General features: G+C 45.4%; 1 protein-coding gene across 1 annotated transcript; it reads left to right on the forward strand.

The window, feature by feature from the left end:
* Positions 1-24,187: 24,187 nt before the first annotated feature.
* On the forward strand, positions 24,188-41,579 carry LOC122938904 (lymphocyte antigen 6E-like). The gene is made up of 3 exons (XM_044294771.1): positions 24,188-24,269; positions 41,053-41,172; positions 41,340-41,579. The coding sequence occupies exons 1-3, from the start codon at positions 24,218-24,220 to the stop codon at positions 41,546-41,548; spliced, it is 381 nt and encodes a 126-aa protein (XP_044150706.1). The 5' UTR covers positions 24,188-24,217; the 3' UTR covers positions 41,549-41,579.
* Positions 41,580-72,089: the final 30,510 nt, after the last annotated feature.

A 72,089-nucleotide genomic window follows, 5' to 3' on the forward strand; every position in this document is an offset into this window, starting at 1 on the left:
CCAAGCAAGTGCCTCATCAGACAGTAGGGACACAATGAAGACAACCTTGGACCGCTCAGTGGGAAACCTCTGTCCATGCAACTCAAAGTGGATCAGACACTGGTTCAGGATTCCACTACAGGTTTTTGGATCTCCACCATAGTGTGATGGCAGCGGGAGTTGCACACCGGCGGCACACAAATCCGGATTCACTGGTGTGGGAATTGCAGAAGTAGCAGTGACTGGCGAACCTGCAGTAGCTGGAGAAGAGATGACATCCAGACAAGTAGCAACATTTTGCATTAACTGCATCATGACATCTTGACGTTCGCTCTGATGCCTCACTTCATGTAACAATTCCTGAACGACAGGCTTGGGGTGACCAGTGGGGTCTATGGCCTCAGTGTACTGTCACAAACCAGCGGGTGTGAACCCACTGTGCCACGTGTCCCACCTCCTCTAAGGGCGTTGTCTAAGTTAACCCCTAGTTCTTCACAGTACCCCTGATGATGGGAATAGAATTTCCCGAGAGGAACACCATGTTGCTACCTCTTGAGGAGCATAGGCACACGAGACAGCTGGTCCAGACGGACCAGGAGGTACCTGAGTAAGGTACCAGAGGTGCAGGACCGAAGGATAAGGCAGAGGCGTAGTCAGACAAGAAAAAGGTAAGGGCAGACGGCACAGATAAAGGTCAGGCAATCTGGGTCGTAAACAGGAGAGTCAAGGCAAGCAGGCAAGGATATAACAGGTAGCAGAGTCCAGGAATAAAGATATGAGTCAGGAACACAAGAACACAAGCTGAAAACAGGAACCTTAGCAGGACACAAGGATCTTGACACTTAGGCATCTGGAAAGGGGGATGAGCCACTTCTATATGCGCAGAAGGGCTAGGATAAGTCAGCATGACCTAACCCATAAGTCCCAGAAAGTGACGAGCGCCGACCCTTAAGGAAGTGCTACAGGAAACAAACAGCAAGCATGGCCAGGGCTGAGAGCAAACTGTGGAGCGGATCCCAGAACAACAGCACCCACACAGACAGAGGCCAGGACTGCAGTGGTGAATGGGAAGCATCGGCCACAGATCACCGTTGAACACAGCGCCCGGCAGCCGCTTTTACACACATAAAGTGACATGTCAGATTTGCAATATTAGGTCTGGTCACAAAGGTGAAAATAGCTTGGTCTTGAAAGGGTTAACAATATGCATACGTGTGCTCTACCAATACAATATGTATACGTGTGCTCTACCAATACAATATGTATACGTGTGCTCTACCAATACAATATGTATACGTGTGCTCTACCAATACAATATGTATACGTGTGCTCTACCAATACAATATGCATACGTGTGCTCTACCAATACAATATGTATACGTGTGCTCTACCAATACAATATGCATACATGTGCTCTACCAATACAATATGTATACGTGTGCTCTACCAATACAATATGTATACGTGTGCTCTACCAATACAATATGCATACGTGTGCTCTACCAATACAATATGTACAGTGTGTTCTACCAATACAATATGTATACGTGTGCTCTACCAATACAATATGTATACGTGTGCTCTACCAATACAATATGTATACGTGTGCTCTACCAATACAATATGCATACGTGTGCTCTACCAATACAATATGCATACGTGTGCTCTACCAATACAATATGCATACGTGTGCTCTACCAATACAATATGTACAGTGTGTTCTACCAATACAATATGTATACGTGTGCTCTACCAATACAATATGTATACGTGTGCTCTACCAATACAATATGCATACGTGTGCTCTGCCAATACAATATGTACAGTGTGTTCTACCAATACAATATGCATACGTGTGCTCTACCAATACAATATGCATACGTGTGCTCTACCAATACAATATGCATACGTGTGCTCTACCAATACAATATGCATACGTGTGCTCTACCAATACAATATGTATACGTGTGCTCTACCAATACAATATGTATACGTGTGCTCTACCAATACAATATGTATACGTGTGCTCTACCAATACAATATGTATACGTGTGCTCTACCAATACAATATGTATACGTGTGCTCTACCAATACAATATGTACAGTGTGTTCTACCAATACAATATGTATACGTGTGCTCTACCAATACAATATGTATACGTGTGCTCTACCAATACAATATGCATACGTGTGCTCTGCCAATACAATATGTACAGTGTGTTCTACCAATACAATATGCATACGTGTGCTCTACCAATACAATATGCATACGTGTGCTCTACCAATACAATATGCATACGTGTGCTTTACCAATACAATATGCATACGTGTGCTCTACCAATACAATATGTATACGTGTGCTCTACCAATACAATATGTATACGTGTGCTCTACCAATACAATATGTATACGTGTGCTCTACCAATACAATATGTATACGTGTGCTCTACCAATACAATATGTATACGTGTGCTCTACCAATACAATATGTATACGTGTGCTCTACCAATACAATATGCATACGTGTGCTCTACCAATACAATATGTATACGTGTGCTCCACCAATACAATATGTATACGTGTGCTCTACCAATACAATTTGTAAACGTGTGCTCTACCAATACAATATGTATACGTGTGCTCTACCAATACAATATGTATACGTGTGCTCTACCAATACAATATGTATACGTGTGCTCTACCAATACAATATGTACAGTGTGTTCTACCAATACAATATGTATACGTGTGCTCTACCAATATAATATGTATACGTGTGCTCTGCCAATACAATATGTATACGTGTGCTCTGCCAATACAATATGTATACGTGTGAGTAGTAAGAGTAGAGATGTTTCGTCAAAGTGACAGGTACCACGCCCCTTTTACACGCCCCCTTTTTATATAGTTTGATATCAATTTGATATTAAAATATTAAAATTTATAGGGCTCGCTATTAAAATTTATAGGGCTCGCTATTATTTATAGGTCTAGCGATTAAAATATTAAAATTTATAGGACTCGCTATTAAAATTTATAGGGCTCGCTATTATTTATAGGTCTAGCTATTAAAATATTAAAATTTATAGGGCTCGCTATTAAAATTTATAGGGCTCGCTATTAAAATTTATAGGGCTCGCTATTATTTATAGGTCTAGCTATTAAAATATTAAAATTTATAGGGCTCGCTATTAAAATTTATAGGGCTCGCTATTAAAATTTATAGGGCTCGCTATTAAAATTTATAGGGCTCGCTATTACAATTTATAGGGCTCGCTATTATTTATAGGTCAAGCCATTAAAATATTAAAAATTATAGGACTCGCTATTAAAATTTATAGGACTCGCTATTAAAATTTATCGTGTTTGATATTAAAATGTATAATGCATGATATTTTAATATAATAGTATTAAAAATCAAAACGATGACAAATATAATTTGGTTAAAAAGCTTTATTCATTTTCCTTATTTACAACATCCCCGTAGGGACAGACACGTTTGACTGTAATTATAGCAGCGTATACATAACCGTTTCATGCGTTTTGTTACTAATGATCGCACAATACGGTCATTTTTTCTAAAATCGTTAGTGAACATTTTTAACACATTTTCAAAAGAGCTCCCTTTAGCGAGGCATTGCAAGATATAGATACAGTAATGGCCGCAGACCGTACTAACGGCGTCTTGTATTTGTCTGTTTTGGTACCTTATAGTCTTAGAATTTTTATATAAAAACTGCATAAACTCGCCCGGAAATATTTCATTTTCGGGGGATAAACCATAACTATCAAAAAAAATAGATATATCATTCGGGTATAATATAATTAAAATCCAATGCTTCCCCTGCTGATACGAATTATCCGTATTTACAATGTAGGCCGCGGGCCTGTCGATGATCTTACCCCCCGGTAATAAATCACACGGGAATACACCTTTAAATATGCGCCTGGCGTTAATATCAGCTTTAATAACACATGCAATTTCATAATTATTCATGTCTATTGAAAATCATATAATACCTCACGACGATTATTTATTTCAATAATATTTTCATGAACTGAATATACAATCATATTAATTGTGTTCGCAATCGGCTCGGCAAATCTAATTTCAGCTCGCAGATTGCCAGTTTTTACTAGAGAGAAATGACCGCCGGGCTCCTGATCCGGCGATAAATCAAAAGCGAACAAAGTGTAACTGTTCAAAAACTCGTGTCGATCGACTGATAAAGCGTTGTCGGCCTTGTGTTTGTGATCAGCAGTTTCAATATTGAAAATGTGCTTTGCAAGCGGGCGTGTCGATGACAGGGTCTGAGGCACTCTTGAATTGAACAATGTGTTTTGCAAACATTTGTGCTCAGCAATTTCAAGACAGCAATTTCAAGCGATATAAACTTGATATCAAACTAGATGTGTTTTGCAAACATTTGTACTCAGCAATTTCAAGAGATATAAACTTGATATCAAGTTTATATCTCTTGAAATTGCTGTCTTGAAATTGCTGAGCACAAATGTTTGCAAAACACATTGTTCAATTCAAGAGTGCCTCAGACCCTGTCATCGACACGCCCGCTTGCAAAGCACATTTTCAATATTGAAACTGCTGATCACAAACACAAGGCCGACAACGCTTTATCAGTCGATCGACACGAGTTTTTGAACGGTTACACTTTGTTCGCTTTTGATTTATCGCCGGATCAGGAGCCCGGCGGTCATTTCTCTCTAGTAAAAACTGGCAATCTGCGAGCTGAAATTAGATTTGCCGAGCCGATTGCGAACACAATTAATATGATTGTATATTCAGTTCATGAAAATATTATTGAAATAAATAATCGTCGTGAGGTATTATATGATTTTCAATAGACATGAATAATTATGAAATTGCATGTGTTATTAAAGCTGATATTAACACCAGGAGCATATTTAAAGGTGTATTCCCGTGTGATTTATTACCGGGGGGTAAGATCATCGACAGGCCCGCGGCCTACATTGTAAATACGGATAATTCGTATCAGCAGGGGAAGCATTGGATTTTAATTATATTATACCCGAATGATATATCTATTTTTTTTGATAGTTATGGTTTATCCCCCGAAAATGAAATATTTCCGGGCGAGTTTATGCAGTTTTTATATAAAAATTCTAAGACTATAAGGTACCAAAACAGACAAATACAAGACGCCGTTAGTACGGTCTGCGGCCATTACTGTATCTATATCTTGCAATGCCTCGCTAAAGGGAGCTCTTTTGAAAATGTGTTAAAAATGTTCACTAACGATTTTAGAAAAAATGACCGTATTGTGCGATCATTTATAACAAAACGCATGAAACGGTTATGTATACGCTGCTATAATTACAGTCAAACGTGTCTGTCCCTACGGGGATGTTGTAAATAAGGAAAATGAATAAAGCTTTTTAACCAAATTATATTTGTCATCGTTTTGATTTTTAATACTATTATATTAAAATATCATGCATTATACATTTTAATATCAAACACGATAAATTTTAATAGTGAGTCCTATAAATTTTAATAGCGAGTCCTATAATTTTTAATATTTTAATGGCTTGACCTATAAATAATAGCGAGCCCTATAAATTTTAATAGCGAGCCCTATAAATTTTAATAGCGAGCCCTATAAATTTTAATATTTTAATAGCTAGACCTATAAATAATAGCGAGCCCTATAAATTTTAATAGCGAGCCCTATAAATTTTAATAGCGAGCCCTATAAATTTTAATATTTTAATAGCTAGACCTATAAATAATAACGAGCCATATAAATTTTAATAGCGAGTCCTATAAATTGTAATATTTTAATCGCTAGACCTATAAATAATAGCGAGCCCTATAAATTTTAATAGCGAGCCCTATAAATTTTAATATTTTAATATCAAATTGATATCAAACTATATAAAAAGGGGGCGTGTAAAAGGGGCGTGGTACCTGTCACTTTGACGAAACATCTCTACTCTTACTACTCGTGTGCTCTGCCAATACAATATGTATATGGGTGCTCTACCAATACAATATGTATACGTGTGCTCTACCAATACAATATGTATACGTGTGCTCTACCAATACAATATGTACAGTGTGTTCTACCAATACAATATGTATACGTGTGCTCTACCAATACAATATGTATACGTGTGCTCTACCAATACAATATGTATATGTGTGCTCTACCAATACAATATGTATACGTGTGCTCTACTAATTCAACATATATACATGTGCTCTACCAATACAATATGTATATGTGTGCTCTACCAATACAATTTGTATACGTGTGCTCTACCAATACAATATGTATACGTGTGCTCTACCAATATAATATGTATACATGTGCTCTACCAATACAATATGTATATGTGTGCTCCACCAATACAATATGTATATGTGTACTCTACCAATACAATATGTATACGTGTGCTCTACCAATACAATATGTATATGTGTGCTCTACCAATACAATATGTATACGTGTGCTCTACTAATTCAACATATATACATGTGCTCTACCAATACAATATGTATACGTGTGCTCTACCAATACAATTTGTATACGTGTGCTCTACCAATACAATATGTATACGTGTGCTCTACCAATATAATATGTATACGTGTGCTCTACCAATACAATATGTATACGTGTGCTCCACCAATACGAGATAGCACATGTGTGCCTGAACAGGAACAGTTCTCTTGTATGACATAAGGACCTGCTAATCCTGTAATGTGACCACACGTCCCTCAACAGAGTCTGCTTGCATCGGTAGGTTACATATGTAGACTAGGGACCCATTTGATTTGGGTCATCTTCTCATGGAAGATAGTCTCATAAAGTTCAAATATATAAGAAACAACTATAGCAGTGATCTTTTGGTATAAAATTCTGTTATAAAGTACAAACCCAATAGTTTGTATAAAGTTAAACAGAAGCATCTAGACCTGAGCCAAATTATCCTCCAGCCTGAGCCCCTGTGATAATTTCAGTTCATCTTTTGACTGCCTACATTAAGTTTTCGCCATCTAAAGGATTAATAAATCTGCCTGTTGTGTTTTTCTTTGACGACAAGCCATTGTTTGGCATGGGGTTTGTAGGGTTCGGTGGACAATGGTGGCGTTTGACTCTTTGAGAGTGTCAGACCTGGGCAGTGGGTTGAGGGATGTGTCTCCTGATTATGTCTAGTGGATAGATGGTGGGAACTGTATTCTTGGCTGCAGGTTTGTCATGTATAGGTTTATCCTTACATCAGAGAATTTAGGGACACAAAGATGTGTTTTATGGTATTCCTCTGGGCAAAAGGACCTTATAAAAAGGGTTAATTGGCACCACAACGTTGGGTGGATGTTCTCCCTTGTTCTCTCTTTGAGTGTTCATGACCCCTGGTGTGTGACACAGAAGAAAGGACAACAGTTCAGAGAAGTGGTTTTGCCTTCAGGCAGGGCAGGATATAGAGGGACCAGATCATTATACTCTGGGGCAGGGCGTAGACAGATCAACTAAGAATGTGTGCTATGCTAGGCAGGGCTGATTTTGGAGAAGTGAGACCATTGTCAAGTAGACTGAGGAACTATCTAGTCACTTTAGAGGTCTATGGACCTAGTGTGAGCAAAAGAGAATCTCCTATGTGACTATTATCCTGAAGGATAGTTGCCATTGACCGCTGCACTCAACTGTATTCCGAGTTGTCAACCACCATGGGATTGTGCCTCGTTGTGAGAAATGCGGTACTGGGAGCGTTGGGTGTCAGCCCTGAAAGATGAATAGCACAGATTCTAATTGGTTGGATGGGTGACATAGTTATAGTATCGCCCCGAGGATGCTGTCAGGTGATCACTTTGATCTTTTCTTCTCTGAAATTTCAGGGATTTTTTAAGTAAAAAAATCACAGAAAAAACTAAGATAAAAACATCCTGCACGGTATGATACATAAATGTGCGGATTTATATACTGGCATAATTGCCCCTAGCAACCAGTCCGATTCCACCTATCATTTTCCAAAGGAGCTCTGAGAAATGAAAGGAGGACTCTGATTGGATGCTATGGACAACTAAGCCAGTTCTGCTTTACACCAGTTTGATAAATCTCCCCCATAGTCTTCTTGGGAAAATTATTAGAGACAGAGCAGCAAGACAGGACAGGAAATAATACAGGCGGCGGGCGGAACGCGGCAAAGAGGTAGAGCTGATAGTAGTGATGGTGGTGGACGTAATGGCAATGGTACCTTATCTCTCCCAACAGGAACTTCTATACCCCAGAGAACAGAGGAGAGATCATTAGTTTACCACAGTCCACAGACATCAACGGTTCACATTGTATCACATCATTGATACCTTAATATTGGTTTCTGTCCCCACATTAGAACAGTCCCATACGTAAGAAGAGTCCCACCTTCTCAGTTGGTTAATAGTTCTTGTTATCTGACGACTTCCAAACATCACTATGCATAAGGAAGACGTCCCCCTCTTTATACGTCATGATGGTTAATTGGCGAAACGTTTTCTAGCACGTATGAGCACGAATATCTAATCCAGTTTAACCTTTGATCCATCTTCCTCTGATCTTATCGTCATTAAACGTATTTGTTTGCCATAAACTAAAGAAGCCAACAAATGTCCAATAATCAAGTATCTAGAAGGACCATTAAATTAGATAAATCTGTCTCTGTGACTCCACGATCTCGCGTCTGGTCCGAAAAGATATGTTTTTATCTTTTACCTGGAAATCTCTATTTTCCACTAACTGAGCTATTTCTTCACTTTAAAGAAGCCTCTGAAAAATGTTTCTTCTCTGACCTGTTAGAAAGCTCCATGATGTAATCTGTAGTGCAGGTCATCTTCTTACCAGTGACTGTATCTGTGAGTTATAACCTTCCTTCTGACCCTCAGCTGTGTCATGTAACCAGACTTTCCAAATAAGGCCTCTTTCACACTTGCGTTGTCCGAATCCGGCGTGTACTCCACTTGCCGGAATTACACGCCGGATCCGGAAAAACGCAAGTGTACTGAAAGCATTTGAAGACGGATCCGTCTTCAAAATGCTTTCAGTGTTACTATGGCAGCCAGGACGCTATTAAAGTCCTGGTTGCCATAGTAGTAGTGGGAAGCGGGGGAGCGGTATACTTACAGTCCGTGCGGCTCCCGGGGCGCTCCAGAGTGACGTCAGAGCGCCCCATGCGCATGGATGACGTGCCATGCGATCACGTCATCCATGCGCGTGGGGCGCCCTGACGTCACTCTGGAGCGCCCCGGGAGCCGCACGGACGGTAAGTATGCTGCTCCCCGCTCCCCACTACACTTTACCATGGCTGCCAGGACTTTAGCGTCCCGGCAGCCATGGTAACATTCAGAAAAAGGTAAACGTCGGATCCGGCAATGCGCCGAAACGACGTTTAGCTTAAGACCGGATCGGGATCAATGCCTTTCAATGGGCATTAATTCCGGATCCGGCCTTGCGGCAAGTCTTCAGGATTTTTGGCCGGAGCAAAAAGCGCAGCATGCTGCAGTATTATCTCCGGCCAAAAAACGTTCCGGTCCGGAACTGAAGACATCCTGATGCATCCTGAACGGATTTCTCTCCATTCAGAATTCATTAGGATAAAACTGATCAGGATTATTCCGGCATAGAGCCCCGACGACGGAACTTTATGCCAGATCCGGACAGCGCAAGTGTGAAAGAGCCCTTACACAGCATCTTATGTGTGGACAGGAAGCCGGTTTCTCTATGTATTCCTATGGCAGCGTCAATGTCAGTCTCATAGGAATAAATAAAGAAGTAACTGACTTCCTGTCCTCTGTCAGTTGGAAACCAGAGTGCTGGACACAGCTGAGGATCAGAGGGGAGGTTATAACTCACAGATACAGTCACTGGTAAGAAGATGACCTTCACTACAGATTACATCATGGAGCTTTCTAACCAGTCAGAGAATAAAAATTTTCTGAATAAAAATATTTTAACTCTTTGTGAACTTTGAGGTAAAAGAATAAAATAGATGTCTGACCAAGACAACATGGCGGACCCACAGGAAGTATCCTACAAGCAGCGTCAGGAGCTATATTACACTGCACACCTACTGGCAGGTTGCACTCTACTACAGGAGGTGTACGGCGCTCTCCTCAGTCTGGACTTTTGGTCAGTAATATTAAGACTATTCAGATATTGCCCGATGGCGTATTAGGTGACCGAAGTACCTGGAATATGGGCTATTTGTTGGTATACTTTGAAATTAATTGAATTGAGTCAAGTGAATAGAAATTTTAAGCGGTGGACATTTGTACACGCCTGGTTAGGAAGTACCTCTGATCGCATGGGCCCTATGATTTTTATTTTTAGAGCCATACAAGGAACTACCATATTTTTCGCTCCATAAGATGCACGTTTTTTCCCTCAAAGTAAAATGTCCCTGCGTGTTATGGGGTAAATACTACATTATGGAAGCGCTCATTAGTACCGGAGGACTGGGAAGCGGTGAAGGCTCTGTACTCACCCCTTTCTGTTCCTCGGCTGTGGGCCGTGCACAGTGTGAGGGCGCTCTGTGACCAGACACAGCACAGCCACGGCAGGAAGAAGAGAGAGCGCCGGAGGTGAGGAGCGGCGGCGTCCGGGGCAGGAGAGGAAAGTGTTTTGTTTTATGTGCTCTGTGGCATGGAGGCTGATAATATGAGGCAATGAGGGCTGCTATGAGATAGTGGGGGCTGGTATAAGAGGCAATGGTGGTTTAAATAAGTAATAACTGGAATGGGGCAACTACAGGACCCTGAAAGATTGTCAACATTAGCGTTATTCACTTTAGAAAAAAGACGACTGAGGGGAGATGTAATTACTATGTATAAATATATCAGGGGCCAGTACAGAGATCACTCCCATCATCTATTTATCCCCAGGACTGTGACTGTGACGAGGGGATATCCTCTGCGTCTGGAGGAAAGAAGGTTTGTACACAAACATAGAAGAGGATTCTTTACGGTAAGAGCAGTGAGACTATGGACTCTATACTGTAAGAGCAGTGAGACTATGGAGCTCTCTGCCTGAGGAGGTGGTGATGGTGAGTACAATAAAGGAATTCAGGAGGGGCCTGGATGTATTTCTGGAGTGTAATAATATTACAGGCTATAGATACTAGAGAGGGGTCGCTGATCCAGGGAGTTATTCTGATGTCTGATTGGAGTCGGGAAGGAATTTTTTATTCCCCTAAAGTGGGGAAAATTGGCTTCTACCTCACAGGGTTTTTTTTTTGCCTTCCTCAGGATCAACTTGCAGGATGACAGGACGAACTGGATGGACAGAGGGCTTTTTTCGGCCTTATCTACTATGTTACTATGTTACTAGGTTACTATGATATGAGAGGCAATGGGGGTCTGATATGTGGCAATGGGGGCTCATATAAGGCAATGGGGGCTGATATGTGGCAATGGGGGCTCATATAAGGCAATGGGGGCTGATATGAGAGGCAATAGAACTTATATGAGACATGGGGGCTGATATGCGGCATGGGGACTAATAATGTGAGGCAATGGGGGTTGCTGTAGGGCAATGGGGGCTTATATGAGGCAATGGGGTTGATATGAGGCAATGGGGGCTGAAATTAGGCAATTGGGGCTGATGTGAGGCAATGGGGGTTGCTGTAAGGCAATAGGGGGCTGAGATGAGGCATTGGGGGCTGATATGAGGCAATAGGGGCTGATATGCGGCATGGGGACTAATAATGTGAGGCAATGGGGGCTTATATGAGGCAATGGGGTTGATATGAGGCAATGGGGGCTGATATGAGGCATTGGGGGCTGATATGAGGCATTGGGGGCTGATATGAGGCATTGGGGGCTGATATGAGCCAATGGGGGCTGATATGAGGCATTGGGGGCTGATATGAGGCATTGGGGGCTGATATGAGGCAATGGGGGGCTAATATGAGACAATGGGGCTGATATGAGGCAATGGGGGCTAATATGAGACAATGGGGCTGATATGTGGCATGGGGGCTGATATGAGCTAATGGGGGCTGATGAGGCAATGATAAAATATTATTTTCTTATAGTCCTCCTCTAAAACCTAGGTGTGTCTTTTATGCCAGTGCGTCTTATAGGGTGAAAACCACTGTATTTAATTTTTTTTTATAATTTTTTTTTTATTCTGGTTATTTTTGTATATGATTGTATCATGTTCTATTCATATGCTGTATGCTGATTGTTGGACTGTTCCAATACAGGAATTGATTCAATTAATAGAGGGCGTTACAATAAAGATTTTTGTATAATATCCACACAAGTATACGTCGCTGCCAGGGCGAGGAAGCGCCGGTCTGTTTATATACTTTTTTATATAGGGAGACCATATCACCCACCATTATTCATCGATCAGACAAGGTGCGCCGCCTATTCTGTCCAAAGATATCTTCTCCGTATGTAAAGCAGGAGGAAGAAAATGCAAGAAAAATACAGAAAATGTCATCCGTTGCCACTAAGCATCGATTGTGAAGATGTATAGGTGTGTGTTAGGTATGTAGGGCTGCCGCACCCATCCTCTGTACTAATATAGATGGTATATGGCAGTAAGGCGTGGCATTAACCCTTTATCAGCTCGAATAATAGTGATAATATATTAGTTAATATACATTAGATAAATAATTCCCTCCAGTCTGAGAGCGCTGCTGAGTGGGATACCGTATATGTGACAGTCGGCGAAGTGCTGAAGACAAGAAGATGTACGGACTTAAAGGGGTTGTCTCATCACAGACAATGGGGGATATCCTAGCGCTATGCCCCCACTGGCTGTGATGCAGGGGCAGACTGGGCCGGGGGGCAGGGGGGCAATTGCCCCCCGGGCCTCCCTGGCTTGCTGTCCCGGCCGGCCGGGCTGGAATAAACATCCGCTTTATGCCAGGGAGACGGGGAGCAGTGGAGGCGTGTTGCGGCAGCCTATCAGACAGGCCGCCGGACCGGCGCAGGCGGCGCGATGACGTCATTGCGCCGGTCCTGCGGCCTAACTGAGCCGCTGCCGTAAAGTGATTGCAGTGTGTGCTGGCGCCTGGCTGGAGGCGGGACCGGAGTAGTCCAGAGAAGCAGGGAGGTAAGTATGTCTGACTGACATATTTTTTTTTTCTTTATTTCTGTCCCTATCTGGCTACTACTGGGCTGGCACTTTATGAGGGGGGTGGGGGGCAGGGGGCACAATCTGGCTAGTGGTGGCTACTCCTGGCACATTATAGGGGGGCCCCCCTAATCTGGCTACTACTGGGCTGGCACTTTATGAGGGGGGTGGGGGGCAGGGGGGCACGGGGGCACAATCTGGCTAGTGGTGGCTACTCCTGGCACATTATAGGGGGGCCCCCCCTAATCTGGCTACTGGGCTGGCACTTTATGAGGGGGGTGGGGGGCCGGGGGGCACAATCTGGCTACTCCTGGCAAATTATAGAGGGGCCCCTATCTGGCTACTCCTGGCACATTAGTGGGGGGGGCCCTATCTGGCTACTGGCACATTAGTGGGGGGGCTATGGCTACTGGCAGATTATAGGGGGGGCCTATGGCTACTGGCACATTATAGGGGGGGCCTATGGCTACTGGCACATTATGGGGGACCTATGGCTACTGGCACATTATGGGGGACCTATGGCTACTGGCAGATTATAGGGGGGGCTATGGCTACTGGCAGATTATAGGGGGGGCTATGGCTACTGGCAGATTATAGGGGGGCTATGGCTACTGGCAGATTATAGGGGGGGCTATGGCTACTGGCAGATTATAGGGGGGGCTATGGCTACTGGCAGATTATAGGGGGGCTATGGCTACTGGCAGATTATAGGGGACCTATGGCTACTGGCACATTATGGGGGACCTATGGCTACTGGCAGATTACAGGGGGGGCTATGGCTACTGGCAGATTATAGGGGGGGCTATGGCTACTGGCAGATTATAGGGGGGGGCTATGGCTACTGGCAGATTATAGGGGGGGCTATGGCTACTGGCAGATTATAGGGGGGGCTATGGCTACTGGCAGATTATAGGGGGGGCTATGGCTACTGGCAGATTATAGGGGGGGGCTATGGCTACTGGCAGATTATAGGGGGGGCTATGGCTACTGGCAGATTATAGGGGGGCTATGGCTACTGGCAGATTATAGGGGACCTATGGCTACTGGCACATTATGGGGGACCTATGGCTACTGGCAGATTACAGGGGGGGCTATGGCTACTGGCAGATTATAGGGGGGGCTATGGCTACTGGCAGATTATAGGGGGGGCTATGGCTACTGGCAGATTATAGGGGGGCTATGGCTACTGGCAGATTATAGGGGGGCTATGGCTACTGGCAGATTATAGGGGGGCTATGGCTACTGGCAGATTATAGGGGGGCTATGGCTACTGGCAGATAATAGGGGGGGCTAAGGCTACTGGCAGATTATAGGGGGGCTAATGCTACTGGCAGATTATAGGGGGACCTATGGCTACTGGCACATTATGGGGGGGCATATGGCTACAGGCACATTATAGGGGGGCCCTATGTGGCTACTGGCACATTATAGGGGGGCCCTATGTGGCTACTGGCACATTATAGGGGGGCCCTATCTGGCTACTGGCACATTATAGGGGGCACTATGGGGACATTAGCTCAACTGGGGATATTACAAAGGGGTATTTTGTGCACTGTCTATTATAAGGAGAATTATTTCTACTGGGGGGGGTGGGGCATTATGGTGGGCTTTATTACTCCCCCATGGTATGACCCCCTAGTAGCAGCACCAGCCTCTCCCTGCTCTGCTATCCCTCTGCCCCTTCTCCAAATCCTTATTATGAAATCTTTCTCATTAGGATAAAACACAACATCAGCTCCGCCGAGCCCCCGGCCAAAGTGTGGAAGTGGCGTCCGAGATACCCAAGGGTCAAGTAACTGTAAGTTTTCAAATGAAATATGTTTATGTTATACACATATAGCCTACACTGTGCCACACAATATACAGTTTCTCCTGCAAAAGTCATCAAGTGTCATGGGGGGGGACACAGAGCAGCGCCCAGCGGGGAGGAGAGAATACACGGATGCAACACTGTATCAGCCAGAAAATGACACTTTCGGCATTATACCAAAAATGCAATTTTCGGCTGATGTGTTTCGGCGGCCGATATATCGGAGCATGCCTAGTTTATTTTGTTTTACTTTGTTCTAATTTACATGGCTTACGAAAGTGGGGGTGGGGGGGGGGTGGGGGGCTCAGTGGGCCTCTGGGTGTTACTTGCCCCCTGGACCAAAAGTTGCCAGTCAGCCCCTGCTGTGATGAAACAACACCTTTAATGGGAGAACAACATGGCAGCGTAATCTGGAGTCATGGGGTCTCTTACTCCTGGGTACCTATTGGTGGTATGTTTTAAAAAAATTGGTATTAATTGTTTTGATCCTGCTGACAAGTGCTCTTTACTAGAGTTGAGCGGACACCTGGATGTTCAGGTTCGACGGGTTCGGCCGAACTTGAGAAAAAAGTTCACGTTCGGGACCCGAACTTGACCCAAACTTGACCCCGAACCCCATTGAAGTCCATGGGGACCCGAACTTTTGAGCACTAAAATGGCTGTAAAAATGTCATGGAAAGGGCTAGAGGGCTGCAAATGGCATCAAAATGTGGTTAAGAGCATGGCAAGTGCACTGCAAACAAATGTGGATAGGGAAATGACTTTAAATAACATAAAATAGGTAAAAATAAAAAAATTCTAATCTTGATCTAGGAGGACTAGGTCCATATGGAGTAGGAGGTTGAGGAGGCGGCGGATGTGGCGGTGCAGGTGGAAGCGGCGGTGGAGGAGGAGGAGGTAGCCAACACTTCCTTTTGGTTTTTTGAATTAAGAAATCATTGATGAAACTAAAGTAGTCCAATGATTTGATGGGGCAGATACCAAGAAGTCACTTTCCAGTTTTGCCATTAAAAGGTTGGCATATTCCAGTACCAATTTGCTCCCCATGGCGGTCTTTCACGATACTAGTGAAATACAGCTAGAATCCAATGGCAGGGACAAGGCCCAAACACAGGAGGCACCGGAGTCTTGAATTGGAGGTTGCAGGACTGAAGGATGAAGCAGAGACAAGCAGGTGGAGCCGTTACCGGTAGCAACGGTGCAGGACCGAAGTATGCAGCAGAGCCAGACAGACGGAGCCGTTACCGGTAGCAACGGTGCAGGACCGAAGTATGCAGCAGAGCCAGACAGACGGAGCCGTTACCGGTAGCAATGGTGCAGGACCAAAGGATGCAGTAGAGCCAGGCAGGCGGAGCCGTTACCGGTAGCAATGGTGCAGGACCAAAGGATGCAGTAGAGCCAGGCAGGCGGAGCCGTTACCGGTAGCAATGGTGCAGGACTGAAGGATGCAGTAGAGCCAGACAGATGGAGCCGTTACCGGTAGCAACGGTGCAGGACCGAAGTATGCAGCAGAGCCAGACAGACGGAGCCGTTACCGGTAGCAACGGTGCAGGACCGAAGTATGCAGCAGAGCCAGACAGACGGAGCCGTTACCGGTAGCAATGGTGCAGGACCAAAGGATGCAGTAGAGCCAGGCAGGCGGAGCCGTTACCGGTAGCAATGGTGCAGGACCAAAGGATGCAGTAGAGCCAGGCAGGCGGAGCCGTTACCGGTAGCAATGGTGCAGGACTGAAGGATGCAGTAGAGCCAGACAGACGGAGCCGTTACCGGTAGCAACGGTGCAGGACCGAAGTATGCAGCAGAGCCAGACAGACGGAGCCGTTAACGGTAGCAATGGTGCAGGACCGAAGGATGCAGTAGAGCCAGGCAGGCGGAGCCGTTACCGGTAGCAATGGTGCAGGACCGAAGTATGCAGCAGAGCCAGACAGACGGAGCCGTTACCGGTAGCAATGGTGCAGGACCAAAGGATGCAGTAGAGCCAGGCAGGCGGAGCCGTTACCGGTAGCAATGGTGCAGGACCGAAGGATGCAGTAGAGCCAGGCAGGCGGAGCCGTTACCGGTAGCAATGGTGCAGGACCAAAGGATGCAGTAGAGCCAGACAGACTGAGCCATTACCGGTAGCAACGGTGCAGGACCGAAGGATGCAGTAGAGCCAGACAGACTGAGCCATTACCGGTAGCAACGGTGCAGGACCGAAGGATGCAGTAGAGCCAGGCAGGCGGAGCCGTTACCGGTAGCAACGGTGCAGGACCGAAGGATGCAGTAGAGCCAGACAGACGGAGCCGTTACCGGTAGCAACGGTGCAGGACCGAAGGATGCAGTAGAGCCAGACAGACGGAGCCGTTACCGGTAGCAATGGTGCAGGACCGAAGGATGCAGTAGAGCCAGGCAGGCGGAGCCGTTACCGGTAGCAATGGTGCAGGACCGAAGGATGCAGTAGAGCCAGACAGACGGAGCCGTTACCGGTAGCAATGGTGCAGGACCGAAGGATGCAGTAGAGCCAGACAGACGGAGCCTTTACCGGTAGCAACGGTGCAGGACCGAAGTATGCAGCAGAGCCAGGCAGGCGGAGCCATTACCGGTAGCAACGGTGCAGGACCGAAGGATGCAGTAGAGCTGAGGTCAGACGAGCAATGGTTCAGGGCAGGCGGCACAGGAACGTAGTCAAGCAATCCGGGTCGGCAACAGGAGGTAGCAGGATGTCACAGAGTAGCAGGGAAAACCGCAAGAAGGAGGAACAAACCAGAAAGCTAGTTCCAAGCAAAAGGACCGCACGAGCAGAAGCTAAAACACAATACTCAAGCAATTAGTAACAGGCTTGTGAAACAGGAAGTAAGATGGCGCCCAGCTGAGACACAATCCACCATCTTAACTGAGGGAGAACTTGAGGGCAAGACAATCTGAAGTAAACAGACATAGCTGGATGAATCCTGACACGGTCACATTGCACTGTTGATATTACTTCTTTTTTGGCAAAAAAAAAAAACATGAGCTAATAAAATAAAAGAATATTTCCAAACCTGCCTGTACTGCGCTACCGACAACCTTCAAAAAGAAGATGACCATGGTATATCTGTGGTAGTGACCTACAACCCACAGCTAGAGATACTAAGGGAAACTGCAAATTACCATGAGACCCTTTTCTGGATTTACTAAATATCCCTCTAAAGTCCTCGGGGAGGAGAGGCGCCGGCCTGTGTCTCTGTCTCTGTTCAGCGGCAAAAACCCTCATCGTAAGTTTTGGAGACATTTTAGAGCTCAGGAGATTCATTCTTGAGGACTGATCCCCATGACTGTATTTTGCATCCACATCCAACCCACATTGTTTTGCAGATTACATATGGACATAATTTCTATGGGTCCGCAAAAAAAAAAAAAGCTCACAGATTAAATCCATATGTCCATTCCACAAATTATAGAACATTTCCTATTCTGGTCTGTATTGTGGATGAGAATTATCATTTCTAGTGATGGGAGTAAGAAAAATGTGGATTGCGCACAGAAAGTGTGAATTTTACAGATTTGTGGTAATACGGACTTGGTCATGTGCCTGACGCCTTAGAAAGCTTTACAGCCTCACTAAACAACACTACTGAATGATTCCGAGCAACATGGGACCCACCTATTCATGTATGCCACCTACCAGCATTTTCCTTCTATTAGACTCCATCCATCTCCCTCTTTCCCTCCCTCTACCTTCCTCTCTTTACTGTAAAAAAAATAAATAAAATAACAAGTCCATCATCTACAGTCAGACCATCAGATATAATCACATCTGTTCCAGCCCATCAGACAGGGATGAACACTTCACCCATCTCAAAAGAAGATATTTACATCAGAGCAATCAGCAAATCACCAGAACCTCTTGGATCCCTAAAAGTCAATCTTCCAATACAAGGAACATTAGAAGAACCACAGAGTACCTCTGATAGTGACCCAAAGCTAGAGATACTAAGACAAATAACATCATGTCCTACACAAGGATGACTGACTAAAAACAATATGTCCACATCTGCTCCTACTGTGCTACAGACAACCTTCAAATCTTAGAAATGTTCTGACACAAGAAAGAACCTCTCCTAGAAATGTAAAGAGAAGAAAAACCTGTTCCTATGTAATGCTCACAGACGCTATGTAATACCCGGATGTCAAACTTGTAGCAGGAATTTAAGGTCCCCTGGACTTTCACATGTTCTAGATCCAATATTATGGACCTTATTATGTGCACTAAATGTCCTATTGTGGTCTTTATGTAGTAATGTCCTATTGGGGGTCTCTATGTGGAAATGTCCTATTGGGTTCTCTATGTAGTAATGTCCTATTGGAGGTCTGTATGTGGTAATGTCCTATTGGAGGTCTCTATGTAGTAATGTCCTATTTGAGGTCTCTATGTAGTAATGTCCTATAGGAGGTATCTATGTAGTAATGTCCTATAGGAGGTATGTAGTAATGTCCTATTGTGGGTCTCTATGTAGTAATGTTCTATTGGAGGTCTCTATGTAGCAATGTCCTATTGGAGGTCTCTATGTTGTAATGTCCTATAGAAGGTATCTATGTAGTAATGCCCTATAGGAGGTCTCTATGTAGTAATGCCCTATAGGAGGTATCTATGTAGTATTGTCAGAGAGAGGAATAATAGAGATAGTGTGGAGCGCTACAGATAATGGTGTGGCAGGCGCAGCACTATGAAGTGCCTTTTGAGAATTTTGGTATCTCTTACTTTTTAGTCTAACCAGACTGTCTGTTACTCTGTAATTCCTCTAGCGCCGTTCTATGGAAACAGTAGCTTTAAGGAGCACACAAAATGTTTAAAATAACTTCCTTATCAACTTCAACTTTTCTTCATATATAACACTGCGGCCTCCGCAGCAGATAGTCCATAACTCTTGGCTTTCACTAGTTTGATTGCAGATTCTGTAGACTCTAGACTTAAGAGACCATCATCTACATAAAAGTTTTTCTTCAGAAAATTTGCAGCTGATGGGCAATCCTTTTCATTCTGATTGGCCAGGTGCTTCATACCATAATTGGCTCAACCTGGAGAGGATGATGCTCCAAATAAGTGTACTTTTATTCTGTATTCTGCTGGCTCTGTATCTGTATCTCCATCCTCCCACCATAGAAACCTCAGGAAGTCTCTATCTTCGTTCTTCACATGAAACTGGTGGAACATCTTTTCAATGTCACACATGACCACTACGGGATATTTTCTGAATCTACAGAGTACTCCAGGCAGAGTGTTTGTAAGATCTGGTCCTTTTAGTAGATGATCATTCAATGCAACACCATTGTACTTTGCTGAGCTATCAAATACTACTCTAATCTTATCTGGTTTCTTTGAGTGGTAAACTCCTTGATGTGGGATGTACCACACTTCTCCTTCTTTAGGCTGAATTTCAAATAATCCTGCTTGAATTTGGGATCTCTTCCCTTCGTTTTCGTAAAACATTTCAATCTTGGTAGGGCAACATTTCTGTTATTTGGCAAATGAGGTCGTTCTCTAAAAGGTAAGGACATTTCAAGATGACCTCGTTGATTCTGCAGAATATTTTCTTCTAGAGTGTGTACGAACTTTGGGCCAGATTTATCATTAGCTCAAGTCAGAATAATGGAGTGAAAAAGTCGCAAATTTTTGCGCAATCGCTTAAACTGCGCATAAATTTGCGACTTTTTTCTGCTCTGCACTATGCTCGCCAGTTTTCTGAAAGTGGGCGTGTTTTCTTATGTAAATGAATCTCTAGACAGATTTACTATTGGGACTATTTAAAAAGTCGCAAAAAAGTCGCAATTTCACTCCAGTGAGGACCATGCTTATCTGATGAGACTTTTTAATAGAACATGCGACTTTTTAATAAAAACTTGCGACTTTTTCGTAAAGATGTGCGACTTTTGTAAAGCTGCTTACTGACGGATAAACTGCTACCGTCAAACCACATTTATTACAGTCTTAAAGGGCCGATCATAAATCTGACTTGGCTAAAACTGACTTTAGCCATATGTTAAAGTGGAGTGACCTGTCAGAGTCATGATAAATCTGGCCCTTTATGTCTTCTTGGAATTCACTCTTTTCTTTAGAACATATATCTGCAAAGTCGGATTCAAGGATCTTGATTACTTTTGCTGGACTTACAGTTGGTAAATCTTGGACAGATATTCGATGACACAATCCTGTCACCTGTCTTGAGCTTGCGATCTGCTGTTTTCCTTCAACAACACCCCATCCTAGATCAGTTTGAACAGGGTCGGGTTCACCCTTTCCTCCTGTGATTACCTTTCATGGTACCAAGGCTTCGGGACAATCATAACCTGCCAACAGTCCAACACCAAACTCCTCCAGCGGGGACATCTCATGGGATATGATAGATAGGTGCTCCCATTCATTGGCTGTTACACAGGTAGGTATGCGGTCTCAATCTAGAGGTATATCGTCTTTTGTATAATCTGGAGGAAGATCTAATGTGCAGTTTGAATGAAGTCCTCTAACTCTCAGTCCTTTTACCCTTTTACTGTTCACTAATGTGTCTCTCCCCATCATTGTGGTGAGTTTGAGCGTCCCTGGTTCGGTAGCCACTTGTAATTTCTTGCAGATTTCTTGATCAATGAAGGTGACGTCACTCTGGGCATCCAGTAGCTCATAGGCGTATACCTTCTTGTTCCTCCTTTAAGGATTTAATATGCACACTGGTACAACCATTAATTTGCCATTGCTTTCTCCTTACCTCTCTCTGCAAAGGGAATACCAATACTTTCTTTCCTTCCTCAGTATCTTTAGATATTGAGGATTTATCTTTCTTTGGACGTTCTTCATGTAGTGGTGTAGGACGGCGTCCTTTCAAAACGCTGCATGTGGACTTTTTCTTACACTCCTTAGTAACATGGCCTTTTCTTAGGCATCCGAAACACAGTTGGTTATCCAGCACAAATTTTTTCTTTTCATCTGGGGACTTCTCCTTAAATTGTTGGCACTTGTGTATGGAGTGGTTCTCTCCACAGAACATACACTTGAAGGTAGTCTGAAGATTTGTCAGTCCTGTCTCTCTACTGATCCCAGTAGTAACTTTGAACTTGCTCTCGTAGATATTTGCTGTGTTGGTTGCAAAGCTAGTTGCTCTTGCACGGCTTATATCTCTTGCAGGCCTTTCTTCTAAGGATTTTAAGACATAAGATGATGTTACTGGATTACATGCTAGCCGTGCTTCCTCATTGACGACCTCAGTGAACTCTTTAGAACTTGGAAAGTTCTTACCTAGATTTAACTGTTTAGTCACATAGCGATTCCATCTAGAAGACACTAGTCATAAACAAATATATACTGTATATCTAGTTCAGTATTCAGTTCTAAACACAATACTAACAATATGAACATTATATAACTGTTTTAACTACCTATTTTGGCCTCTTGTTCCCATAAAACTCAGCTTTCAGTGGAGTGAATGTCTCTTCAGCTCCTGTCTCTGGTGAATAATGATTCCAGCAGCTCCTGCTAGGGGAATTCCCAGACAGGCTGTGTGTGAGGCTGGCTGTGATTGGTGAAAACTCTTGCTGTGTGAGAAGCTGGCTGTGATTGGTCTAGACTTCTGCCCAGCAACAATAGATTAACATTATGCTTTCTGCTGTTTCTGCTGTGTCACTGAGCTTACCTTACACTACAAAATGAATGTTAAAGGCATATTATCTTTTTCTGCTTCTGTTAACACAAAATATAACAGTTATATGACATCCAAAACATGATGTCACAGTAAATAACTCTTCTTTTGTCTCTAACACATAAACATAGGAACTGAATTAAGGTTATTGGCAGGTCCAGCTGCATAAACATACAAGCTATATTAGCAAACTAGGACAAGTCTTAGCTGGCCAGCTACAACAGGAGAGCAAGAGAGATAGCAGATGGTGATATTTTGGGTGCACCAGAGTAAGTGGGTGACACCAGAAATAGTGTAGAGGATCCAGAGACAGTGAAGGGCATCAGGGAAAGTGGAGGCAGCAAATATAGTAGAGGGCACCAGAGATGAGTGGAGGGCACCAGAGATTGTGAAGTCACCAGAGATAATGGAGGGCACCAGAGATAGCAGGATCACTAGAGATTATAGGGGCACTAAAGACAGTGGAGGGGTCCATAAATAATGAATGCACCAGAGACAGTGAAGTTACCAGAGATAGTGGGGTCACCAGAGATAGCAGAGGGCACCAGAGATAGTGGGATGATAACACAGATAGTTAAGGGCTCCAGAGATAGTGGAGGCACTAGAAATAATGAATGTACCAGAGACAGTGAAGTTACCAGAGATAGTTGGGGTCATCAGAGATAGCAGAGGGCACCAGAGATAGTGGGATGATAACACATATAGTTAAGGGCTCCAGAGATAGTGGAGGCACTAGAAATAATGAATGTACCAGAGACAGTGAGCTCACCAGAGATAGGTGATTGCACCAGAGATAGTGGGGGCTCTAGAAATAGTGAAGGGCTCCATAGATAGTTGGTGCACAAGAGATAGTGAAGTGCACCAATTGTGGAGGCACTAGAGATAGTGGTGGCACCAAAGATAGTAGGGAAACCAGAGGTAGTGGGGTTCCAGAGATAGTGTAAGGCACCAAAGATAGTGGTGGTACTAAAGATAGTAGATGTCACTAGGGATAGTGGAAACACCAGATACAGTAGAAGTAGAAACAGAGATAGTGGAGGTACCACCCAGTGCACAAATCCAGCTTAATAAATGAAAGGTTGGGGGAGTTTGGTGTCGCAGAACTTGACAGGCCACAGTGAGATCTAATTTCAACCCCGTCCAACACCAGATTAGAGACTGCGAGCATGGCCCTCTCTTTCAATATCAGTGTCTGACCTCACAAATGTTCTTCTGGATGAACAGGAAAAGATTGCCACTGGCACCTTCCAAAACTTTGTAAAAATCCTTCCCAGAAGAGCAAAGGGGGGACAACTGCATATTACTGCCTATGGATGTAAAAAGTGAGGTCAGAAAAGCTCCTGGAGGTGGAATGTGGAGGGGTCAGCACTTTTTTCCAAGTAGTGTATATATGTATTTCTTCAGACACCATGTTATACTCTCCTGGATGACGAGACCGGGTTGTCAGGAATCCTTGATGGGAAGTCACTTGTATTTGTGATATTCATGGACTCATTGACTTTCTTCTATTGATCGCTGTTAATATTTGACAGGTATTGTACAGATTGTGACAGAACACTCCCAGGCGACATGTTCCTATATGGTCAATGCCTCATTGTTTGCTTTATGGGAGGACAGAAATATTAGCTTTTCTGGAAATATATATAGAGGGCGATCATCCCGGGTCACACATCACTCCGCTCACAATGGCAGCGTACACGAGCCTCCTCCTGGTGATTGCCCTCTGTGCCGCCACAGGTAAGACCCTGCAGGATGGGGGCACTGCTAGAATGATGGGGGGTGTAGTGCTGTGTGTACCTCTGAGACTGTATCAGACATATTATATATAGGCTTAGATACAGATACTCAGCAGACTGTATCACACATAATAGGATTAGATACACAGCTCAGCAGACTGTATCACACAGGATAGGATTAGATACACAGCTCAGCAGACTGTATCACACAGGAGAGGATTAGATCCACAGCTCAGCAGACAGTATCACACAGGAGAGGATTAGATACACAGCTCAGCAGACTGTATCACACATAATAGGATTAGATACACAGCTCAGCAGACAGTATCACACAGGATAGGATTAGATACACAGCTCAGCAGACAGTATCACACAGGATAGGATTAGATACACAGCTCAGCAGACAGTATCACACAGGATAGGATTAGATACACAGCTCAGCAGACAGTATCACACAGGATAGGATTAGATACACAGCTCAGCAGACAGTATCACACATGATAGGATTAGATACACAGCTCAGCAGACAGTATCACACAGGATAGGATTAGATACACAGCTCAGCAGACAGTATCACACAGGATAGGATTAGATACACAGCTCAGCAGACAGTATCACACAGGATAGGGATTAGATACAGCAGCTCAGCAGACAGTATCACACAGGATAGGATTAGATACACAGCTCAGCAGACAGTATCACACAGGATAGGATAGATACACAGCTCAGCAGACAGTATCACACAGGATAGGATTAGATACACAGCTCAGCAGACAGTATCACACAGGATAGGATTAGATACACAGCTCAGCAGGACAGTATCACACAGGATAGGATTAGATACACAGCTCAGCAGACGGTATCACACAGGATAGGATTAGATACACAGCTCAGCAGACGGTATCACACAGGATAGGATTAGATCACACTCAGCAGACAGTCACAGGATAGGATTAGATACACAGCTCAGCAGACAGTATCACACAGGATAGGATTAGATACACAGCTCAGCAGACAGTATCACACAGGATAGGATTAGATACACAGCTCAGCAGACAGTATCACACAGGATAGGATTAGATACACAGCTCAGCAGACAGTATCACACAGGATAGGATTAGATACACAGCTCAGCAGACAGTATCACACAGGATAGGATTAGATACACAGCTCAGCAGACAGTATCACACAGTATAGGATTAGATACACAGCTCAGCAGTCAGTATCACACAGGATAGGAATTAGATACACAGCTCAGCAGGCAGTATCACACAGGGATAGGATTAGATACACAGCTCAGCAGGACAGTATCACACAGGATAGGATTAGATACACAGCTCAGCAGACAGTATCACACAGGAGTAGGATTAGATACACAGCTCAGCAGACAGTATCACACAGGATAGGATTAGATACACAGCTCAGCAGACAGTATCACACAGGATAGGATTAGATACACAGCTCAGCAGACAGTATCACACAGGATAGGATTAGATACACAGCTCAGCAGACAGTATCACACAGGAGAGGATTAGATACACAGCTCAAGCAGACAGTATCACACAGGATAGGATTAGATACACAGCTCAGCAGACAGTATCACACAGGACAGGATTAGATACACAGCTCAGCAGACAGTATCACACAGGATAGGATTAGATACACAGCTCAGCAGACAGTATCACACAGGATAGGATTAGATACACAGCTCAGCAGACAGTATCACACAGGATAGGATTAGATACACAGCTCAGCAGGCAGTATCACACAGGATAGGATTAGATACACAGCTCAGCAGACAGTATCACACAGGAGAGGATTAGATACACAGCTCAGCAGACAGTATCACACAGGATAGGATTAGATACACAGCTCAGCAGACAGTATCACACAGGATAGGATTAGATACACAGCTCAGCAGACAGTATCACACAGGATAGGATTAGATACACAGCTCAGCAGACAGTATCACACAGGATAGGATTAGATACACAGCTCAGCAGACAGTATCACACAGGATAGGATTAGATACACAGCTCAGCAGACAGTATCACACAGGATAGGATTAGATACACAGCTCAGCAGACAGTATCACACAGGATAGGATTAGATACACAGCTCAGCAGACAGTATCACACAGGGTAGGATTGGATACACAGCTCAGCAGACAGTATCACACAGGATAGGAACTCTTTTTCCAATTCACACGAAAAGCAGACGCTCCACAAAATATAGACACTAACAATTTCCCCCGTCCTGCTGAACACCCGGAATCACATAACACACAGACATCATCCATATAACCTCTCGCCTTCCATTCGCTCCCACCACCTCCTGGTATTTGCACTCCACGAATCACCTTATCTTTCCTTAACAAACACAAGAATAGTTCAATCGCAGATGTGAATACAATGGGTGACAATGGGCACCTGGCCTCACCCCTGAAAGCACATTCACCCTTCTACCTACAACCATTCAACAGCACTCGACTAAACTCCATCATACATACTTCTCACTCTCCACACAAATCAGCTGGAAATCCCATTCTTAACAACACTCTATACACAAACTTATGAGCCAACCTATCAGATGCTTTTTCAAAATCCAAACTTAACAAAACACCTTCTTCTTCCTCTCCATAGAGTCCCACAAACAATCCCTCAGCAGACACAGAGTCTCATGAATCCTCCTTCCTGGTATCGCACAGCACTGTCCTTCCGCTATCGCTCTATCAATCACGTCTTTCATTCTGTTTGCAAACATCTTCGCATAAATCTTATATCCTCACTCACATCTTATGGAGTAAGGTCAAAGTGGAGGGCACTCAGTTTACCGGGGGTCTGGTATTTGTACAATATGGGTAAATACAGAATAGGTGTGAATAAAGACCAATGTATGACAGTATACTTAAAATAGATATTTATTATGATAAAATATAAAAATATAATTCAGGATATTGTGGGGGGTTAGCTCTTTTTCGGGGGTTGCAACCACACACTTCTTCACGGACACCAGGATTTAGGGGCCAAACTGTGCTTTATTGTGGCACACGGCATAAAGCAAAGACACACAAAGCCAAAATAACCTACCTTGCCCGTCTGGGCGTTTCCCTGACTCACCTAAAGCGTACCACAGTTCACACCCGTGATGAGATGCGGCTTTCCCAGCACAACCTCCAGGCTGCTCCCACACCAGGGTCTCTTGGGGGATAGAGGTCTCTCAGCCCCCCCGGCTCAGACCCCACAGGGCCACTCCCACAGGGCCACTCCAATAGGCGGCGCGGCTGTGATGTTGTGATCCCCTTTGTTGACTTTGACTGAAGTGCTGTTTAGACAATGTTCAAATGACGTGGTTTTGGGGGAGATCTGCGCAGTGGGGGAGGTGATGTCTTAGGCTACTTTCACACTAGCGTTCGATCGGATCCGTTTGCATTATTTTAGCATATAACAGCTAAGTGTGAAAATAGCCTCGTACGGATCCGTCCAGACTTTCAATGTAAAGTCAATGGGGGACGGATCCGCCTGAAGATTGAGCCATATTGTGGCATCTTCAAACGGATCCGTCCCCATTGACTTACATTGTAAGTCTGAACGGATCCGCACGCCTCCGCACGGCCAGGCGGACACCCGAACGCTGCAAGCAGCGTTCAGCTGTCCGCCTGTCCGTGCGGAGGCGAGCGGAGCGGAGGCTGAACGCCGCCAGACTGATGCAGTCTGAGCGGATCCGCTCCATTCAGACTGCATCAGGGCTGGACGGCTGCGTTCGGGTCCGCTCGTGAGCCCCTTCAAACGGAGCTCACGAGCGGACCGACGAACGCTAGTGTGAAAGTAGCCTTACTTAGATAATCACTATGGTGTTTGTGTGATGATGTAGGCCAATGATTCCATCATGCTAGCCAAAGGATCTGTGCGTTCAGGGTGCGATCCTGTGATTGTTAAATGCAAATGGGCTTGGATTCTTGTGCGGGGACAGCCTCACATGGTGCATCCTTAGTTTTTGATTAGGTGGGAATTGAGTGCGGTTCCGGTGCGTTTCATTAGAAGGGTGTATGTTTCATTTGTGGACGCTTTTTGTTATAGTATGGTTAGTTTTTCATATGTGTGTGTATATGCACACTCGTCTGCATGGAATGAGGATTTAGTTTAGGTCGCGGTTTTGATGTGTTTTATTGGGAAAGACTTCACTGTGGTAGGAGTGGTTATTTGTGATAAAGTTAGTTTTTTATACGTCTATGTGTATGAAGGGAATGGTGCAAAAATCATAAAGAACATTATTATAACAAATGATATTTATTTCTGATTAAGACAGTTTTCTGATTGATCTATACAGATTTAGGAATTACTATCCTTGTGTCGCCTCAATCAGGATACATTACGCATAAATTTGTATCTGTATTGGTGATGTTTCCCTCACTTTATATTTTGTCAAGTTGTTTTTTTATTGATCATATCATCATTGCTAATAAAACAAAATTTACAAGAAATCCATTGTGATTATTGGTTATAGGTTTTAAGTGGGCGGCGTGAGGGGTTAATCCTGTGAACGTTCTACGTGGTGAGAGAATAGGTCTCTTAATGGGGTGATCAGTATAGTTCTCGTATAGTGGTGCGGTTGTGTGGTTAGGTCAATCTAGCCAAGGGGTAAGTGTATTCAAAGTGTGATCATTGGATGTAATTGGATCCATGTGCCGGGAAAACTTCATAAAAATGTATATAAAACAATCTACATATAAATATATAAAAATTATTATCTATACACCCCTTTTGTTGGTGAGGTGGGAGTTGGGTCAAAGGTGCGGTTCTGGTGCGTTTTTATTAGAGTTGGGTATTTCAATTCTGAGTGCTTTTGTTATGGGATCATTAGTTTTTGCATATATACAGATATATCTGCCCTCCACTATATGTAAGGAGGATTACGTTAGGGTTGCGGTCTTGGTGCGTTTTGTTAGGATGTCGTCGATGTATCTTTTCCATCGTACCAGACTTGTCCCCAGCCTGGGCCCAATGACATCGCTTTCCCATTGGGCCAGAAAGATATTAGCATAACTGGGGGCAAATCTGGTGCCCATGGCTGTCCCTTTCTCTTGTAGATAGAATTTTGAATTGAATGTGAAGTAGTTATCTGTCAGGATGTATAATACTCCTTCTAAAATGAATTCAATCTGATCTCTTTTTAGGGTGCCCTAAAAAAACAACTTACTTCAAACAACACCCTAAAAAGAGATCAGATTAAATTCAAGAAGGATCAAGAAGGATCTTTGAATTTGACACTCTCATTCCGGTGAGACTGAATGCCGATATCAAACTTTTTGGCTTACTATAATTCAAAATCACAGCCATGCCCTATGGGCGGCTGCCCGCCTGGGACGGGGGGTCGAGGTCCGGCTGTTTGCCAGCACCTCGATCCCCTCTCCTGAGCAGGCCGCCACCCCAAAACATTGACAATCAAATAATCTACAATCAAAAATCACAATCAAAAACCAATTCCAGAATGACACTTACCTTCAAAACCGACGGGCCTTCCCATAGGATGCCTCCCACCCCTCCCTGGACAAACACCCTCGTAGTAAATATATATCCTCGCAACGACTAAGAAAGAACAGGACTCCGTACAACTACATAGAACAACTTTGCAGATATAAAATCAAATAAAAGAAATAATAAAACAATGTATACAAAATAGTGAATAAAATAACTGAATCAAATAATACATACAAACCAGAGGACCTCAAGAGGGACCTCCCATAGTGACAACACCCACCACAACGACCTACAAAGACCTCCTAACACTTTTCTATATTTTATGTCTATTGTTGTAATTTTTATTTTTTATATATAATTTCGATATATTTCACATAATTTCTTTCCCTCTACACTACTTCGGTCTTTCTGCATATACACACATATAAATAAAACCTTTCCTAACAAAACGCACCAAGACCGCAACCCGAACGTAATCCTCCTTACATATAGTGGAGGGCAGATATATCTGTATATATGCAAAAACTAATGATCCCATAACAAAAGCACTCAGAATTGAAATACCCAACTCTAATAAAAACGCACCAGAACCGCACCTTTGACCCAACTCCCACATCACCAACAAGAGGTGTGTATAGATAATAATTTTTATATATTTATATGTATATTGTTTTATATACATTTTTATGAAGTTTTCCCGGCACACGGATCCAATTACATCCACATCCAATAATCACTTTGAATACACTTACCCCTTGGCTAGACTGACCTAACCACACAACCGCACCACTATTAGTGTTGATCACGAATATTCGAATTGCAAATTTTAATCGCGAATATCGGCTCTTCGAGAATTTGCGAATATTTAGAATATCACAAAATATATTCGTAATCGCGAATATTCGATTTTTTTTAAATACCAGTTCATGCGAATTTTAGGCGAATTTTCGCAATCAAGAAAATAATACCTGGAGATCACAAATTCACGAATTCTCGAATATATGGCGAATATTTGCCCACATATTTGCGAAATATCACTAATTCGAATATATTGCCCCTGCCGCTCATCACTAACCACTATACGAGAACTATACTGATCACCCCATTAAGAGACCTATTCTCTCACCTCGTAGAATGTTCACAGGATTAACCCCTCACGCCGCCCACTTAAAACCTATAACCAATAATCACAATGGATTTATAATCAGAAATAAACATAATTTGTTATAATAATGTTCTTTCTGATTTATGCACCATTCCCTTCATACACAGACGTATAAAAAACTAACTTTATCACAAATAACCACTCCTACCATAGTGAAGTCTTTCCCTTCTACACCCTTCTAATGAAACGCACCGGAACCGCACTCAATTCCCACCCAATCAAAAACTAAGGCTGCACCATGTGAGGCTGTCCCCGCACAAGAATTCAAGCCCATTTGCATTTAACAATCACAGGATCGCACCCTGAACGCACAGATCCTTTGGCTAGCATGATTGAATCATTGGACTACATCATCACACAAACACCATAGTGATTATCTAAGTAAGACATCACCTCCCCCACTGCGCAGATCTCCCCCAAAACCACCTCATTTGAACATTGTCTAAACAGCACTTCAGTCAAAGTCAACAAATGGGATCACAACATCACAGCCGCGCCGCCTATTTTTCCATAATTGGGAACGCCCCCATCCGTCCTTTATAATCCCGGAAAAGTTCAGTGGCTGCAGGCCACTGAAGAAGAAACAGTACGTTTCGAAACGCGTATGGTTCCCCCTGCAGCAGCACACGGACTACCAATCCTCCAATAAGGACCGGACACCGACCCCTGAAGCCAAGGATCCGACCGACATAGAATTACCCTACTATCTCCATACAGAGTGGAACAGAATTTTCGCGCCTTTTTTTCAAACCACTCATCTCCCGCCCTCGTGGGACGCCACGAGCGGACTCGGTGAGTATAGAGAGGCTTTTTTCACCTACCTCCTGCGCAACGGAACCGCGCAACCACGGCAATGTTTTCAACATAACGGGTAAGGCTACAATGTGTTTCTCTATGTAACTGATGCTATTACATTGTTGCAAACACTACACCAAATGTTACTTAATATCGTGAAATGAAATTATAAGTAATGAACAAAAATATAAAGATCTATTCAAGAGTGGTAAATATAATGTACAAGGCTAACCACCACTCTTACATATATATTTATATTTTTGTTCATTACTCATCCATTCCCTATTTTTTATATATCCTGAATTATATATTTTTTATATCTTATTATAATAAATATCTATTTTAAGTATACTGTCATACATTGGTATTTATTCACACCTATACTGTATTTACCCATATTGTACAAATGCCAGACCCCCGGTAAACTGACCTTACTCCATAATATTATTCACATTTGCGGCATCGGGGTGAGTCGCGCGGAGTGAGCACCACACCATTGTATTCCAGACAGGTGTAGCCACTTATACCCTATACACCCCCCTCTCTTCATTTATACAAATACCTTAACCTAGCATTCAATCTCACATACTGCTCTCTTTTTGCCGTCGCTATTTTATAACCTAAATTCTTTAAAAAAAAACTTGTTTTCATTTTCACCCAATCCCACCACTTAGACATATCACTAAACTCATTCTTTCTTCTCATTTTCCAACAAACTCACATTTAATTTCCACAACCCACGTCCATACCCTCCTCTTGATTCTATATCCGACATCACACATATCACACATTCATGATTCGAAAAAACAACTTCTTTCTGTTTAGAACTTAAAGGACACACATTTTGTGATACAAAACAATAGTCTAAACTGCTATGAAATCTGCCACTATCCACATGATAGGTCTTCAACTTAGGTTAAAAATCTGAAAATCACAAAATCTGAAAGTAAGTCTATTTACCCTTTTCGAGACTCATCAATATGACACTTATCTAAATCACAATAAAAATTTCTGGCATTCTCCCAGGGATAAATAATCTCACCTTCTCAAACAAAAGTTTCCGTTCATTCTTATTTATAGGTGCGTAAACATTAATCACACAAAATTTTTATTTAAAAAAATTGCTAATATACACCTCCCTTCTTCTATTACCATGTAACTTACTAAAGATACATCTCTCCTATTAACTAAGAAACCAACACCATCATTTTTATTTAACACACTCCCAGACCACACAGACTTTCCATACATCCTCTCTTCTTCTCTTACTACTTCACACAGGCCACATTCCTGCAAACAAACACATTCTTCTTGTGCTAGAAACTTGAGAATCGCCGCTCCTCTAATCTTACTTTTAAATACTCTTACATTCTGTAAGCAGATCTTGAAACTCATATTTTTTTATCTTTTATTTTGTTAACAGAATAAAAAAAAAAAAAAAACATTTTAAATTCATCCATATTTTCCAGGTGGCTTATGCTCAAAGTCATACAGTTTTGCCACCTCCACCAGAGTCCATGGTCTCCTCTTGCCGGCTTTCGTAGGGTTGCTGACTTCTGGTCCACTCGTATAACCCCTTCTCTTATTGACACTCTTACTCTTCCGTACGACTGAAGAGCTCTCTTCTTCTTCTGTGTCGGACTCCCCACCACCCTCCCTTTGACTCTTTCCAGACCGCCCTCCTCCAGACGCCTCTCCAGACATAAATTCTTCAATATTTATTGGGTCAGACGCACTTGGAAGATCATCTATAACTTCCTCTAATCTTCTTACAGGAAGTGCTTTAGGGAGGGTTGCACAACCAAGTCTTGTAGCAGGACGCAACACAGTCCTTTCTCTTCTTTCCCTCCTCACACCTTCACTCGCCACAGCTGGATAGCTTAGCCTTCTCCATTCCCGCTCCTCTTGAGCTATCTGCTGCTGCCTCATGTTGATGTTTCTTTGGGCTTCAGCACTTGGACAATTCATATACAGAAGATGGGCACTCCCCAGCAGTATGTCCCCCCTGCTTACAGTTCCTACAACATACATCTTTCTGACAACTCTCCTGAGTGTGTCCGAAAGAATAGCATTTTTTGCAATATGACGACTGCCCAGGGTACATCAGGTAACCTCTATTCCCCGCAACCGAAAAATTAGCCGGCGGGTGAATAAAACCTACCACACGCTGCGGGTCCTTCTTCAACTTAGCTTTGAAACGGTATTTACAATTTAAGATACTCAGATGATTCTTCTGAGGTGCAGGTTTCCCCACATATTCACAATATTTCAGCAAAAAGTCTATAATCAAATTAACTTCAGTAAAAGGATTATAAACATCTACTACAATAGAAATTTCATGAAGACCAAACAACGGAGTTATCTTCACTCCCATTAATTAAGGATCTTCTGAATTGTTTCTGAACCATTCATATGCCTCCAAACAAAGGTTCTCATTAAGAAAAGTTACACCTGTTTTAGGGAAGTTTTGGACACTATAAATTAGATGTCTCCCAGTTCCAGCCTTCTTTTCCACGAGCTCGATCACAATAAATTCCAAAGTATTATTTCTTATATCCTTCGGGTCCACTTCCAAACGAATGGTGTGCAGGATTCCAGCCATCTTTAGGAACTGTCAGCCAAAGCCACAGAAAAAAAAAAAAATCTCCCTTAAGAAACGAAACCAGATCACCTCAAACCTTGTACATCCGGGCATGCCTTGATCGTAATCAGAAGATCGAGATGAAGGAACCCGAGACTCATCTGACTTAGAACCAGTAAGCCTCAAAGTTGCTTGATATTTGTTGGATGGTTTGATGGACCCGCGCACCTAGATCATTATCATTTTCAGTTTTCAAATTTCCCTAACATTTATATTCAATAACCTTTCTATACTGTTTGTCATGTAAACGTATTTGCAGAAACATGGGCATATGGGAAAGACATGCAAATAGTGTTTCAGCTGAAAAACAAGGAAGATTCTGCTCATTTGCATGTCTTTCCCATATGCCCATGTTTATGTAAATGAGTTTACATGACAAAACAATATAGAAAGGTTATTGAATATAAATGTTAGGACAATTAAAAAACTGACATTTTTTATGTAGCCCTCCTAAACAGTGAGAGAAGTTAGATGGCATCCACAAAAAAAGTTTACAATTTTTGTCACACTAATGATAATGATCTAGGTGCACAGGTCCCCCAAGCCATCCAACTAAAGTCAAGCAACTTTGAGGCTCACTGGCTCTTAAATCTGTGTGGATAGAGACTGGTCTTGTATATCTCATAGTGCACAAGGCTGCCATTGTAAGGTGTGCTGACTGTACCTCTCTCATGGATAGGTTGTTGGCTTGTACATACCCGACTTTTGGCATATAGCCTTTGTGTGATTGTTATAGGTAATACAATTCCGTGCGTAATACGGGCAAATTACATTGGCAATTTTTGCAATCGCGAATATTCAGCAAAAAATTTGTGAAATATCGTGAATTTGAATAATGCCTATGCCGCTCATCACTAGCAGACAGTATCACACATGATAGGCTTAGATACACAGCTCAGCAGACAGTTGTCACGGACGGTGTACAGGAAACAAGGCAAAACAACATGCATAAATGACTCGCTGGATCCAGAAGCTAAGGAACAAAAGGGGGACCCCTGTAGAAGACCTGGGACTTTCCCTGGCTGCTCAGCCTATGCATAGATCCGAATGGTGGAGGTATGCATATCCACGTACCTTGACTATATAATCCCTGAGCACCCTGCAATAGTGAGGGGACACGACCACCGGCTCCCTACACCAGACACGGAGGGAGTCAGGGTCACCTGGGATCCAACAAACAGAAAATAACAGATAACAGTATAACACTTAACTTTGTAGAGGAGAGGAGAACCAGATGGGCATGCACACATACTCCAGGAAGAAATATAAGCAGCCCAGAAAAGCATTCTGGGGAAGAATCTAAAGGGAAACAATTAGTCCAACACATAACAGCTGAGAGACGCTAATGAGAGGAGGAGCTGAATACCACAACACAGAACTCAAGGAGGAGGTTCTGAAAGGCCTCTGTCAGAGCTTCTCAGCTGTCTGGTTGTGACAGTACCCCTCCCTCTACGAGTGGACTCCGGACACTCAGAACCCACCTTCTCAGGATGGGACCTATGGAAAGCCTTGATGAGACGAGAGGCTTTAATGTCCGTCACTGAGACCCACATCCTCTCCTCAGGACCATACCCCTCCCAGTGAACAAGGTACTGAAGAGAACCACGGACAAGACGAGAATCCACAATCCTAGAGACCTGAAATTCAAGATTCCCATCAACCATAATCGGAGGAGGAGGCAAAGGCGAGGGTACAATGGGTTGAACATAAGGTTTCAATAAGGACTTATGAAAAACATTATGGATCTTCCAAGTCTGAGGAAGATCAAGACGGTATGCAACAGGATTGATGACAGACAGGATTTTGTAAGGCCCAATAAACCTAGGACCCAACTTCCAGGAGGGAACCTTCAATTTGATATTCTTGGTAGACAACCACATCGTAATTTCTCTCTGCGGAGGAGAGTTTTCTTGAGAAAAAGGCACAGGGTCGCCAATTGGCAGGAGAGGAACCCTGAGACAAGACCGCCCCCACACCCACCTCAGAAGCATCAACCTCAACTATGAAGGGTAAAGAAACATCAGGTTGCACCAAGATGGGAGCGGAAGCAAAACTCTCCTTGATATCAGAAAAAGCCTTACGCGCCTCTACTGACCAAGAAGAAAAATCTACCCCCTTTCTGGTCATATCAGTGAGTGGTTTAACAATAGAAGAATAATTCAAGATGAACTTCCTGTAATAATTGGCAAAGCCCAAAAAACGCATCAGCGCCTTTTGATTCTCAGGAAGCTCCCACTCAAGCACAGCGCGGACCTTCTCGGGGTCCATGCGAAAACCAGAAGCGGAGAGAAGAAACCCCAGAAATTGAATTTCTGGAACCGCAAACACACATTTTTCCAGTTTCGCATATAATTTATTCTCCCGCAGGATGAGCAAGACCTGACGTAAATGTTCCTTATGAGTTTTGAAATCGGGAGAAAAAATCAAAATGTCATCCAAATACACCAATACAAATTTTCCCATCAAATGATAAAAAATGCTGTTCACGAAATGCTGGAAAACGGCTGGGGCATTCATCAAACCAAAAGGCATAACCAAGTTTTCAAAATGGCCCTCAGGGGTATTGAAGGCCGTCTTCCATTCGTCCCCTTCTCTGACCCTGACCAGGTTGTATGCCCCTCTTAAATCTAATTTGGAAAAGACTTTAGCCCCAACAACCTGGTTAAATAGGTCCGGGATCAGAGGAAGCGGATAAGGGTCACGAATTGTGATATTGTTCAGCTCCCTGAAATCCAGACAAGGTCTTAAAGAACCATCTTTTTTCTTAACAAAGAAAAAACCAGCGGCAACAGGTGACTTCGAGGGTCGTATGTGTCCCTTTCTCAGACTCTCAGAGATATAAGCACGCATAGCGATCCTCTCAGGTTGGGAAAGATTGTATAAACGAGATTTAGGCAGCTTGGCGTCTGGGATGAGATTAATAGGGCAATCGTACTCCCTGTGCGGGGGCAAATCCTGAACTCCACTCTCAGAGAAGACATCCGAAAATTCAGAGAGAAAAGATGGTATAGTCTTAGTAGCAACCTCAGAAACAGATGTCATGAGGCAATTCTCTCTGCAAAAGTCACTCCAACCATTTATTTGCCTCGCTTGCCAATCAATGGTGGGGTTATGCTTAGTGAGCCAGGGCAGCCCCAACACCAGAGGGGTGGGTAAACCGCTAAGGACGAAACATGACACATCCTCAACATGAGCATCACTCACAATTAAACGGATATTGTGAACTATGCCCTTTAATGATTTCTGAGAAAGTGGAGCGGAGTCAATAGCAAAAACAGGAATATCCTTTCCCAAAGTGCGCACCTGGAAACCATGAGTTATCGCAAAGTGATTATCAATGAGATTGACCGCTGCTCCACTATCCACAAAAATCTCACAAAAAATGTTCTTGCTCTCTAGCGCCACCCTAGCCGACAGGACAAAACGGGAACTACAAGCAAACGGAAAATCTTCAATCTCCACCTCAATCCTGCCAATAGTAACAGACGGAACATTTTTCAAAGATTTTTTCCTCTTTGTTTCTTTATTATACCCAGAGAACTGCCTGAATCTCCTAGAGGGACAAATATTTGCCAAATGATTTATACCTCCACAACAAAAACAAACCCTCCCATGCGAGCTGAATCTTCTATTGTCAGAAGCAATCAACCCCAGCTGCATGGGCTCCTGCTCAGAAGGGGCTGACAGCGACTGAGACCCCTGCGCAGAGAATGGGACCGCTGCACAGTCCTGGGACCGAGTATGACAGGAAGGAGAGATCTCTCCTCTCCCTCTCTCTAAGACGCCTGTCAATACGAACGGCCTGAGACATAGCAGAGTCCAAAGAAATAGGCCTTTCATGAAAGGCAAATGCATCTTTCAATCCCTCTGAAAGACCATGGCAAAATTGACTTCGGAGTGCAGCATCATTCCAACCAGTATCAACTGCCCATCTCCGAAATTCTGAGCAGTATATTTCTGCGGATTGTTTACCCTGGCATAGGAGACGTAGTCTAGACTCTGCCAGAGCAATACGATCCGGATCATCATATATCTGACCCAGGGCTAAAAAGAATTCATCCACTGAACGGAGGGGCCGTGCCCCCTCCGGCAGCGAAAAGGCCCAGGACTGAGCGTTACCCCTGAGCAGCGATATAATGATCCCCACCCTCCGTTCCTCATCACCAGAAGAATGGGGAAGAAGGCGAAAATGGAGTTTGCAAGCCTCTCTAAAACGCACAAAATTCTCACTACCCCCGGAGAACGTATCCGGGAGCGAGATCTTAGGCTCCGAACAAACTCCATGAACGCCAGCTGAACCGGTCACTTGAAGCTGAGAAAAAGTCCTGCGGAGATCAGCTACCTCCAATGAAAGACCCTGAAGGCGTTCAGCCAAAAGTGAAACCGGATCCATGCTTGAGACGGTTATGGCGGCTTATAATGTCACGGACGGTGTACAGGAAACAAGGCAAAACAACATGCATAAATGACTCGCTGGATCCAGAAGCTAAGGAACAAAAGGGGGACCCCTGTAGAAGACCTGGGACTTTCCCTGGCTGCTCAGCCTATGCATAGATCCGAATGGTGGAGGTATGCATATCCACGTACCTTGACTATATAATCCCTGAGCACCCTGCAATAGTGAGGGGACACGACCACCGGCTCCCTACACCAGACACGGAGGGAGTCAGGGTCACCTGGGATCCAACAAACAGAAAATAACAGATAACAGTATAACACTTAACTTTGTAGAGGAGAGGAGAACCAGATGGGCATGCACACATACTCCAGGAAGAAATATAAGCCGCCCAGAAAAGCATTCTGGGGAAGAATTTAAAGGGAAACAATTAGTCCAACACATGACAGCTGAGAGAGGCTACTGAGAGGAGGAGCTGAATACCACAACACAGAACTCAAGGAGGAGGTTCTGAAAGGCCTCTGTCAGAGCTTCTCAGCTGTCTGGTTGTGACAACAGTATCACACAGGATAGGATTAGATACACTGCTCAGCAGACAGTATCACACGGGATAGGATTAGATACACAGCTCAGCAGACAGAATCACACAGGATAGGATTAAATACACAGCTCAGCAGACAGTATCACACAGGATAGGATTAGATACACGGCTCAGCAGACAGTATCACACAGGATAGGATTAGATACACAGCTCAGCAGACAGTATCACACAGGATAGGATTAGATAAACAGCTCAGCAGACAGTATCACACAGGATAGGATTAGATACACAGCTCAGCAGACAGTATCACACAGGATAGGATTAGATACATAGCTCAGCAGACAGTATCACACATGATAGGATTAGATACACAGCTCAGCAGACAGTATCACACAGGATAGGATTAGATACACAGCTCAGCAGACAGCATCACACAGGATAGGATTAGATACACAGCTCAGCAGACAGTATCACACAGGAGAGGATTAGATACACAGCTCAGCAGACAGTATCACACAGGATAGGATTAGATACACAGCTCAGCAGACAGTATCACACAGGATAGGATTAGATACACAGCTCAGCAGACAGTATCACACAGGATAGGATTAGATACACAGCTCAGCAGACAGTATCACACAGGATAGGATTAGATACACAGCTCAGCATAGAAACATAGAAACCTAGAAACCTAGAATGTGTCGGCAGATAAGAACCATTTGGCCCATCTAGTCTGCCCAATATACTGAATACTATGGATAGCCCCTGGCCCTATGTTATATGAAGGATGGCCTTATGCCTATCCCATGCTTAAACTCCTCCACTGTATTTGCAGCTGCCACTTCTGCAGGAAGGCTATTCCATGCATCCACTACTCTCTCAGTAAAGTAATACTTCCTGATATTACTTTTAAACCTTTGCCCCTCTAATGTAACACTATGTCCTCTTGTAGCAGTTTTTCCTCTTTTAAATATTCTCTCCTCTTTTCCCTTGTTGATTCCCTTTATGTATTTAGCAGTTTCTATCATCTCCCCTCTGTCTCGTCTTTCTTCCAAGCTCTACATGTTAAGGTCCTTTAATCTTTCCTGGTAAGTTTTATCCTGCAATCCATGTACCAGTTTAGTAGCTCTTCTCTGAACTCTCTCCAAAGTATCAATATCCTTCTGGAGATATGGTCTCCAGTACTGAGCAGAATACTCCAGATGAGGTCTCACTAGTGCTCTGTAGAGCGGCATGAGCGCCTCCCTCTGTCTACTGGTAATTCCTCTTGCTATACACCCCAGCACTCTGCTAGCATCTCCTGCTGCTCTATGACATGGTCTGCCTACCTTTAAGTCTTCTGAAATACTGACCCCTAAATCCCTTTCCTCAGATACTGAGGTTAGGACTGTATCACTGGTTGTATATTCTGCTCTTGGGTTTTTACGCCCCAGGTCCATTATCTTGAACTTATCAACATTAAATTTTAGTTGCCAGATTTTTGACCATTTCTCTAGTTTTCCTAAGTCCTTTTCCATTTGGTGTATCCCTCCAGGAACATCAACCCTGTTACAAATCTTTGTGTCATCAGCAAAAAGACACACCTTACCATCGAGGCCTTCTGCAATGTCGCTGATAAAGATATTAAACAATATGGGTCCCAGAACAGATCCCTGAGGTACCCCACTGGTAGCAGACAGTATCACACAGGATAGGATTAGATACACAGCTCAGCACTTAGATACTCGTTTGTATGTAATCTGTATCCTCTCTCCTCTTGCCCGCAGTTTACAGTCTACGATGTTACACCTGTGAGTCACAATCTAGCAACTCCAATTGCCTGACGGAGACTAACTGCACAAGCAGCGCAACGTCCTGTCTGACAACAGTGGCATCCGGCTCAGCTGGTGAGTTCAGAATCTCAGTTTTGTCACTATGGGGCCCCTGAGTGGCCCTCATTCAGCTATGATCGGGCTTCTGACTCCATTGACTGCACATATTTAATCACATCATATAATCTTGGTAATGACAAGTAGTTACAGATCCGCCGCTTTTTCTGTTTTCTCCACTGCAGGTGGGGTCTCGGCCACCTCCATCATTAAAAGGTGTGCAGACTCCTGCACTCCTCTTACCACTACCATAGCTGGTGTCACCGCCACTGCCACCTGCTGCTCCACCGACCTGTGTAACTACAGCGGCAGCACCAGCATCAAGTCCAGCTATGCCGCCATCATCCTGGCGCTGGGATCCATCCTGACAATCCTGAAGAGCTCAGTCCTGTAACCTCAGACGTATAGAAATAAAGAGATTGTGACTTCAGGGTCCAACGAGTCATTATTCTTCTATTATAAGACCTCACTTGATAGTAGCTGCAGTACCGGGCACGGCCACTGCACCGTGGATGGCGCTGTCTGTCTCCAACTCTATACACTGTATAATTTCCTAAACCACTTATCAGTGGGGGGGTGCAGTGTCAGACCCCAACAATCTGATATTGAGGATAGGTCATCAATATCTGTAGCTCGGACACCTCCCTTAAAGGATTAGTCTCATCTTGGACATTGGGGGCCTATCGCTAGGGTAGGACCTGCACCTATCCTTAGGATTAAGCCCACAAAGTGCAGAAGGGCGCACTGCACATCCACAGCCACCCTTGATTTATTTCTATAGGACTGCTATTTTCAGAAGTCCCATTAAAATGAATGGGAAACACACTACCTCTTTAAGGCTCTGTATTTTTCCATGCCAGCCAGAGCACCTTAAGCTCTGCTGGTGCAGCAGGAGCCTCCCCCTAGGGACCTTTAAGAAGGAAAAAGTACTTGTTTTTGTGACGCCAGTTGCAGTGAAGCAACAAGGGCACAGGGCCCCTTTTAGTGATACTGTGGATGGTACCCAGGTGTAGGAATGCCACAGTAGTGTAAGGTGGCTTAAATGTCCCTTAATGTTGGTGCACGTGTCACGGTGCTCTTACCTGGATATGCTGGACCCCAGGCGTTGGCTCCAAAGCAATGAAAAGGGGGGTTGTTGAATGGTGGGTGAAAAATAAATTGAGTCCAGACCTTGTGATGAAGTTCAATAACAGCTTTACTCTCAATAAACGTTTTCCCCAAATGATTTACAGGCTTTGTCTTGGTTCCAGCAGGCTTTGGCATTAACTGTGGCAGGCAAACTCCTGTCTGCTACATCTGTTACTCTCTGGCTCTGCTGTGCTGACAAGATAGCTGTATCATTTAGCTTTCTCTGGGTGCTGCAACTTCACTTTGTAGTCTGACTCAGAATTATGCTATACCAGGGAATCTCTCTCTCCTGGCACCTGAGGCTCCAAGCTTCTGCCTCCATATCCAGCTGAGCAGAAGGTGCTCTAGCTGGCCTGGGCAAGGCCTGTCCAACAGGGACGTGCACCTACTTCCTTCCCCTAGCAGGGGGTAAGCTAGACTGACTAGAACTGGTCTCCACCCTTCCTGCAGCAAGTGGGAAACGCCCACCACACCACAGAGGGGGTGTTAGAATGGAAGAAAAGCTCCACTCTGTATAACTGTAGCTCTGCCGTGTTTGCTGCCTCCTGCTGTTGAACTAGGCACATTTACATGATAACGTAAACAGTTTCAAAATAGGAAATGCACATTGTGAAAAACCTGGAAATAAATACACAGATGACACTAGATTAACCATAGGAGATAGTAGTAAGGCGCAGAAGTGGTAATGCCACTCTGGAGCGTTACACTGGTCATGAGGCCAAAGCTTAAAGCCTCAAGAGCCAGGAGAAAGGTTCAGCTGGGGGATCCAGAGCTGGAGCGGCCAGGTGATCCAGAGCTGGAGCGCCGCCGGGGCACTGTCATCTGGTTTTCAGTGAAGCGAGGTAGCGGATTCCTGGCGGACAATGAGAACGGTGAGGAGTTGTTCATGGGCCACAAATCTGTGAAACGCCCTTACCTGCCCCAGGCACATCACAGCTTGTATGAGGGGGACCATGTAGAGTACACCCCCATGGACTCCCTCAAGGAACCATTTGCTACCGGGGTGACCCTCCTATCCAAGCCCCTCATCCCAGTGCTGGCAGGAGAATCCATCTGCCGCAGGCCGCGTGTGCTGCCTCCAAGAGACTGTGGAGGGAATCCTCCACTTCAAAGAGAAGCCACAGCCTCGGCCGGAGCTTCTGATCCCTGGTCTGCCCCCTCCTCCAACTGTCCAGCTGGGAAGCTTGTCAGCAGCCACATTTTCTTACAATCCAACCGTGGTAAATTCCAGTTACCGTGGAAGATGGTATCGGATGCGGCAAGAAAACCAAGACCTCCATCACCGCACGTTGGAAATCCCTTGGATGCAGCCCCTACAGCTGGAGATCCTGAGCTGGCAGGAGGTTCCGGCACGTCCAAATAAAAGGGAGCTGCAGCCATAGCCAGAGTGACCACCTGGCCACTTCCAAAGTCCCCCACTAAAGGTCAATGGAGCTCCAACACAGCTGCCAGTTTGGCTTACAAGAGGCAGGAGCGCCCTCTTTTGTGCTTCAGTAGCTGAAGCAGCGAAGAGGACTTCAGGAACCTCCTCTAAGGAGCCCCTCCATTGGATCCTGAAGAAAGCCACAGACCAATGGGAGCCACATCGTGGACTGGACTTGACGGGTGAGGACGTGTTGGCCCGTTTTATGTTTTGTGGCCCCCGTCTGTTCCTCACCCAGATGGACACGTTTGTCAGGACTCCCCCCATCTGCAGAAACATTTCAAGTTGAGCATGTCTGCGCCCAATTCCTTTTTCCCCCCTTCTCAGGTTAAGGCCTCATGCACACGACCGTTTTTTTTTTAAGGTCCGCAAAAACGGGGTCCGTAGGTCCGTGATCCGTGACCGTTTTTTTGCACGTGGGTCTTCCTTGTTTTTTGAAGGATTCACGGACATGAAAAATGAAAAAAAAAATCTAAGTCAAGTTTGCCATTGAAATGATAGGAAAAAACGGACACGGATCACGGACACGGATCACGGACACGGATGACAATCTTGTGTGCATCCGTGATTTTTCACGGACCCATTGACTTGAATGGGTCCGTGAACCGTTGGCCGTGAAAAAAATAGGACAGGTCCTATTTTTTTCACGGCCAGGAAACACGGATCACGGATGCGGCTGCCAAACGGTGCATTTTCCAATTTTTCCACGGACCCATTGAAAGTCAATGGGTCCGTGAAAAAAAAAGGAAAACGGCACAACGGCCACGGATGCACACAACGGTCGTGTGCATGAGGCCTAAGCGAGAGCCCCTTTTTCCCAATGGGTTCTCATTACCATTGCAGCTTTTTTCCTTTATATCCATGTGGATTACAAATATTGACATTACCGCCTCATGTGGATTACAAAGGACTTTTACACTACTTTTTCCAGTTTGGGGCACTTGATCTGCCAGCAGTGAAGTAAAAGTCTCTACTGGGAAATTAATTGCACTCTGCTATTGTATCATATATTTGCCCTGTATTTTTGCACTAACCTTTTAAAGTTTCAGCAACGTTCAAGTATTTAGTCCATTGTATGTACTCTCTTACAGGTACCGCAATGTGACCAAGTATGCACTTTTAAATGGACTTTGGACTTTATGTAGATAGCCAGATAGCTAGCAACTTACTTTATTGCTCAGGTGGACTGCCTCTGAGGATGTCAATATACGTCACAAGCAGGTCTAACACCGTCATGGGTAACCTCGATGCTAATGTGTGTTTAGAGGGATTAACATTGTGGGAGTTTTGGGAGAGAAGCGGCTCCTCCTCCTACTTTGGTGTGTCTTAAGGCTTAGTGCGCAGCCTTATGGATATGTATGTTTAGCTACCTGTTCAGTCATCAAGGTGACAAAGCGTAAAGCATTATAAGGCGTTGGTGCTAGGAAGGGATTACAGGATGAAGCCACCCTTCTATTTGCGGGCGTCTCATAGTATCGTGGAGGGTTATACCGAGAGGGCAAACTGTGAATAGACACCCTACTCATACGGGCATGAACCTAGTGGTAGCCGTCTCTATGTCAGTCTATGTATGTTCTTATGCAGCACTTTAACTATTTGCTTGGGTACCTTAGAGCAGTGTTTCCCAACCAGTGTGCCTCCAGCTGTTGCAAAACTACAACTCCCAGCATGCCTGGACAGCCTTTTGTTGTGTGGGCATGCTAGGAGTTGTAGTTTTGCAACAGCTGGAGGCACACTGGTTGGGGAACACTGCCTTAGAGCACATCCTAAGCACAAGCCGAGGACGGCTTTGTTTTAAGTAAGGGGGAATGTAACACCCCAGAGTGGTGTTACCACTTCTGCACCTTGCTACTGTCTTAACTGGTCTAGCCTCATGTCATCTTGTTTATTTATTTCAGGTCCTTCATAATATGCATTCCTATTTTGTTATGCAACTGTTATGTTGACATGTAATGTGCCTGGTTCACCAGCAGGTGACAGCAAACACAGCAGAGCTGTATGTAGATAGAATGGAACTTACCATTCCATTCTAATCCCCCTCTGTAGAGGAGTGGGCTAATCCTATTTTCTGCAGGAAGGGTGGGGACCAGTTAGAGTGAGGCTAGCTTACCCCCTTCTAGGGGACAGGTGTCTTGTGGAAGGTCTCTACCGGATGTGCCCATGCCAGCCAGAGCACCTTAAGCTCTGCTGGTCATGAGGCCAAAGCTTAAAGCCTCAGGAGCCAGGAGGAAAGTTCCCTGGCGTAACTTAGAGTCAGACTACAGAGAGAAAGTGCAGCTTACAGAGGAAGCCGGGTTACTTATTCAGATTATCAGTACAGCAGAGAGAGAGAAGGTAAGCAGAGTTATTGAAGCAGACTGCCAGTTTAATGTTAAAGCTTGCTGGAACCAAGACAAAGCCTGAAACTGTTTGGAGAAACATTTATTAAAGTAAAACTGCTGTTCAACTACATACAAGGTCTAGACTCAAGTTATTCTATTATCCCTCAATTATTCCCCCTATTTATTGCTTCGGAGCTAGAGCCTGGGGTCCAGCGGTATCCAGGTAGGAGCACCGTGACACACATAAAGAGACATTTGGGCCGCACAATTACACCCCTCGGCATTTCCTACACCTGGGACTCGTTACATAGTAGGGCCCTGGGGGGAGGCGCCTGCTGCAGGTGTTCACTGAGCAGCAAATAATTACTTTAAACACGTCAACATTATTGTATGGAGCAGAACAATTATGGAGATAAACATTTACATTTTCAATGTTTTACTATTTTTCAAATTTTGCAATTTTTTTCAAAGTTTGCTTTGTGTGGCCATATTCTGCTGCCCATAACATTTTAACTTTTTTTGTAATAGAGATGTGTGGGAGCTATCTTTTTGTAGGGCAAACAATAGAATCATTGTGGGATATAAGCAACATTTAGATAATTTTTTTGATTGAAATATATTGGGGACCAAAAACTATTTCAGCATTGCAGGTGCTGTTTAAATAAATATATATTTGAACAGATTAAGTGGTTGTGGATGCAGCGATACCAATTGTCAGAAATTAGAAAAGTTTTTATTTTAATATATAGTATTTTTTAGATTTTTTGAAATGTAATTAAACTTTCTTTTTAACCCCCACCCCCCGTTTACCCTACCCTAGACATGTGGCTCAATAGTAGAGTTGAGTGGACACCTGGATGTTCGGGTTCGACGGGTTCGGCCGAACTTCACAAAAAAGTTAGAGTTCGGGACCCGAACTTGACCCTGAACCCGAACCCCATTGAAGTCAATGGGGACCCAAACTTTGGAGCACTAAAATGGCTGTAAAAATGTCATGGAAAGGGCTGCAAATGGCAGCAAAATATGGTTAAGAGCATGGCAAGTGCTCTACAAGGAAATGTGGATAGGGAAATGATTTAAAATAACATAAAATATGTAAAAATAAAAAATTATAATCTTGATCTTGGAAACTTAAAGGTAGGCAGACCATGTCATAGAGCAGCAGGAGATGCTAGCAGAATGCTGGGTGTATAGGGAGAGGCATTACCAGTAGACAGAGGGAGGCGCTTATTTGGAGTATTGTGCGCAGTACTGGAGACCATATCTCCAGAAGGATACTGATACTTTGGAGAGAGTTCAGAGAAGAGCTACTAAACTGGTACATGGATTGCAGGATAAAACTTACCAGGAAAGATTAAAGGACCTTAACATGTATAGCTTGGAAGAAAGACGAGACAGAGGGGATATGAGTAGAGTTGAGCGAACACCTGGATGTTCGGGTTCGAGAAGTTCGGCCGAACATCCCGGAAATGTTCGAGTTCGGGATCCGAACCCGATCCGAACTTCGTCCCGAACCCGAACCCCATTGAAGTCAATGGGGACCCGAACTTTTCGGCACTAAAAAGGCTGTAAAACAGCCCAGGAAAGAGCTAGAGGGCTGCAAAAGGCAGCAACATGTAGGTAAATCCCCTGCAAACAAATGTGGATAGGGAAATGAATTAAAATAAAAATTAAATAAATAAAAATTAACCAAAATCAATTGGAGAGAGGTTCCATAGCAGAGAATCTGGCTTCCCGTCACCCACCACTGGAACAGTCCATTCTCAGATATTTAGGCCCCGGCACCCAGGCAGAGGAGAGAGGTCCCGTAACAGAGAATCTGTCTTCATGTCAGCAGAGAATTAGTCTGCATGTCATAGCAGAGAATGAGGCTTCACGTCAGCCACCACTGCAACAGTCCATTGGCATATATTTAGGCCCAGCACCCAGGCAGAGGAGGGAGGTCCCGTAACAGAGAATCTGTCTTCATGACAGCAGAGAATCAGTCTGCATGTCATAGCAGAGAATGAGGCTTCACGTCACCCACCACTGCAACAGTCCATTGGCATATATTTAGGCCTAGCACACAGGCAGAGCAGAGAGGTCCCGTAACAGACGATCTGGCTTCATGTCAGCAGAGAATCAGTCTGCATGTCATAGCAGAGAATGAGGCTTCACGTCACCCACCACTGCAACAGTCCATTGTCAGATATTTAGGCCCCGGCACCCAGGCAGAGGAGAGAGGTCCCGTAACAGAGAATCTGTCTTCATGTCAGCAGAGAATTAGTCTGCATGTCATAGCAGAGAATGAGGCTTCACGTCAGCCACCACTGCAACAGTCCATTGGCATATATTTAGGCCCAGCACCCAGGCAGAGGAGGGAGGTCCCGTAACAGAGAATCTGTCTTCATGACAGCAGAGAATCAGTCTGCATGTCATAGCAGAGAATGAGGCTTCACGTCACCCACCACTGCAACAGTCCATTGGCATATATTTAGGCCTAGCACACAGGCAGAGCAGAGAGGTCCCGTAACAGACGATCTGGCTTCATGTCAGCAGAGAATCAGTCTGCATGTCATAGCAGAGAATGAGGCTTCACGTCAGCCACCACTGCAACAGTCCATTGGCATATATTTAGGCCTAGCACACACACAGGCAGAGGAGAGAGGTCCCGTAACAGAGGATCTGGCTTCATGTCAGCAGAGAATTAGTCTGCATGTCATAGCAGAGAATGAGGCTTCACGTCAGCCACCACTGCAACAGTCCATTGGCATATATTTAGGCCCAGCACACACACAGGCAGAGGAGAGAGGTCCCGTAACAGAGAATCTGTCTTCATGTCAGCAGAGAATTAGTCTGCATGTCATAGCAGAGAATCAGGCTTCACGTCACCCACCACTGCAACAGTCCATTGGCATATATTCAGGCCCAGCACCCAGGCAGAGGAGAAAGGTCCCGTAACAGACAATCTGGCTTCATGTCAGCAGAGAATCAGTCTTCATATCATAGCAGAGAATCAGGCTTCACGTCACCCACCACTGTAAGAGTCAATTTTCATAAATTTAGTCGCTCATGTGTGCCAGGCTGCCCAGGGGTAAGGACAAGCTGTCCTCTGTGGGAGGCGTATCGTCATCGTCCTGCCTTTCCCCCCAGCCACGCACCAGTGATGGACCCGAGCTGCGTTGGGTGCCACCCCGCTGTGACCATGCTTCATCCTCATCCTCCTCCACCTCCTCCTCATCCTCGTCCTCCTCGTCCTCCAGTAGTGGGCCCTGGCTGGCCACATTTGTACCTGGCCTCTGCTGTTGCCAAAAACCTCCATCTGAGTCACTTCGAAGAGACTGGCCTGAAAGTGCTAAAAATGACCCCTCTTCCTCCTCCTCCTCCTCCTCCTCCTGGGCCACCTCCTCTTCCATCATCGCCCTAAGTGTTTTCTCAAGGAGACATAGAAGTGGTATTGTAACGCTGATAACGGTGTCATCGCCACTGGCCATGTTGGTGGAGTACTCGAAACAGCGCAACAGGGCACACAGGTCTCGCATGGAGGCCCAGTCATTGGTGGTGAAGTGGTGCTGTTCTGTAGTGCGACTGACCCGTGCGTGCTGCAGCTGAAACTCCACTATGGCCTGCTGCTGCTCGCACAGTCTGTCCAGCATGTGCAAGGTGGAGTTCCACCTGGTGGGCACGTCGCATATGAGGCGGTGAGCGGGAAGGCCGAAGTTACGCTGTAGCGCAGACAGGCGAGCAGCAGCAGGATGTGAAAGCCGGAAGCGCGAACAGACGGCCTGCACTTTATGCAGCAGCTCTGACATGTCGGGGTAGTTGTGAATGAACTTCTGCACCACCAAATTCAGCACATGCGCCAAGCAAGGGATGTGCGTCAAATTGGCTAGTCCCAGAGCTGCAACGAGATTTCGCCCATTATCACACACCACCAGGCCGGGCTTGAGGCTCACCGGCAGCAACCACTCGTCGGTCTGTTGTTCTATACCCCGCCACAACTCCTGTGCGGTGTGGGGCCTGTCCCCCAAACATATGAGTTTCAGAATGGCCTGCTGACGTTTACCCCGGGCTGTGCTGAAGTTGGTGGTGAAGGTGTGTGGCTGACTGGATGAGCAGGTGGAAGAAGAGGAGGAGGAAGCCGAGAAGGAGGAGGTGGCAACAGGAGGCAAAGAATGTTGCCCTGCGATCCTTGGCGGCGGAAGGACGTGCGCCAAACAGCTCTCCGCCTGGGGCCCAGCTGCCACTACATTTACCCAGTGTGCAGTTAGGGAGATATAGCGTCCCTGGCCGTGCTTACTGGTCCACGTATCTGTGGTTAGGTGGACCTTGCTACAGATGGCGTTGCGCAGTGCACACTTGATTTTATGGGATACTTGGTTGTGCAGGGAAGGCACGGCTCTCTTGGAGAAGTAGTGCCGGCTGGGAACAACATACTGTGGGACAGCAAGCGACATGAGCTGTTTGAAGCTGTCTGTGTCCACCAGCCTAAATGACAGCATTTCATAGGCCAGTAGTTTAGAAATGCTGGCATTCAGGGCCAGGGATCGAGGGTGGCTAGGTGGGAATTTACGCTTTCTATCAAATGTTTGTGAGATGGAGAGCTGAACGCTGGCGTGTGACATGGTTGAGACGCTTGGTGACGGAGGTGGTGGTGGTGGTGGTGGTGGTACATCCCCTGTTTGCTGGGCGGCAGGTGCCAACGTTCCTCCAGAGGCGGAGGAAGAGGCTGAGGCGGCAGCAGCAGAATAGGCCGAGGCGGCAGCAGCAGAAGAGGTAGCAGGGGGAGCCTGAGTGACTTCCTTGGTTTTAAGGTGTTTACTCCACTGCAGTTCATGCTTTGCATGCAGGTGCCTGGTCATGCAGGTTGTGCTCAGGTTCAGAACGTTAATGCCTCGCTTCAGGCTCTGATGGCACAGCGTGCAAACCACTCGGGTCTTGTCGTCAGCACATTGTTTGAAGAAGTGCCATGCCAGGGAACTCCTTGAAGCTGCCTTTGGGGTGCTCGGTCCCAGATGGCGGCGGTCAGTAGCAGGCGGAGTCTCTTGGCGGCGGGTGTTCTGCTTTTGCCCACTGCTCCCTCTTTTGCTACGCTGTTGGCTCGGTCTCACCACTGCCTCTTCCTCCGAACTGTGAAAGTCAGTGGCACGACCTTCATTCCATGTGGGGTCTAGGACCTCATCGTCCCCTGCATCGTCTTCCACCCAGTCTTGATCCCTGACCTCCTGTTCAGTCTGCACACTGCAGAAAGACGCAGCAGTTGGCACCTGTGTTTCGTCATCATCAGAGACATGCTGAGGTGGTATTCCCATGTCCTCATCAGGAAATATTAGTGGTTGTGCGTCAGTGCATTCTATGTCTTTCACCGCTGGGGAAGGGCTAGGTGGATGCCCTTGGGAAACCCTGCCAGCGGAGTCTTCAAACAGCATAAGAGACTGCTGCATAACTTGAGGCTGAGACAGTTTCCCTGGTATGCATGGGGGTGATGTGACAGACTGATGGGGTTGGTTTTTAGGCGCCATCTGTGCGCTTTCTGCAGAAGACTGGGTGGGAGATAATGTGAACGTGCTGGATCCACTGTCGGCCACCCAATTGACTAATGCCTGTACCTGCTCAGGCCTTACCATCCTTAGAACGGCATTGGGCCCCACCATATATCGCTGTAAATTCTGGCGGCTACTGGGACCTGAGGTAGTTGGTACACTAGGACGTGTGGATGTGGCAGAACGGCCACGTCCTCTCCCAGCACCAGAGGGTCCACTAACACCACCACGACCATGTCCACGTCCGCGTCCCTTACTAGATGTTTTTCTCATTGTTATGGTTCACCACAACAACAAATATATTATTTGGCCCAATGTATTGTATTCAAATTCAGCGGGATATAAATTTGAGGCCTAGTATTTAGGCGCTGGGTGACCGGTATGGATTTAGTGACAGAATTAGACTTGGAAATGCACAGAAGCGTGTGTGTGAAGTTATTCTGAATGACCCTATGTGCACCTTCAATATGATCTACCCTTTTAGGGATAGATTTCAAATAGCTCTGATATAGCAGAAACCACTAAATTATGAAATTGCTAAATTGGGAATTGTACTTCAACCCAGAACAAAAAATGTGCTTTGACGGACACTAAATAACTTTCCCAGCTACAACAGGACAGCGGTAACGAGAGATTTAGCGGGATATAAATTTGAGGCCTAGTATTTAGGCGCTTGGTGACCGGTATGGATTTAGTGACAGAATTAGACTTGGAAATGCACAGAAGCGGGTGTGTGTGAAGTTATTCTGAATGACCCTATGTGCACCTTGAATATTATATACCCTTTTTGGGATAGATTTCAAATAGCTCTGATATAGCAGGAACCACTAAATTATGAAATTGCTAAATTGGGAATTGTATTTCAACCCAGAACAAGAAATGTGCTTGAACGGACACTAAATAACTCGCCCAGCTACAGCACTAAGGACAGATTTAGCGGGATATAAATTTGAGGCCTAGTATTTAGGCGCTGGGTGACAGGTATGGGTTTAGTGCCAGAATTAGACTTGGAAATACACAGTAGCGGGTGTGTGTGAAGTTATTCTGAATGACCCAATGTGCACCTTGAATATTATATACCCTTTTAGGGATAGATTTCAAATAGCTCTGATATAGCAGAAACCACTAAATTATGAAATTGCTAAATTGGGAATTGTATTTCAACCCAGAACAAGAAATGTGCTTGAACGGACACTAAATAACTCGCCCAGCTACAGCACTAGGGACAGATTTAGCTGGATATAAATTTGAGGCCTAGTATTTAGGCGCTGCGTGACAGGTATGGGTTTAGTGACAGAATTAGACTTGGAAATACACAGTAGCGGGTGTGTGTGAAGTTATTCTGAATGACCCAATGTGCACCTTGAATATTATATACCCTTTTAGGGATAGATTTCAAATAGCTCTGATATAGCAGAAACCACTAAATTATGAAATTGCTAAATTGGGAATTGTATTTCAACCCAGAACAAGAAATGTGCTTGAACGGACACTAAATAACTCGCCCAGCTACAGCACTAGGGAGAGATTTAGCTGGATATAAATTTGAGGCCTAGTATTTAGGCGCTGGGTGACCGGTATGGATTTAGTGACAGAATTAGACTGGGATATGGCCAAAAAATAAACAGACTATTGCTGGTTAAATGCACTTGGTGTGACAGCTTCACCCTGATGTAGGCTTTAGCCAAAAAACAACCACACCATTGAGGGTTAAATGCACTTGGTGACAGGCGCAGCTTGCCCCTGATTTAGTATATGGCCAAAAAATGAACAGACTATTGCTGGTTAAATGCACTTGGTGTGACAGCTTCACCCTGATGTAGGCTTTAGCCAAAAAACAACCACACCATTGAGGGTTAAATGCACTTGGTGACAGGCGCAGCTTGCCCCTGATTTAGTATATGGCCAAAAAATGAACAGACTATTGCTGGTTAAATGCACTTGGTGTGACAGCTTCACCCTGATGTAGGCTTTAGCCAAAAAACAACCACACCATTGAGGGTTAAATGCACTTGGTGACAGGCGCAGCTTGCCCCTGATTTAGTATATGGCCAAAAAATGAACAGACTATTGCTGGTTAAATGCACTTGGTGTGACAGCTTCACCCTGATGTAGGCTTTAGCCAAAAAACAACCACACCATTGAGGGTTAAATGCACTTGGTGACAGGCGCAGCTTGCCCCTGATTTTGTATATGGCCAAAAAATGAACAGACTATTGCTGGTTAAATGCACTTGGTGTGACAGCTTCACCCTGATGTAGGCTTTAGCCAAAAAACAACCACACCATTGAGGGTTAAATGCACTTGGTCGCAGCTTGTGCTGGCGCACCACAAGACACAAAATGGCCGCCGATCACCCCAGAAAAATGTGACTGACAAACGGTCTGTGCAGCCTAAAAACAGTGAGCAATTGAGGATCAGCAGCTCAATGATCCACAGCTGCAGATCGATCAGTTAATCAAGTCCTTTGGAGGAGTTAATCTGCCTAATCTCGCCCTACTGTCGCAGCCGCAACCTCTCCCTACGCTAATCAGAGCAGAGTGACGGGCGGCGCTATGTGACTCCAGCTTAAATAGAGGCTGGGTCACATGGTGCTCTGGCCAATCACAGCCATGCCAATAGTAGGCATGGCTGTGATGGCCTCTTGGGGCAAGTAGTATGACGCTTGTTGATTGGCTGCTTTGCAGCCTTTCAAAAAGCGCCAAGAAAGCGTCACAAAAGCGCGAAGAAAGCGACGAACACCGAACCCGAACCCGGACTTTTACGAAAATGTCCGGGTTCGGGTCCGTGTCACGGACACCCCAAAATTCGGTACGAACCCGAACTATACAGTTCGAGTTCGCTCATCCCTAGATATGAGAGAAACTGCTAAATACATAAAGGGAATCAACAAGGTAAAAGAGGAGAGAAGATTTAAAAGAGGAAAAACTGCTACAAGAGGACATAGTTTTAAGTTAGAGGGGCAAAGGTTTAAAAGTAATATCAGGAAGTATTACTTTACTGAGAGAGTAGTGGATGCAGGGAATAGCCTTCCTGCAGAAGTGGTAGCTGCAAATACAGTGAAGGAGTTTAAGCATGCATGGGATAGGCATAAGGCCATCCTTCATATAAGATAGGGCCAAGTATTCAGTATATTGGTGTCACGGATGTAGTAGGGGAGAACACCAAAAGACAACAAGAAGGAAGGGAAAATACACTAGGCCTCACCGCTAGGGAAGGAAAAGGGTCACCACCTATACAAACCTGCTCCTGGCCCTAACTCCTATCCGTATGGGCACCTCCCGATGGTAGAGATGCCCATAGACAGGAACCTAGAAAACCCTGGTGGCCCTCAGATGACCTAATGGTAATGACAGGGCAGAGACAACCCGCTCCTTCCCTGTTGAAGGAACCAGCTTCTCGCTGAGGCCTAGCAAACAACAAAGGTGGGGGGGAATACAGAATACAACAAGCAAAACGTTTCACTTGTGAGGCTGATGGATGATGGATGAACAGGACTTCAACTAGAACCACACTCCAGCTCCTCCAAAAACCAAATGAAGTGATGGGTAAAGTCAGACTAAATAGGGGGAGGTAAAGGTACATGATCCACACCTGAACAGGAGGTATGGACATATAAGCAACACACAGACAAAGTGAAACCAAAACCAAAAGAGGCTGTCAGATCACTAATTGCAGATAATCTTTCTCACCGGTGTGACAATTGGGCAGACTAGATGGGCCAAATGGTTCTTATCTGCCGACACATTCTATGTTTCTATGTGGAGTAGGTGGTTGAGGAGGCAGTGGATGTGGTAGTGTAGGTGGAAGCGGCAGTGGAGTATAAGGAGGTAGCCTACACTGCTTTTTGGTTTTATTTTTTATTATTATTTTTTGTTTAAATTAGGGTACACCACAAAACATTGGGAAATATAACCTGTGATAACCCCCTCCAGCCATGCTAAACAAATGTTCAGACAATACACTGGCTGCGGGGCAGGCCAGCACCTCCAAGGCGTAAAGGGCAAGCTCAGGCCATATTGCAGTGTCCCACTAGCTTATGTGGGAACTGCAAAAGCTTTTTGTTATTATCTGTATATCATGCTGGATTGTGTCATCCTGTGATGTTACTATTTACCAGGCTGTCAGGTGCATTACATACATCCACCACTAGATGGGGTAGCACCACAGTATAAATAGTGCAGTTCAGGCCTAGTTAGGGGAGATTGTGGGTTCTCTCTAGGGAGATGGAGTGAGGAGCTACAGGGGGAAGAAGAGGCTCCCTTTCCTCCCAGCTCTCTGGAGCTTCATGGCCCAGAGAAGCCATCATACACATTAGGATTTAAGCCAGGAAGACAGGCGGAGGGATGTCTACCTTTATTCTTCAGGAGTAATAAATGGATTTCTGATATTTAGTGGATTAGGACAAAGGAAGGACAAAGCCATTGTTATAGGCTCTAGGGGCGTTTGTAATTTGGTGAAGGACTTAATAGTTTCAGGCAGCCTCACCGTTATTCTAAAGACAGATAAGGATTCTGTCATATCACTTGTGTAGAAGCTCAGGATTGGGTCTACCTCAACTAAGACTGAAGCAAGGTCAAGAGCTGTTTCCTCAGTGAGTACATAACTTACCACCCTCGCCTGACACAGTATCATCAGCACATCCTACTTGCATGTGTATCAGAGACTGTTTTATTGCTGGATGTAAACTGTTATCAAGAACCTGGTTAAAGTAAAGTTTACTGTTTGGATTTAAACTTTCCTCATTCTTCCAACTCCACACCACTATTACCCTCAACCTCTTGCACCATAAAGGTGCTGGCGTCACGGCATTACTTAAACCAAGGGTCCAGCCGCACAAGCACTCAGCAACCATTCACCATCAAGGGCACCTCAATCACCACCTGGCCGGTGTCCCCTGTAATAGAGTGTGCCCCGGAGAATCCAGTGCTGTTCTCCACTTCACTGTACTTGCAACACGCCAGACCTGCAGGGTATGACGAAGTGAGGTCACAGTTATGGGCAATCGAGGGTTACTCACTGTATTTGAAGAACCCTGGGCAGGCCCGTGGCAGTGAAGGAGAGGTAGACACGGTTCCTCTGGGGCACGCTCTGTAGATAGGGACCAGGCCTGATGGTAGTTGAGGTGCCCTGGATGTTACAGGTATTTTGTGTGCCTGGGGCAAGGTCCCTGTGGTATTCGTGACGCCAGTGTCTTTGAACGGTGGCACGCTGGTTGATGGTTGGAATGATGAAGGTACACAAGTATATAGTGAACCAAACGTAAACTTTACTGGACAATCCAACTTTGTACAGCAGGTGTAGCACAGTCTCTATATTACAGTTCCACAAAAGGGGCTTATTCACAAGTATGGCAGGCAATAGTCATGCAAGTTACACTGAGGGTAAATTCCACAAGCACTCAGCAGCAGGTTGTACCTTTCCCAGAATCACTGTACACTGTCCTTTATAGAACTCCTGTTCTGGCTTTATATCTCCCAAGGCCCGGATGCCTAAAAGGGTGGCTTATATCCTTGGTTACTTTCTTCCTCAGGTATTATACTGCTTGCTGCACTGTATAAAGATCCTCTGCCCATCAGGGTCACTTGGCTTACCCTGGGTCGCCTCCTCCTATCAGGTGGATAACTGTCGGTTTCTCCCAGGAGGTTGGTTCCTGCAACTGGGGTATCTCTTCAGAGCTAACTTAGGCTCTCTTGTTCTCAGGCAGGCTGGAGCTTCTCAACAGCCTCCTGGACATCACTAGCAGCCAGGGCTATCCAGCTGGAGCAGGCTTACTGGCCTCTGTCTTCTCAGACTCCTGACTCTGCACTACCACTCCCTGTCTGGGCCTGGACATTTATACTAGGGGCTCCCTATCTCCCTCTAGTGTCTGGGATGTCTAACTACACCCAACTAGGCCTGCTGCTGCATTAGACAGGGGTACATTGCATATCACAACACATTAAAACATACATTCAATGCAGAATTAAATATGACATTTCTGTTCCTTGTGAGTAGGAGTAACACACACACCAATTGACCCTTGTGTAGTGCCCACCCATACCTAGTGGGACACTACACACTGCTGGCCCAGGGAGGTGACTGCTAAACCGTAAGTATCCGATGAACATATGTACATTCCGGCCCACCGTGCACCTCATGTGTTCTACCCCTGCGGGCTGGCACATTGCAATATGCCCAATTTGGAGACCCAGAAGTTGAAGGGGGCAGACCCATCAGTCAGTACGTGTAGGCGTGTGCACACTTACTGCTCCACCATTTCGCAAGTGCCCATGATGTCCACGAACCAATTGGATATCTGCTCTATCAACTTTCGATGTTCTTTTCTGCGCTGTTGATCACGGTTAGCGGCGAATCAGGGTTCCACGCCGGAGAGGGAGCGTGAGAAAGGGAGACCACATCCAAGGGGGTCAATGGCTACAATGCGATCAAGCTGAAATGTGGGGCAAATTATTGAAGCCGAAGCTTCCAAGTAAAGGAGGGGGCGCGCAGCAATTACCCGCTCCCGACTCGGGGAGGTAGTGACGATAAATAACAATACAGGACTCTTAAGATGCCCTGTTATTGGACTGATTGATAAAAAAAATACAGGGAATGTCACTGGGGTATTTTGGATGAGGAAACGTTAACCAGGAGAAGCCCTGCTGCCGCTTTGTTGACTCTAGATAACTTCTGCCTGATCGCACGTCCCCGTGATGTCCATAATCCAATTGGATATCTTCTCTATCAACTTTCGATGTTCTTTTCTACCATGTTGATCATGGTTAGTGGCAAATAAGGGTTCCACGCCGGAGAGGGAGCGTGAGAAAGAGAGACCTCATCCAAGGGAGGTCAATGGCTGCAATGGGATCGAGCTGAAATGTGGGACAAGTTATTAAAGCAGAAGGATCGAATGAAAGGGCCAATTAAAGACAAATTTTACAAATTCCCTATCACCTATGCAGAGCAGGGGTTTTTCATTGCCAGAAATTGGTTAATGCCACCCACCAATAGAACAGATGATTTTTAAAAATTTTGGTCCCTGTCACCTATGCAGAGCAGGGGTTTATTCATAGCAAAAATGTTAAAATGTCAACCCAAGAATGTAACCGGATTTTTTTTTAACCTGTCTACTAGGTAGAGCAGGGGTATATCACAGCCAAAAATTGGTGAATTTCACCCGAAAATGTAACAGACAAATTAGTGACATTTTAAAGGAACCTCTGCACCATCAAATTCAGCACATGCGCCAGGCAAGGGATGTGCGTTAAACCGGCCAAGCCCAGAGCTGCTACGAGATTTCACCCATTATCGCACACCACTAGGCCGGGCTTGAGGCTCTCTGGCACCAACCACTCATTGGCCTGTTGTTCCATGCCAGTCCATAGCTCCTGCGCGGTGTGGGGTTTTTCCCCCAAACAGATACGTTTTAAAACTGCCTGCTGTCGTTTACCCCTGGCTGTGCTGAAGTTGGTGGTGAAGGTCTGTCGATGACCGGATGAGGAGCTGGTAGAGGATGAGGAAGCGGAGTAGGAGGAGGAAGCAACAGGAGGCAAAGGGAAGCGCCTTTTAATCCTCGGTGGTGGAAGGACATGCGCCAAACTGCTATCCGCCTCAGGCCCAGCCGCCACTGAATTTACCCAGTGTGTTGTTATGGAGATATAACATCCCTGACCATGCTTACTCAACGTCAACGTATCAGTAGTGAGGAGGACCTTGCCACAGATGGCATTGCGCAGTGCACACTTGATTTTGTCCCCCACTTGGTTGTGCAAGGAAGGGATGGCTCGACTGGAAAAGTAGTGGCGGCTGGACACAACGTACTGTGGGACAGCCACCGCCATAAGGCTTTTAAAACTCTCTGTCTCCACCAGACGGAATGACAGCATTTCAATGGCCAGTAATATTGAAATGCTGGCATTCAGGGCTACAGATCATGGGTGGGTAGGGGGTACTTCCTCTTCTAGAGGACGACCGCTCCGCTTTTGCACCCTGCTCCCTCTTCTGCTGTGTTGGTGGCTCTGTGCGACCACTGCCTCTTCCTCCGAACTACACAGGTCACTCGCATGACTTTGATTCCATGTGGGGTCGAAGACCTCATTGTCCTCCACATCATCTTCCACCCAGTCTTCACCTCTGCCCTCCTTGTTGTTATGCACACTGCAGAAAGCCCCAGCAGTTGGCACCTGTGTTTCGTCATCATCCAAGACGTGCTGCGATGGTCCTACCATGTACTCATCCTGAAACATAAGTGGTTGGGCATCGGTGCGCTCAATTTCTTCCACTTCTGGGGCAGGGCTATGTGGATGGCCCTGGGAAACCCTGCTAACAGAGTCATCAAAAAGCAGAAGAGACTGCTGCATGACTTGGGGCTCAGACTGCTTGGCTGATTTGCACGGAGGTGAGGTGAAAGATTGTTGGACATCGGCTGCAGGTGCCAACTATGACCTTTCAGTAGCAGACTGGGTGGGAGACAATGTGAAAGAACTGGATCCACTGTCAGCAACCCAATCTACTATCGCCTGTACCTGTTCAGGCCTCACCATTCGTAGAGCCGCATTAGGCCCGACCAAATACCGCTGCAGGTTTTGTCGCCTACTCGCACCTGAGGAAGGGGTTTCCCTTGTGCGTGTAGCTGGCACAGATCGACCATGTCCTCTCCCTGCAACAGGAGCTCCACCAGCAGCACCACAACCGGGACCACGTCCCTTATTCGATGCTCTCCTCCTCTTGCCCAAAATGGGTGTTTTGTTTAATAACAGAATAGAACAGCAGTATGTAAAAGGTGTATCTCACACTGACAGATGCAGGAAAGACTGCAAATTTAGTATTTGGCCCAAAATGGGTGTTTTTTTTAAACCCAGAAAATGATTCAAGTATTTCAAGCTTGTCTTTCACACTGACAGATGCTGCAAAGGCCCCAGATGTAGGGTATTGCCAAAAATGCATGTTTTTTTTAAAATCCAGAATATTATTGCAGTATTTCAAGTTTGTTTTTAACACTGACAAATGCAGCATAGGCCCCAGATGTAGGGTCTTGCAAAAATGGGTGATTTTTTAAACCCAGATTAGTATTGCAGTATTTGTAGCTAGTATGTCACACTAACAAATGCAGCATAGGCCCCAGATGAAGGATAATGCCAAAAATGGGTGTTTTTTTAAACCCAGATTATTATTGTAGTATTTCAAGCTTGTATTTGAATGTGACAAAAGCACATAAAATGGCCGCTGCCGCCCACCTAACTAACAGACGGATAAAAGTTATTTTTCTCTGTCACTGGGCTCAGGGCAGGGTAAAAAGATTGTGCACTGCACCCACACAACTAAATCTATGTAGATCGCTGAGTTCAATTGGAGTTCTGATTAAAGATTCTGTCCTATTCTCTCCCTCACAGCAGCAGCATCCTCTCCCTACACTGGTAACAGCAGAGTGACGTGAAGCTTATATAGAGGCTGGGTCACATGCTGCACTGGCCAATCACAGCCATGCCATTAGTAGGCATGGCTGTGATGGCATCTAAGGGCACAAGAGTTAAACGCTTGTTGATTGGCTGCTCTGCAGCCTTTTTTAAAAAGCGCCATTAAATCGCCAAACACTGAACTCGAACCCGAACATTTACTGAAAAGTTCGGGTTCGGGTCCAGGGTACAAAAATCCTAAAGTTCGGTACGAACCCGAACATTACAGTTCGGGTTCGCTCAACCTTACACGCAACTTCTGCAACTTCCCACTTAGGCTCCAGCCTGTTACACCTGCCCGACCCCTACCACCCCTGTGGAACGGCCTGCCTCTTCCTCTGCCTGTCATTTCCAAAATGACCCTGTGTCAAAGTCCCTAGAGAAGAGCAGTATTTGTGGAAGAAGGTATATCACACCCCTGCTTCAATCACTTTTTTGGGGGGCAACTGGTAAATCACACCAGTAGAAATTATTTGTTCCAATAGCGCTTGTCCCTCTGTATAGCTGCGGTAACGCAGCGAAACCGCACACAACTGCTGCACAATACAAATGCACTAGAATATAATTACTATGTTTGAAAGTATATAATCTAAGTATATCACACCTATCGATAGCACACCTATACCAGTCCTTCAACGGACTTTTGTGGCCCTATTAGCTAGCGTTTGGTGTCCCTAACAGCCTGTCCCTGCTCCACACAGCAACCTCTCCCTACACTGGCAAAACACTGAATGTAAAATGGCTGCTAGATCAGGTTCTGTTATAGGGTGGGGGGGGGGTCCATGTGCTGAAATGTCTCAATTGGCTGTCCTGTCCCACCTGATGGATGGGTCATGGGTCAAAGTTTTCACAATGTAAATTGAGACACAATGAATCTCCACAGTCCCTATCCAAGAGTGGAACGACCTTAAAAAGAAAACCAAAAAAATTATAGACGAATACAAGGAATATATCAAACAAACAAAGAGATCCAAGTTTATTAGAGATACAGAGGATTATCAATAGTGATGATCGAGCATACTTGGCCGAATACCTGTTCGGCTCGAGCATTGCTATGCTCGGCACATGGCGGTACTCGGCCCAGTACCGCATACCGGCCCAGTGCAGCCAATAAACCTGCAGGTAAGTACTGCCCTCACTGTAATGCCAGTAGCCATGTTGGCTATTGGCATTACAGTGATTGGCTGGCCGGAACGCGTCATCGGGTGCTATATCATTCTGAGTCAGGGAGAGCTGCACTTAGGAAGGGACAGATAGTGTAGGGAGTGTGATCGCAATATATTCAATAGAAAAACGTTTCAAAGACCCAAAAATCCTTTTAAGGACTATTGTGTGTGGCGGCAGCAATATAATTTAGCCAGCAATTTCTCTTTTTTTCCTTACTTTGCAATACTTTTTCGATAGAAGGTGTCTGCAGTGACTTGTGCCATCTGTGCTGCAATACCTTCTGTGTGTCAGGGCCAGATATTGGGAAAAATATTAGCGAAATCAAATATATTTTTTCCATAATTTATCCACATTTTTCCTATAAACGGTCCCTTATAACATATAACATTTAATATGTGCGAGCAGGGGCATATAACAACTTGCAGGATAGCAGGCCGAACTGGATGGACAAATGTATTTTTTTGGCCTTATATACAGTCCTGATCAAAAGTTTAAGACCACTGGCAAAAAATCCTATTTAGCATGGCTGGATCTTAACAAGGTTCCAAGTAGAGCTTCAACATGCAACAAGAAGAAATGGGAGTGAGACAAAGCATTTTTTGAGCATTCAATTTAATGAAAACAACGAATAAACTGAAACAGGCTGTTTTTTAGCTGATCAAAAGTTTAGGACCACACCTCAAAAAAATCTAAACCCCCCCAATACAGAAATCCAACTTCCAAACATGAACTCAGTAATGAGTAGCTCCGCCGTTATTGTTTCGGCATGCTTGATGCAAGCGTTTCCATGAGGTGAGTGGGAACATTTCTCCAAGTGGTGAAGATGGCCGCACGAAGGCCATCTACTGTCTGGAACTGCTGTCCATTTTTGTAAACTTCCCTTGCCATCCATCCCCAAAGGTTCTCAATTGGATTTAGATCCAGGGAACACGCAGGATGGGCCAAAAGAGTGATGTTATTCTCCTGGAAGAAGTCCCTTGTCCTGCGGGCATTGTGTACTGCAGCGTTGTCCTGTTGAAAAACCCAGTCATTACCACACAGACGAGGGCCCTCAGTCATGAGGAATGCTCTCTGCAACATCTGGACATAGCCAGCGGCCGTTTGACGCCCCCGCACTTCCTGAAGCTCCATTGTTCCACTGAAGGAAAAAGCCCCCCAGACCATTATGGCGCCCCCTCCACTGTGGCGCGTAGAAAACATCTCAGGTGGGATCTGCTTGTCATGCCAGTAACGTTGGAAACCATCAGGACCATCGAGGTAAAAAAAATTCTCATCAGAGAATAAAACTTTCTTCCACCCTTGAATGTCCCATGTTTGGTGCTCTCTGTGGCGTTCAAGGAGACGAGGTCTTTGAAGACGTTTTTTGTTTTTGAAGCCCTTCAGTCTCAGATGCCGTCTGATGGTTATAGGGCTGCAGTCAGCACCAGTAAGGGCCTTAATTTGGGTCGAGGATCGTCCAGTGTCTTGACAGACAGCCAATTGGATCCTCCGGCTCAGTGCTGATGACATTTTTTGGGGTCTTCCACTTGACTTTTTTGTTCCATAACCCTCAGGATCATTTAAGAAATTCCAAATGACTGTCTTACTGCGTCCCACCTCAGCAGTGATGCCGCGCTGTGAGAGACCCTGCTTATGCCGTTCAACAACCTGACCACGTTCAAAAAGGAGAGTTTTTTTGCCTTTGCCATAACAACGTGTGACTACCCAACAGAAAATGACAATCTTTGCACAGATTTGGCCTTTTAAAGGCATGTCGTCCTAAAATTTGGATCAGCTGAAAAACAGCCTGTTTCAGTTTAATCGTTATTTTCAATTAAGTGAATGCTCAAAAAATGTTTTGTCTCCCTCCCATTTCTTCTTGTTGCATGCTGAAGAATTACTAGGAACCTTGTTAAGATCCAGCTATGTAAAATATGATTTTTTGCCATTTTTCAAGTGGTCTTAAACTTTTGATCAGGACTGTACTATGTTACTATGTTTATGTTAATATGAAGAAGGCGAGCATTAAGGGACGGGGAAGTGGCCGTGATGCTGATGGTGCACGCAGAGGAGGTGGCCCTGGGCGCGGTGAAACTGTGCCTGCAGCCAGAGCACAATCATCCAAGATACCTAGCTTCATGTCCCAGTTTGCAGGGCGGCACAGGAGACCACTCTTGAAGTTAGGCCAGTGCGAGCCGGTGGTCAGTTGGATTGCTCAGATAATGCTTCCAATTGGTTAAGAACCACCCTGTCTTCCACCAAGTCCAGTCTCAGTAGCCAAGAGTCTGGTCCACACAATCCTCACCCTGATCCTCCTTTCTCCCACCATTTACAGTCTGGCCAAACAAGTGATCCCACATTTGGATATTCCGAGGACCATTTTGCATCGCCATTAATTGATTTGGCCCTCTCGCCAAGCACGCTTGAAAAGGAACCTGAGATCTTGTGCCCTGATTCCCAACCTCTTAAGCATCCAGAGTCACAAGAACATGATGGTGGGGAATGGCAATTAGTGTTTAATGAGGTGGATGATGATGATGAGATACAGTTGCCAATGACTCAACCGCCATTACTGTCTCAAGAGGTTGAGGAAGAGGATGACACACAGTTGTCAATCACTGAGGTTGTGGTTAGGTCAACAAATCAGGAGGATGATGAGAGTGAGGAAGTGGAAAAGGAGGTGCTGGACGACGAGGTCACTGACCCAACCTGAGAAGGTGGCAACAAGCCGAGCGAGGAGAGCAGTACAGTGGGGGAGGGATCTGCAGCACTACAACAGGCTGGAAGAGGCAGTGGGGTGGCAAAAGGTAGAAGGCAGGCAACACCGAACGTGCCCGCATCTTTTCCATGGAGCACCCCCTTGCGTAAATCTCCCTTGCCAAGGGTTAGGTGTTCGGCAGTATGGAGCTTTTTTTAGGAAAGTGCGGACGACAAAAGAATAGTAGTTTTACAACCTGTGCCACACCAAAATGAGCCAGGGCGTGAACACTAGCAACCTCACCACCACCAGCATGATCCGCCACATGGCATCAAGGCACCCTAATAGGTGGGCCGAACGCCTGGGTCCACAATCTGTGTCTGCGTGTCACACCACTTCCTCCTCTTCCCATGTTTAACGTGCTGGCCAATCCCCTGTCCAAGACGGAGGCCTGGATGCCTCCCGCCCTGCACCTGGACCTTTGCAAGCACCATCAGCGACAACATCCACTTCCCTGTCCCAGTGCAGCGTACAAATGTCATTACCCCAGGCATTTGAATGCAAGCGCAAATACCCAGCCACCCACCCACAGGCCATAGCACTAAATGCGCAGCTTTCCAAATTACTGGCCCTGGAAATGTTGCCATTTAGGCTTGTGGACACTGAGGCCTTCCGCAGCCTGATGTCAGTGGCCGTCCCTCGTTATGCAGTCCTCAGCCTCCACTATTTTTCACGGTGTGCCATGCTAGCCTTACACCAACATGTGTCCCTTAACATCACCCGTGCCCTGACCAACATAGTTACTGGGAAGGTCCACTTAACCATGGACACAAGTGCTTTTGGCCAGGGACGCTACATTTCACTGACGGCACACTGGGTGGAGCTCGGGAGTGAGTCGTACCCTCGGATGGCACAGGTGCAACCGACGCCAAGGATTGCGGGCCCCAATTCCATCAGGGTTTCCGCCACCACCTATGTTAGTGGCTCCAACCCCCACTTCTCCTCCTCTGCCTCCTCCACTTCCACCTCCGAATTATCCGCGTGCAGCACCAGTCAGTCATCAGTCGGTAGCTGGAAGCAGTGTAGCACTACAGTGGGGAAGTGGCAACAGGCCGTGCTGAAGCTGATCTGCTTAGGGGACAAACAGCTCACCGCCGCAGAGCTGTGGCAGAGATAAGAGACCAGACTGAGCTCTGGCTTTCGTCACTCAACCTAAAACGAGTCATGGTTGTGTTTGATAATGGCCGTAACTTGGTGGCGGCTTTGGAGCTCGGCAAGCTCACACACATCCCATGCCTTGCCCACCTATTCAACCTTGTGGTTCAGCAGTTTCTAAAAACATACCCCAATTTGCCTGAGCAACTGGTGCCGCGTGTGTGCACATTTCCGCAAGTCACTGACAGCTTCAGCCGGTCTGTCAACGCTGCAGTAGCAGTTGAAATTGCTAGCTCACCGACTGTTGTGCGACGTGAGCACGCGCTGGAACTCCGCGTTCCACATGTTGGCCAGGCTTTGTGAGCAGCAGAGGGCAGTTGTGGAATACCAGCTGTAACATGGTTGTCGCCTTTTCAGTCAGCTTCCGCTATTCACAAGCAAGGAGTGGGCCTGGATATCTGACCTCTGTGAGGTTTTACACAACATTGAGGAATCAACGCAGATGGTGAGCAGCGATAACACTATTATCAGCGTAACCATCCCACTTCTGTGTCTAATCAAATGCTCACTGCTCACAATTAAGGCCGACTCTTTGCATGTGGAAGAGGTGGAAATGGGGGAAGATATTGCACAGGTTGATGATAGCCAGACCACCCTCTGTTCGTCTCCTCAGCGCGAATTGGAGGCTGAAGAGGAGGAGGAGGAGCAGGGTAGAGAGCTACAGAGCTACAGAGGGCAGTACCCATGGAAGTTTAATTCCATCTGTTCTGCGTGGGTGGGCAGAAGAGGAGGAAGAGGATGAGGAGATTGGGAGTGATCCTCCTGATTACGACAGCAAAGTCTCGCCTGTTGGTACTCTGGCACACATGGCTGACTTCATGTTAGGCTGCCTTTCCTGCGACCCATGTGTTATACGCATCTTAAACAACACTGATTACTGGTTGTTCACCCTTCTCGGCCCCCGCTACAAAAATAACTTCTCATCTTTCATTCCTCTGGTGGAGAGGACGAGCAAAATGGTGCAATACCAGAAGATCCTTGTTGGAAAATTGCTTCAATATTTTCCATCTGACAACGCTGGCGGCAGAGGAGGGGAGACAAGGGGAACACACAGCAGTTCTAACAGAGGCAGGACAACACTCTCCAAAGCCTGGGGCAGTTTCATGACACCCGCCAGCACCCTCATCCTGATGTGCGACCTACTGCCACAAGGAGAGACAAATTTGGGAAGATGGTGAAGGAGTACATAGCAGACCGTGTCAGCCTCCTGAATGATTCCTCTGTGCCTAACAACTACTGGGTGTCCAAGCTGGACACGTGGCATGAACTCACGCTCTATGCTTTGAAGGTACTGGACTGCCAGCGTTTTGTCTGAGCCTGTATTTAGTGCTGCTGGTGGCATTATAACTAGGGATGAGCGAACTCGAACTGTATAGTTCGGGTTCGTACCGAATTTTGGGGTGTCCGTGACACGGACCCGAACCCGGACATTTTCGTAAAAGTCCGGGTTCGGGTTCGGTGTTCGTCGCTTTCTTGGCGCTTTTTGAAAGGCTGCAAAGCAGCCAATCAACAAGCGTCATACTACTTGCCCCAAGAGGCCATCACAGCCATGCCTACTATTGGCATGGCTGTGATTGGCCAGAGCACCATGTGACCCAGCCTCTATTTAAGCTGGAGTCACATAGCGCCGCCCGTCACTCTGCTCTGATTAGCGTAGGGAGAGGTTGCGGCTGCGACAGTAGGGCGAGATTAGGCAGATTAACTCCTCCAAAGTACTTGATTATTGATCGATCTGCAGCTGTGGATCATTGAGCTGCTGATCCTCAATTGCTCACTGTTTTTAGGCTGCCCAGACCGTTTGTCAGTCACATTTTTCTGGGGTGATCGGCGGCCATTTTGTGTCTTGTGGTGCGCCAGCACAAGCTGCAACCAAGTGCATTTAACCCTCAATGGTGTGGTTGTTTTTTGGCTAAAGCCTACATCAGGGTGAAGCTGTCACACCAAGTGCATTTAACCAGCAATAGTCTGTTCATTTTTTGGCCATATACTACATCAGGGGCAAGCTGCGCCTGTCACCAAGTGCATTTAACCAGCAATAGTCTGTTTATTTTTTGGCCATATACTACATCAGGGGCAAGCTGCGCCCGTCACCAAGTGCATTTAACCCTCAGTAGTGTGGTTGGTCAAGCTGTCACACCAAGTGCATTTAACCAGCAATAGTGTGGTTATTTTTTGGCCATATCCCAGTCTAATTCTGTCACTAAATCCATACCGGTCACCCAGCGCCTAAATACTAGGCCTCAAATTTATATCCCGCTAAATCTCTCGTTACCGCTGTACTGTTGTGGCTGGGAAAGTTATTTAGTGTCCGTCAAAGCACATTTTTTGTTCTGGGTTGAAATACAATTCCCAATTTAGCAATTTCATAATTTAGTGGTTTCTGCTGTATCAGAGCTATTTGAAATCTATCCCTAAAAGGGTATATAATATTCAAGGTGCACATAGGGTCATTCAGAATAACTTCACACACACCCGCTACTGTGCATTTCCAAGTCTAATTCTGTCACTAAATCCATACCTGTCACCCAGCGCCTAAATACTAGGCCTCAAATTTATATCCCACTGAATTTGAATACAATACATTGGGCCAAATAATATTTTTGTTGTTGTGGTGAACCATAACAATGAGGAAAACATCTAGTAAGGGACGCGGACGTGGACATGGTCGTGGTGGTGTTAGTGGACCCTCTGGTGCTGGGAGAGGACGTGGCCCGCTACAAGTATTTTCCTTGCTGAGCACCACACTGAGAAGTGTTTTCCACTGCACACGGTCCGGTTCATTACGGCATTAACAGTGCACGCAGTGCCGCCTCACCATTGCTCCTTCCTCTCCCTGCATTTATTATTATCTGTACCATGATGGCAGAGCACGCTACATCCAACACTGGAGCCACTATTCCTGAAATGGAAAACGCACCTGAAACCGCATGCAGCCTTATCCAGGGTCGTCAAGGGGCGGACACATTTTTTGTTACCTGTAACCAACAGGATTATGTGCATACCACTAGCACTAAAAGCTTGGAAGCAAAAATATTCCAATTGGCTGACAAAGAAGTCAGATTATTTTGGACTATCGAGTCATTGAAATCCTACAAGGAAAGCAGGCGCGTCCCTAGAGGCCTACGCCTTTTTAAAGAGATTGTACAGTATGAGGGTGATCCTCTATTCACAGGGGAATGGAAAGCGGCACACCAGAGATTTTCTCTAGAGATCATGGAATTGGTATTAACACGTGACCAGCAAGAGTACACCAGTGTCACAGAGGAATTAACCAAAGCAAAGGGGGAGCTTCAAAAGCGACTCATGGAGTCGCAATTCCACGGATTTGAGAAGAGGCTCAATAAGAAATTATTAGCCACACAGGCTGACATTAAAGACCGCAAGAGGGACAAATTTATCAGAGATAAGAATGACTACGAGGCTGATCGTGTTTTTGACTGGGGTAAGAAGCGAAATCGCCCCAAACGAGCCCCACGGAGAGGACGCCATAATTTTTGGGCCACTGATTCTGAATCAAGTGCATCCGAGGGAAATGGAGCCAATTCAGCTGAAGAAACAACAACCCCTTTAGAAAAGGCACGAGAAGGGGGCGTGGTAGACGCAGAACAACAAGCAAGAGTAACCAGAAAGTCGACAAGAAGAAGACGCCAGGTCTCCTGGCGACAGTAGACCCTGATGGACTCTGCACCCAAGCACCTACTGAAAATGTGGTTCTCAATCTCACAGGTTCTGAACTGCCCTCAGGCTGTATCCCACTCCTCAATCGGGGGCTGGGATACAGCCTACCTGGGCAGTTCAACCTAGTCGATTTTGAGATAGACCTGTTCTTGTCTATCCGCAAACTATACCTTAAGAGATTATTCTCTGAGACCACCTCTCAGGCCCTCGACCCCCTACAGGGGGAGGTCCCAGCCACAATGTCACTCACTGATTTCCACTTGTCTGACAAATTCAGTGATGAAGAAATATCCTGCATCCATTTCCTTTCCAGCACTGAACCTGATGAATCCTCAGATGCAGTAGAGCATTTTGGTAGATATACAGGAGGCATCAGGTCCACCTTCCTTCCTCCCATGCCGGCCGGCTCACCAATTGACCTGTTCCACAAACAAGTTTTGAAAGAAATACGTGCGCTGGTGTACCCAGCAGCACCTTCCAACCTTACGGTGGAAGAATCTCAGGCTCTCTTGTGGTTAGGGATGCATAAAAATATGGTGATTAAGCCGGCCGACAAGGGAGGGAACGTGGTCCTGATGTCTAGGGAGTATTATATGGAGGAGGCTAATAGACAGCTGGGAGATAGTACAGTCTATATGAAGTTAAGGGGGAACCCTATACCTGAAATATCTTCCAAACTCTGTCGCTTTATTGATCAGTATATATATAATGGGTTTTTACCCAAAAATATCAGGGATAAACTCATCCCAGCCTTCCCAAAAATCCCTACTTGGTACTTCGTACCAAAAATCCACAAATCCCTTACCCGACCTCCGGGACGCCCCATCGTGGCAGGCATCGGTTCAGTGCTGGAACCTCTATCCGGCTATATTGATTGGCTCCTCAGACCATTATTAATGAGCACTCCGACATATCTCAAGGATACGGGAGACTTCCTCCGGGCACTCCGAGGTTTGGAGTGGCGGGAGGAATTCAGTCTCGTATCCTTGGATGTCGAGAGCCTATATACTAGAATTCCCCATGACCTTGGGTTACGGGCTGTTGATACAGTCCTAAGCAGAAGCAACAAGAGTGCGGTATTCATTGATTTTGTCCACAAGGCATTAGACCTTGTTTTGTCAAACAATGTCTTCCAATTTGATGGACAGTGGTACCGCCAGGTACTAGGTACGGCTATGGGCACGCCTGTCTCGTGCACATTCGCCAACCTGTACCTGGCGGTATTTGAAGAAACCTATATTTTCGCTGTGGATAACCCCTATGTGAGCCATATTCACCTATTTCTAAGATACGTGGATGATGTTTTTCTGGTCTGGTCGGGGAGCGAGGGGTCGTGTCGTGCATTTGTTGATCATTTAAACACATGCAACCGTATGAATATGAAGTTCACCATCAATTTTGGTGGTGAAGTTCTGGATTTTCTAGACGTACATGTTACAGTAGAAGATGGAGTGGTACACACTTGTGGCCACCGAAAGCCGACAGCGACCAACTCGCTCCTCCACCAGACCAGCTTCCACCCATCTTCAGTTAAACGCGCAGTTCCATACGGGCAATTTGTCCGACTGCGCAGGATTAATGATACGGATGAAGGTTTCCACCGCCAGGCTGGAGAACTTAGGGCCAGGCTCATTAGTAGGGGTTATCCACTGCGAGAAGTTTCAGCAGCTCTCTTAAAAGCGTTTTCACTAAACCGCAATACTTTGCTCACTGAATGTAGCAATAGTGGTAAACCTTCACGCTTTGCTTTTACTTTTCAATATAGTCCGGTTGCTGAAGTGGTTCGACAGATCATCAATCGTAACTGGGACCTACTCAAGGGAGACCCTACTCTGAACAGCTTCACTGATAATAGACCATTGGTCACATTTAAAAGATGCCCCACAATTAAAGACAAATGAGTCAAGAGTGTATTTTCCGCACCTAGAGATGAAAGTTGGTTGAGAAAACCGGTGGGCAACTTTAGATGTGGCCATTGTTCCTTCTGCACACTTAATGTCTGCACTAAGTATCTACAAATAGGTGGTGTGCAACACACAGTACGGGATTTTATTAATTGCCGTACGTCCTATGTAGTATATGTGGTTTTCTGTCCCTGTAAACGCTTTTACATCGGAAAGACAATTCGCCCCCTATTCGAGCGCATTTGCGAACATATTGGCTCCATTCGATCAGGCAGAGGCAGTCCACGCCTCATTGAACATATTCGCACGGCCCACGACGCGTATCCGCATTGCCTCTCCTTTGCGGGTGTAGAGCATGTCCGTCCCATCCCTCGGGGTGGTGACCGGCATCGCCTGCTCCTGCAGAGGGAGGCAAGGTGGATCATGCGCACGGAGGCCATGCATGCGGTAGGAATGAACGATA

This window comes from Bufo gargarizans, chromosome 5 (assembly GCF_014858855.1).
Source record: "Bufo gargarizans isolate SCDJY-AF-19 chromosome 5, ASM1485885v1, whole genome shotgun sequence".
NCBI lineage: Eukaryota > Metazoa > Chordata > Amphibia > Anura > Bufonidae > Bufo > Bufo gargarizans.

Coding starts and splice junctions, on each gene's coding strand:
- LOC122938904 (XM_044294771.1), top strand. CDS start 24,218: ATGGCAGCGTACACGAGCCTCCTCCTGGTGATTGCCCTCTGTGCCGCC. Junction 24,270..41,052: donor TGCCCTCTGTGCCGCCACAG/GTAAGACCCTGC, acceptor TCTTGCCCGCAG/TTTACAGTCTACGATGTTAC. Junction 41,173..41,339: donor AGTGGCATCCGGCTCAGCTG/GTGAGTTCAGAA, acceptor TCTCCACTGCAG/GTGGGGTCTCGGCCACCTCC.